The sequence below is a fragment of the Gadus chalcogrammus genome, chromosome 12 (assembly GCF_026213295.1).
Source record: "Gadus chalcogrammus isolate NIFS_2021 chromosome 12, NIFS_Gcha_1.0, whole genome shotgun sequence".
NCBI classification, from domain to species: Eukaryota; Metazoa; Chordata; class Actinopteri; order Gadiformes; family Gadidae; genus Gadus; species Gadus chalcogrammus.
In genome coordinates this window covers 21,257,787-21,325,056 of record NC_079423.1, presented here as the reverse complement: position 1 = coordinate 21,325,056, position 67,270 = coordinate 21,257,787, and the positions used below count along the sequence as shown (strand labels likewise).

The window sequence follows — 67,270 nt, the reverse complement described above, 5'->3', positions numbered from 1 at the left end:
AAATGGGGAGTGGCTAATATGCAGTCTAAATCTAGGTGGTTTCTACTATTGTTTTCCCATCCCAGATCAGTGTTTCCCAGGCTGACGTCCAACCCATTTGGAAATACACTTAATGTAAACACGGCAAGCAAATTGTCAAGCTATTTAGTGTCAACTCATTGTTGTTTGGCCTCTAGACATTATCTGACACGTGAGCTGTCCTATAAGGGCTATCACAGATGGTCTAGAGAGAAATTGCAGGCCTGTTGGCAGGTGTTATTGACACTAAGTAGTGGCTGAGTGTGACAGGACTCCTTGTACCCGAACAACACAGTGCACATAATGTTAACGGATGTTCCACACAATAGTTTGCAATTAGTAGTTAATAAGTTAATCGAGCCTTTTAGTACCAGCATTTCTCCCTGTGAGCTATTTTTGGCCAATATTTAGTCTATTTTTCAAATCATCTCTTCGTTTGGGGGTACCATCGTGGCTCTGCACTTCCTTTTTTTAAAGGAGAAAATGTAGCCCAAAATGAACTTTTGTAGAAAAACATAAGGCTGCATAACATCCATTTTTTCTGTGATATGTGGGAATGTGTAATGAACGCCAATAGATTTAGGAGGGGAGAGGCCCTCTTCACAAGGCCTAGACCCCCCCCCCCCCCCCCCCCCCGAAACAATCACCATGTCCCCTGTCCTGAAAATGAATTACACAGAGTAGAAAGAGATAGTTTAATCTTTCAGTTATAGCAACGTTGTTTTTTTATTTATTTGCTATGCCTTATACAAAGGAACAAAGGAAAATCAAATACATTTCCTGGATGCGCTGGATGTTCTAAATCTCCCAGGGGGTCTCTTTCCTTAGAGCTCATTAAGAATATGCACCTGTCCCTTATATATGTGAAGCTATTAATAATTACTTGGGAATAAGGGGTCGGATTAGTTGTGAATGTGGCGATGGCTCCAAGATACTGCCAAGATTTAATATAGTTATATATTTATATGCTACAAAATATTTAAACAAGTCATTCGTAATTTGCTGTGTCAATGGGGGTGAGGAAAAGGAGCAAGGGATGTGCTGGTTTATAGGACAATGGTTGAAGACCAGCTCTGGGAACAACATTTATTTTGCAATAAGTGTGATGGTCACCGTAAATGGTGACCATTGGTCAACAATACGTTAATGTGGCTTAACAAGGTAATGTGTGGCCCTGGGACGGGTTTTTGGGGGGGGGGGGGGGGGTCTCAGACGTAGAACAACCGTACCCTCAATGTGCTGACGTGGAGGTCGTCATCGTAGAACTTGGTCTCAATAATCACGTTCCCACTGCGAGAGAGACATATTTAGAGAACCGGATCAAATGTCACCATAGCAATGAAGGTATACAGTACTTATAAGAGATAATCAACAACAAAGAATTACGGACTTTATTCTAAAATGTACAAAAACAACAAGCTTTACAATAAAAAAGTCTTATAGCAGCCAATATGATGGCTGCCTTAGCGTTATCCTAATGTCAAGATAGTCGGTATCTGAGACTTACGTGAGTACATGAGCTGGCACCATCTGGGACTCCGGATCCGGAGCCGCTTCAATCAGAGACTGCCATGTGTTGGTTGAGTTGGGAATAACGAAGCCAAACTCAAAGAACCATTCTGGTGGGAGGAGAGGAATCATACATCAGGGATGTCAAAGGGAACAGAGAACCTAAACCAGTATGATTGTTGTTGATGTTATTAGGATAGTTAATTAATCCAACTCGTCAGAATATGTATAACATCATAATTGCAAACCGGGACTCATGCAATTTAACATGGTTGAAAGGATAAATATTTCTGCTATTGTCAGGTCAATATTATTTGGGATTCTTGATCAGGTGCAAAGAAAATATGTACGCAAAAGGAGCTGATGAATGCATGCTTATGCATACATATTGGTATATTAACAGTGGAATCTTCTTTTATACATTTGATATTAAGGAAAAACAAACAAATCTACAAAAGGTCAACTGTCAAGACTTTGGAAGAGCAGTACGGTTTATCTACTGTCCCTGTGAAATCACCACCAAGAGACACTGAGGCTGGAGATTACAGGCTGTTTACATTACTTATGTTACTGTCCCACATTATGCCTGTTAGATTTACCTTCTAGACATTGTCCTTTAAAAAATAACTTTTGCTCCAAGCTGAAGTTCTCCAATTTCTCCGAGGAGGAAAAATTCAGTTATATATATATATATATATATCACTAAAATAATGCAGGAATTCAGTGATTAAAAAAAGAGACTAGACGTTATTACATTCATCATACTTCAATATTTGGAAATATACATTTTGGCATTGGTTGAATTCAGAATGTTTCTCCCCGATGATGCAACATGCAAACATCTATAATATTCTAATTGTGAGGACAAATAAGAGGGAATTTGATGCTACAGTAAGCTTTTCTAGTGCTCCTGAACGTTGCTGGTTGTGTTTGGCGATGGATTCAGCATCTAGGTCTAGAAGTGAGTCTGGAGGGTGGACCAAGATCAACTTCATCAACTAGACATGGCTCTAATCTGGCAGGCATCTGGGCCTTTAATGAATTTAGGAAGATAGTTTGGATCATTTTGCATGGACTGAGGCCTTATATCGTTCTGCACAAAGTAAAAAAAAAAGTATATTTATCATTTTTATACAAACTTGAATTTGAATGTGTGATTGACACTTGTCTAATATCCTACCAGGGTATAATACAATCTCATCTGTCATTGTTGTATATCTTTTTTTAATTGGTTTCCTATTAATTAGAAAATCACCTTTTTTTTTTACCTTTTTACCTTTTTACCCATTGCATGATGTAGGCCTTTCAGATGGTTTCTAGGAGGAATATACTCTTGTGTAATGTCAGCAAGGACTGTTTTTGTTGCTTTGGTCAGTTTATTTGTCGGACTTAGCAACAATAACTACAAGGGGAGGGACATGGTGATGTTTGTCTTTGCTTTCTGAAAAAAAACAAAAAAATTGAATTACTCACATGGATGGATTCTCGGAATGGAGTTCCCACTCACAATAAAAAAAGACATAAGACATAAGACACGACAAGACACGAGACAGTGTAGTTTGAATGGAAGATATAGACCCTGGATGTATAACTACAGTATAATAACACCGTCATGGTTTACTGCTGTGTCACTGTAATTTTCTTGCTCTTGTACTTGTTTGTTTCCTTTTGTTTCCTTTTTATTCCATAACTGTCTGTCAGGAATTGGATGAATCTCCGGGACGCAGAGACGGGCAAGGTGCTTTGGCAGGGAACAGACGACCTTTCTCTACCAGGAGTAGAACATGAAGGTACACTGATTCACGCAATGATACTTATGCAATATGTGATCGGACAATTAGAGAACCGTTAAGCTTGGAGTCAAATAACCTAACAACGATACTATTCTGCCCCCTATAAATCGTTAATGTTTTCTTAGTGATTTGAGAAATTATTGTAGGATAGAAGATTTAGCTAAATGTTCCCTGAACACCTGGCACCTTGGCACTCTCTTCTTTTGTGGCTGGGAAGAGACCAAAGCTAATTGCTGTTTACATGCAGTGCTGACTCCCCTGACCATTCTTCGGCTTGCACACAGCTCCTTAGCTACCTCAAGAATGAGCATCCCTCTGGAGATTGCGTTGCATTGTTTGGACAGATCCTCCGCATTCACTGCTAACAGGTATAACAGTGCTGGTAACACAGAAATGGGCCCGCAGGATGCACCCCTATATGGAAGGCAGGCCATTTATGCACTCCACCAAAGGGTCAAGCTTTTACCTCCCCAGGGCGAACATAATTCTGTTCTTGTGCATAATGTCATAATTTATTATACATTATACAAAAATTATTACATTATCAAGGTAATCTGGCTGGTTGTTGGGTGTTCTGGATGGTTGCTAGGGATGTTTGGGGTGGTTACTAGGGCCTTGCTTGGGGGTTCTGGTTGGTTGCTTGGGATTGAGTTATTCCACTGTACGATTACTTTTTGATTCACTTATGTTTAAATGATTATAACACTAAGACAAATATAATTTACTTTCTTGGTAATGTTATTATGTAATGTAATTGAATGTTACTTGTGTTCAGCGTTACATGGGGAAAAATTCATAACTTTATCTGCTAAGCATTTTACATTCAACTGAAAAGTATGAGATTATTGGTTTTCATTACATTGTGTATCGTTATTACGTTAACGGTTCTTACAACTCCAAATTCATTTTAATACAATGTAGAGTCGATCCACTGTTGTGGTTATATCTATCTACAAGTAAAATACACACAATTAACTTTTCACAACTTTCTTCTTTTTGCCAGAGGTATCTTGCATTTAATTGAGTGATTTATGAAACTACAAAAAAAAAGATTTTATAATTTTAATCTACCCATTTTTATTTTCAGTTTTTTGTAGGCCTACTTTGATGATGTTGTATGTGCTTGTTTGAAAAATGGTTTTCGCACTGAAATGTGCTGAAGATTTCTTTTTTCTCTCCTTCTCTAGCTCGTGTTCCAAAGAAGATTCTCAAGTGTAAAGCGGTATCAAGGGAACTGAATTTTTCCTCCTCTGAGAAATTGGAGAAGTTCAGGTTGGAGCAAAAGGTCTTTTTTAAAGGACAATGTCTAGAAGGTAAACCTCAACAGGCATAATATGGGACAGTAACATAAGTAATGTAAAAAGCCTGTAATCTCCAGCCTCAGTGTCTCATGGTGGTGATTCCACAGGGACAGTAGATAAACCGTACTGCTCTTCCAAAGTCTTGACAGTTGAACTTTTGTAGATTTGTTTGTTTTAACTTAATATCAAATGTATAAAAAAAATGACATCAGCTCCTTTTGCGTACATATGTTCTTTGCACCTGATCAAGAATCCCAAATAATATTGACCTGACAATAGCAGAAATATTTATTCTTTCAAACATGTTAAATTGCATGAGTCCCGGTTTGCAATTATAATGTTGTACATATTCTTACGAGTTGGATTAATTAACTATCCTAATGACATCAACAACAATCATACTGGTTTAGGTTCTCTGTTCCCTTTGACATCCCTGATGTTTGATTTCTCTCCTCCCACCAGAATGGTTCTTTGAGTTTGGCTTCGTCATTCCCAACTCAACCAACACGTGGCAGTCTCTGATTGAAGCGGCTCCGGAGTCCCAGATGATGCCAGCTCATGTACTCACGTGAGTCTCAGATACCGACTATCTTGACATTAGGATAACGCTAAGGCAGCCATCGTATTGGCTGCTATAAGACTCAAAGCAAACAATTTTATTGTAAAGCTTGTTGTTTTTGTACATTTTGTAGCATGATTTCTATAAAAAAGTATTTTAGATAAAGCCCTTAATTTTTTGTTGTTGATTATCTCTTATTAGTACTGTATACCTTTATTGCTACAGTGACATTTTAACCGTTTCTCTAAATATTTTTCTCTCGCAGTGGGAATGTGATTATTGAGACCAAGTTCTACGATGACGACCTCCACGTCAGCACATCAAGGGTACGGTTGTTCTACGTCTGAGACCCCCCCCCCCCCAAACCTGTCCCAGGGCCACACATTACCTTGTTAAGCCACAATTAACATAAGTAAATAAATGTTTTGTTGACCAATGGTCACCATTTACGGTGACCATCACACTTATTGCAAAATAAATGTTGTTCCCAGAGCTGGTCTTCAACCATTGTCCTATAAACCAGCACATCCCTTGCTCCTTTTCCTCACCCCCATTGACACAGCAAGTGATGAGGAGTAAATAAAGGATGATTGTGAGAATGTGTTTTTATTTTTTTTCCTGACCAGTCCTGTAAATATGCTGACTTTTAGAATTTTTAGAAAATCAGTGCAAGTCCTAGTTTGTACAGAAGATCCAGACTTAACATTTTTTCACTGCTGCACTGATCTTGTTATCTTGATGTCATCTTGTGTGTAAAAATGGTGTTGCATTCCAGAAGGGTGGCTCCCAGTTCCCTATAGTGCTGCGTTAGGTTAAATGATAGAACATTTAGGTTGAAACACAGTCCATGTTACCTGTCCAGACTTTCACATGTTTCACTATTAAAACCTGTCTTTGCTATATTGTGCATTTTTTTGGGGGGGCAGTTGACAAATCCTTGAGTTGTTTTGTCATTTAGTGAGTGGATTGTCTATTTAGGAAACATCTGGTCAGTAACATGTGAAAGAGCTTCTTGAAAGCCTTCCCAGTGTGTCTCTGCTGCTGTTTTAACCAGGCTACTATCCTTCGCAAAGCTCCACTCCACATTCATTTGTTTTCTTTGCTGACTAAGATCTGTATTATAGGATTTTGTGTTTCAGATGTTATAACGGAGATTGAAGAATAAATTTGTTGATTGTTTAATAACTGCTGATTCGTGTGATGTGTCGCAAGATGTTTTATAGAATAGGATTTGGTGCAAGGTAGGAGAGGAATGGTGGTTCCATGCAATTTTAGTTTGTGAACTATCGCTCTGTTATCGTATTTAACCCTAATACTTCCCTCTACAATCTTGCACAGAGTAGCACCTGCAAGACCTATTATGCTTATTCTCCCTCAGCCCCTCTGGTAATCAGCAGCTGGCCTCTTCAATCACACAAAGTCTATAAAAAGTAAAAAATATCGGTAGGAAATGGAGCATTCTCATATCAAGCAACTAATAAATTAACTGTTTGAATTTAAATCAGAATTTCTAGCCTATTTATTTACTCCGGTTTGGCTCCAATGAGTGTCCCTTAGCTTCATAATACAACTGATCCAACCCGCAGTATCCTCCACTAGCTACCAACAAGAAGTACATGTTACACCGGTACAGGCTGTTTAATGCTGTTTCTCCCTCTGTACATTACTGTGATAGTCTCAGAGGAATCTCCTCCTCTTTGTTGTCTTTTTTAATGTATTAGATTTCATCAAATATCTTTCTTGTTTACTTTATTAACTGATGAGCAAAGTCATACAACACGTAGGTTGACATAATAATGAAATACTAAAACACAAACACAGGTCCCAGTCGGTGGGGACAGAGGATGGTGAGTAGGATGGTGAGTTTGATGGCAAACTTTGGGTTAAAGTGCACCACCACCATCCCCCCCTCTGGGGGTGGGACAGGGTAACAGGGTGTTTAAAGTGTACCACCAGCCCCCCCTGTGGGGGTGGGACAGGGTAGTGCGTGTCGTCTCCACCCCCAGGCCTGCTGCCGGCAGAACTCATGAAAAGACCTGCACCTCAATACCCCTCCCCTGGTCACGGTGATAACTGAAATAACCCACAGACACAAGGATTTAACAGTTGTGGTCTTTATCAGTCACTAGAAATAGGGGTCCAAAGAAATCAACCCCCAGCTGTTCCATGAGGGCCCCCGGCTTGAAACGCTGCTTGGGGGCATGAGAATGACGTGTCCAAGTTCACGCCCCTCTGGGACCTAACCCTAACCCCAGCCTGTCAGGCAGCAGAAGGGATTCCCCCCCTTCTCCCACTGGAAAAAGTAGGCTTTGGGGATCCGAAGACGTCACACTGCTCCATGCTGGTCTCTGGCACCCCACCAACCACTGCTTCACCAAGCTGGCTCAGCATTGGATCACATGTCTGTGCCTGCTGGAGATCCTGCTCTCCTCGGCCTTGCTATGTCCTGGATGTGCAGCCACACAGCCAGAATCTCTCTCCATGGTACTCTGGGCAAAGGCTATAGCGACACTGCCTCCTCACACCGACGCTGGGAAAGAGGATCTGAATCAAGGACACAATCCCAGCCTGTTGTGTCCTTCTGCTGATTCCTGGCATCCTGAAACATAAGCGATGAAGGCAGGACAATGCAAGCGTGCAAGATTTGCGCAGAACTCTTTGCTATTCTACTTTCTATCTTTCACAGAGTTTGGTCATTTACCAAAAAATGTCTCAGGGGTTTATCGTTGTTTACCTTGAGCCAACAAGCCCCACTTATTGAATTGTCAAGCTTGCAACATTTCTGCAACAGCTATTAGTGCGAAGCCAAGTGTCTTCAGAGAGAATGCTGTTCGATTGGATGAAACTAAGTATTACCATAGGAAGTGTTATATGTTGCCTGACAAAGTCCAATACTTTTTACCAGAATGGATGAATGAATTGTTAAATTCATCCATCTCTTAAGCTTGTGCTTTATCTTGCTCCTTGGCAGCGCTATAGCAGTGCAGTTCCTCTTTCTTGTCTCCTAAGATGTGGAGGACCTCCTCATCCAACATTTTGGGGGCTCTGAGAATGAGATAAGGGTCCTCAATCTATCAATCAATAATCAATGTCTTGTTGCTGAGACAATAACTACCCTCATTTAACAAGTTGAACGAGTTTACCCATGCAATACAGGAGATTAGCTCACTACACAATGAGCTAATGTATGCACGAATACATCGCTGATAATATGCATAAAATGTCATGTATTTTTTTAAATAGCACAAAAGGAGTATAACCGCCTTGTTTTCCAAGAATAGGCTAGACATGGGCAGGCTAGACATGTCCTTTCAGCAGCTTTTCCCAGGAAGATTCCTCTGCAACGCTCACATCTATCCTCATCAGCATTAAACTGACAGTTCTGCAAGCAAATCATATTGAATGTCCTTCAACTCACAACGGCTTCACTATCGAACACTTTAAAAATGTTTTAGCCATGCAGCACGGTCTACTCACATATACAAACTAATACAGGTGCTTGTGTGTTGCATAACTCTGTGTTCACTTGCAGTACAGTAGGCTATAGTCGAATTTCGTCATTGTCAAAGAGAAATATTAATAGAGATTGAGACAGACTTAGTGAAAGAGAGCGGGAGATAGAGAGAATTTACAGAGAGAGAGCCTGTGAGTTGGCGATACACGTCAGTTCAGGAGAAAACCTACCATAGTTGTCTGTGATTTTATCGCATTCTTCGGACAAGTTGTTGAAGCTACAAGGTCAACACTGGCCTGTCTGTGCCTCCTCTACTCTTCCTTTAAGAGCCAGGGCGGGACCATCACACCACTATTCCTCTGCATTTTAAATCAAACAATGCCCCCTTCCCCGGCCAAACGCCCTACAGAGCAGCTTTTCCTTTCAGTGTGAAAGCTTTGTGTGTGTGTGTGTGTGTGTGTGTGTGTGTGTGTGTGTGTGTGTGTGTGTGTGTGTGTGTGTGTGTGTGTGTGTGTGTGTGTGTGTGTGTGTGTGTGTGTGTGTGTGTGCGCGCCTGCGTGCGTGCGTGTGTGTGTGTGTGTGTGTGCGTGTGTGGCACACCAAACTTTTTTTGAAAAGGGCTAACGTATTATTGTAGTAATGCAAGTGACACCAATGTGGATTGAACTTTGAGCAATATTAAAAGACACATTAATACAATAATCAGTTTTATTTTGTCAGTATACAGACAGCAATGAATTAAAGAGTATCAAAATATTGCCACCCATTGCAAGGTTTGTGTACAGTAAAAAAAAATCACAGATATACACATAACTTCATTTTTTTGTTGTCAAGAAAAGTCATGCGTCAGCTTTAACACACACAGGATTATATTTTATGGCCCTTTTTTTAGAAGCTCAACAGAACATCCTGGGAAATCAATTGAAAGAGATGTGAGCCAGATACTGTAGATTGTAATATTTTAACATTGTTGCACTTTTAGGTAACTTGGCCTTCTTTCAACAAAACCTAAAAATAGTTAAACATGTATCTTGTAGGGGGTTATACTTTACATGTTATGGACTAGCTTGATTCAATTTAATATTTGTATTATTATTAATAACAAGGTGTGATCCACAATGGATTCACAGAGCCGGGGCCCAGCTCTGTGGATCTTGTCTGTCCGAATTTGTTTTATTCGTAAGTGCTGTGATATTTGTAGGCCTGGATCCCAAGACTTAATATTACTTCACACACTCATTAGCTGTGTGGAAGCTCTAGTTTTTTAATGTTTCCGTGTACCGTGTCTATTTGTGCTTCAGAAGGGGCAAAGAATAAATTAAACTGCTTAACTTTTTCATGTTTGAGTCCAAGTTTTAATTTGTGTATTCAAATGATATACAAATAATATTAAGTGTGGCCTACACCCAGATAACAGCATGGTATGAGGCTGCTTAGGATTTGATGAATGCTGTCTTTTAAGATGTACTACAATCGTAAAACAACAAATGAGACCAAAATAAATGCAGTTCAAAGAAAAAACAAGGGAAAGTACAGATTGATCAATAAGGTCGATTCAGTTTAGTTTAGTTCTTTCTCTCATCTAATTGGTCCCAATGAACTCACAGTAGGGGGTAGAGGGCGTAGCTCGCGATACCACAGGTGTTGCTCCCATCTCGGGCCATTCTCATGAAGCCGCCCTCGCCCCAGCTGGACCCCCAACTAAGATAACATACATTTACATGAGGATAATCGAATGAGTGCCCTGCCATACAGAGATGCGTATCTGAAGTTGTGCGTCATAAACACAGCAAGCCTTCTGCTGGTTCCTACCTGTTCTTAATGATCCAATAGTCTTGGCCTCCATCCGAGCCAAAGCCCACAAGCAGGACCGCATGGCTTAGGTTGTTTGAGTTACAGGCCGGCTCCTCGTATATTCCTGTTGACGTGACGTTTTAAAGCTGAATTACCTAGGATTTGTCTAAGGTTAAAATAGCATAGAGGTATCCTGTGCTTTGCTAGGAAGTGTGGATTAAACAAACAATAGCCACCTCTAACAGGTAGTACATTGCTTTTGTGTGTTTTATTTTCTTCAAATCTACATTGAAACCTATATTGACCCAGTATCGCTCTTTACTGCAAAAGTGTCCATAACTGTGTGGATGGAGTAACGCTTGGCTTATTATAAACAGGAATGCCATCTAATTTGTAGTGTTACACAACATTTAAACCTACCAGAGCTGTAAAACATGAAGCTGGAATGATCAGCATCTATAGCCACCGTGATTGGTCCAATGGTCGACACGGCGTCGGCCAGGGCCTGCTCATCTCCCTTGGGTATGAACCTGTAGTCTCTGACATGAGCAACTGAAAGGCCACTTTCATAGAAACAAGGCTGGGTGTCCTATAAAGAAGGGAATTATGCACGGTTGACTTTTGATTTCATAATCTATCAACCTTTATTTATAATGCGCTTTTCATGCAAAACTTCCTCCTTCATAAAAACTGTTGTAATAAGCACAAATTGAAGTACTACAGAGGGACCCTTACCACGGATGTGTAAGGATACGTGTCTGTAGACTGCAGCCCATTGCTGATCACATAGTCATAGGCGTTGGCCATCCAGGCACCTCCGCAGCCATAGGTACCGTACGGCCTGGAGCAGTCCACCAGGTTCTGCTCACTCAGGGACACCAGCTGACCTGTATGCTTATACACCTGGGCCTCAATGGCTCCGGTCGTGCTGAACGCCCAGCAGGAACCACAGTAGCCCTTGGAAAAAAACACACAAATGCATATTGTTAGGGTGCTCTAGATATTTTTTTTTTACCAAAAACACGAATAAATTAATTACCTGATCCTTTACTTCGGTGACGTAGCCCATAGCCCGGTAGTCGATGCCCACTACCCCCAACCTAAGGGCATTTTGACGTAGCTTTCGTGGCGACGTAGTCTTTCCTCTCTTGGCAAAGTGGGGGTTTATCATGGCCCCCTGCAGCACGTGGTATTCGTGTTTCGTCTGCAAGACACACTCACGTGGTCAGCAACAGAAAGGTTAAATGATTTTAACCTTGTATTTTGGCCAAGGATCCTTTGGCCAAAACGCCAAAGGATCCGCATTATTGAAATCACTATTGATCCTCATTGAATGAAGATATGTCTTGGTAATTGGATGGCTTAACATCAGGTTTTAATTGAAAACGATCAACACATTCAATAGCATATAGCCTATTTAACAGTCAACACTTTAGTATGTAAATCAAAGCCTTACCAGATCTCCATATTTATTCATAGACATAGAGAATGGCTTAGCCCCCATGAAATACTCCTGATTATTCTCTTCAATCAGCCTGGAGTTATACTCCCAAATCACTCTCCTCTCAATGTCGTCCTGCTACATAGTGGAGACAAGATCAAACCAAAGGCAGAGATCAGGATTTGAAAAGGTTTATGTCCCTAGTCTCAAATCTTAGCCTTAAGTCATATTCATATTCACACAGATGCTCTTCACTTGAGCTCTACTGACATGCAACATTAAAAGACTTCAAATGTTTGTTGATACCGTAGGACAAATTGAATCGATTATGTAATAATAATAATAATAATATGGGAATTGGAATTATCATATGGGCTTTGTAATGATAATAATGTAGATGAATAATTATAATTATAATAATAGTAGCCTACTAATAAAACGATCTGAACAACAATGTTTTTATGCCTGTACAAAAAAAAATAGATATAGATATAAATAAGTAAAACATACATTTTCGTCATAGGAGATGGCGTGGATCATCTTCCATATGTTCCAGTCCGATAGCACCGCCTGCTCTTCAGACTCTGAAGCCACCCGGGCCGGTACGCACAGGAGCAGCAGGACGAGGAGTAGGCCTACACAGATCCACCGGTCTGTTGGACCCCAAGCGTCTCATCCATTATTTTTTAGACTGGACTTTTGTTCTGCACCAGGCACCATCCGTTTAACATGAGGTAGCTTACATTAGTCTGTTTCTACAGTGTTATCAAACTATTTTATCAAATTGTTGCATACCTTTTTTAATAAAAAGTTGTTTATTTTAAGAACAATTAAGTTGGGTACTTACCAGCAGGGCTGCGAGGCGGTGTTGACCCCATGCTGTGAAAGATACTGTCTCAAGTGATTCGGGCATTGACCTGACTTTTATAGCTTTTATGTGTCGCTGCATCTTCTTCTCTATACTTTCTGAGAGTCTCCAAGTCAACCACAGGGCCTGAAAGAGGCATTAGTCAACAAAAATCGAAATGCCTTTTCTTAGGACTGCTCCTCCCTCGTAATGCCTCTATTATTACCAAGCGGGGGGTTATAACTATTACATCGCCATTCGCCAATCTCTCAATCATCAACTTATTATTAGAAGGAGAGCACCTGTCGTGACCTCACTCATTGCATCCAGACCCTGTCATCCTAAGTCGCCTCAACAGCGGCCATTAGCGTCTAACGCCGTTTATTTCGTGCAGCACTGCAGCGGGATGGGATAAACACAGCGGACAGACAAACTGTAGTGTGTTGTTATTATCTCCAACGAGGTTCCGTCGCCAACACCCAAACACGGTGCGGCAGGAATAGGAGAGAGAGAGAGAGAGAGAGAGAGAGAGAGAGAGAGAGAGAGAGAGAGAGAGAGAGAGAGAGAGAGAGAGAGAGAGAGAGAGAGAGAGAGAGAGAGAGAGAGAGAGAGAGAGAGAGAGAGAGAGAGAGAGAGAGAGAGAGAGAGAGAGAGAGAGAGAGAGAGAGAGAGAGAGAGAGAGAGAGAGAGAGAGAGAGAGAGAGAGAGAGAGAGAGAGAGAGAGAGAGAGAGAGAGAGAGAGAGAGAGAGAGAGAGAGAGAGAGAGAGAGAGAGAGAGAGAGAGAGAGAGAGAGAGAGTCATCATCTCGAGGATAGTCTCCGCTTAACTTCATCTTTTTAATGAATGCCAACGCGAGAAGAAACATGACTCACGATTGAGGTGTGCATCATGTCTTTCAAGGTAAATCACCATTTACCCCTCACTTGTCACTTGCAAACAACCGTTTTGGGCATGGCGTTAAAAAAAGAATATCACTCTTTTGGATAAGACTGTTACAATATATTATAGGCTAATGTGTCTTCTGTATTGTGCCAACTGTCTAAGGATTTTCGACAGCTTGTGGTAGCTCCTTAGGGATATGTAGCATATGTGTTAGGTGGCTTCTGCTAGCCTTTGCTATTTGCCTTCATTGAGTTAGTATAATAAGTAGACTATACTGGTGGGCTTCATACTGAGATGGTTTCTGTGTGTAATTATTTGAGCAGGTATGCTGCAGAGCTTTCAAACTTGTCTGATGCTAAGCATGGGTTTTCACATGTGTGTTCACTCCAATCAAAATCCACACAAATGTATTGTGTGTTTTTGTTTGTTTGTGTGTATGCTAGTGTTTGGTGCGTATGTGAGCGTGTGTGAGCGTGTGTACGTGCGCGCGTGTGTGTGTGTGTGTGTGTGTGTGTGTGTGTGTGTGTGTGTGTGTGTGTGTGTGTGTGTGTGTGTGTGTGTGTGTGTGTGTGTGTGTGTGTGTGTGTGGTTTGCATGTGTACGGTGAGAGGGGAGGGGGGCATTGATGTATCGATGTGATCCTGATCGGGGTGATCCGGAGGCTGGTTAAATTATTATTCTGAAATGATGGCTCGCTCTGAGGTTTAGCAGGGACACATTTTTGGGCCACCTGAATGGCCCTTAAAACTGTAATCCGATTCAGCCTGGTGAGTATCATACCTGTTACTTATGTCTCTCAGAAGGAAACGCCCCTGGCTAACGCTGTGTTTTGGGCGGCCAGGAAGGGGAACTTGGCCCTCCTTCAGCTGCTTCTCAACAGTGGGCGTGTGGATGCAGACTGCAGAGATTATGTATGTCTAAGGACATCTGTACACCTGTACACATGCACACGCACACAAGCATGCATAACCACTATCATCTAATTTTTCGATGTTTTTGTACAATCAGCATTTGATGTCCCCTTTATTGTGGTAAATATTGAGCTGTGAGGCATCGAGTCATCATCATATTCTGCCGGGCCCAGCCTGGTAGAGTTGCTGCTTGACTGTCTCCCATTTCCCACCTGATTTCAGTTTGGAACCACAGCTCTGATGGTGGCTTCCTATAGTGGCCATTTTGAGTGTGTCAAAGAGCTCATCATGCAAGGAGCGGACATCAACTATCAGAGAGAGGTATGCTGTCACAGCAATGTGGGTATAAGGATTCATTTTTTTTTGTTAATTTGGTTTTACATGGATTTTTCTGAAGGGAAGTGTATATTGTATTCCATTATATGTTTTCTATACTTTGTGTTATTCGTCAGATTGTCGGCTTTGATTGTTTATTACGTGCTTTGATTGTTCTCAGCTTCGTTATTGTAATTTTCTCTGGATAGAATCAGACGGCTATGTAATGTCAATGCATGCTATCCATAACCCCAGTACGAATATGAAATATCTTGATAGTGAGTTCAATAGTGAGAGCTCATGGTCTCTGTATCTTCAGACTGGCTCCACCGCGCTGTTCTTCGCCTGCCAGCAGGGCCACAATGACATTGTTCAGCTACTTTTTGAATTCGGTGCATCCACTGAATTACAGACGCAGGTATGCAGTGACAAACACACACACACACACACACACACACACACACACACACACACACACACACACACACACACACACACACACACACACACACACACACACACACACACACACACACACACTCATTCAATCATTCATTCATTCATTCATTCATTCATTCATTCATTCATTCATTCATTCATTCATTCATTCATTCATACACACAAGAAAGTTAAATGCTGTTTCATTGTCTCTGCAAGGTAATGTGCTGATATATCTAAATATATTCCACCTTGGACACAGTATCGTGACGGCATTCAATCACTTCTATTTATGCTGGTTTTGTGAGAGCACACCGAGAAGGACTCCACCAAGTGGCCAGAGGTTGTTATCGTTTTTCAGACCTGTTTGACCTATTTGATGACTTGTTTGTTCAGGACGGCGGCACTGCTCTGACGGTTGCCTCCCAGTATGGCCACCCCAAGGTGGTGGACACCCTCCTGAAGAACGGGGCCAATGTGAACGACCAGCTGCTTGTGAGAGACTTCTTTCATCTACATCCACCTATTCTTGCAAAGGTCCTTTTTATAATTTGTAAGGATGGAAATAGAACTGAAAGGGTTTATTTTAGTGCTGTCAGTTAAACGCGTTATTAACGGCGTTAACGCAAACCAATTTTAACGGCATTCATTTTTTTATCGCACGATTTTTTTTTTTTTTTTTTTCTTTGGCTCAAAACAAAGAAGCAGTAACCTGAGTGCTATGTTCAAGGCAGTATGTTTGTATGTTCATCGTTTAATTGCACTATAGGCTTTTTTTTTTGTATAGTTTTGATCAGTATATGCCAATGTTGTTATCAATAAAAAAACATTTGCACAAGGCAAGCCGATGCACTTCTCCATGTTGATAAGAGCATTAAAATGAGAAAAATTAATGGGACAAAGAAATCAAGGGATATTTAGAATAGATTTTTTTTTTGCAATTAATCGCGAGTTAACTATGGCATTAATGCGATTAATCGAGATTACATATTTGAATCGCTTGACAGCACTAGTTTATTTAATTATTATATACCTTTTTTAATGATAAAATTGCTACATTGGTTGTATCCATACCCCAAACCTCCAACAAAAATTGCTTAAGGTCGAACTATGTTAGTAGAAACAATTTATAATTCATAACATAATTCTGAAATATAGGACAAATTGTCTATCAACATTTTTTTGTCAATGACCATTGAAGGTCATTGAAAAGTGTGTATAAGAACATAACAATATGTTATTTTCATCTCCAAATCAAGAACCTGGGTTCTAACCCCTCCAAAATGTTACACTCAAATCCAACACTATCCTTTTCACCCCCATGGTTATTGGTATAGATGTTGATGTTGATTATTGATTGATAACCCCAATCGTTGCTACAGGATGGGGCCACCTCTCTATTCCTGGCAGCCCAAGAGGATCATGTGACCGTGGTACGTCAGCTCCTGTCGTCCGGAGCCAAAGTCAACCACCCAAGGGAGGTATGTTCCTAGTTCAACCATACTGCAGTGTAAGTAGCCTACTACATTGGTCCGCGTACATCTCTACCACCTGCACTCCTATACCTTATTCCCGGCCATATTTGGAAATGGGAAACAATGAAAACCAATTGAAAAGCATTCTAAATGTTACCTGAGTGGGAAAATTGAATGCAGAAATAAAATATTGCTTTGAGTCATTGTTTCCAAAGAAAATATAAGGTTTTCCCCACCCTACTAACCAAGAAGGCCACAAGGTGAAAATACTCTACTGGCCCATCACATAAACTATTTCCTATGTTTAGATTAGATTTTTCATCTGATGTTTTATTTTCATTTTAAGTTCCATATGATATAAGGTGGATCAGGTACAACAGAAGGGTTTCAAAGATCAGGTCTTACTGAGCAGCGCAATAAGAAAAAGATAATGTGACGTCCCCTCTTCTTACCGTTTCCTGGCAGGATGGAACCGGCCCCCTGTGGATGGCAGCCCAGATGGGACACAGCGAGGTGGTGAAGGTCCTGCTGTTGCGCGGTGCAGATCGGGACGCTGACAGAAAGGTACGTCGCTCTCCGGAAGTTGTCTGTTATTCTGAGTTGTTCCCGACAGCAGACCAACTTGCTGCATTGATTTATTTTTAGTGTTTTTGTCAGGAGGCCAAAGTAACACTCCACTTGTTGAGCCCAGCAAGACGATTAGGTTGTCAATATCATCCTATTGTCATATGAGACGAGATCACTTCTGGCACTTTGGTTCATGATATTGTTGCTGAAGCTGAATCCTACAAGATCAATTATGAGACTATTGTGAGAATAATGCCAGGGTTGGTAGAGAAACACATTTGATGGTTAGATACGGTGAAGTAACGGCTACATTTCTGCAGGAGAAAACTAAAAAAATATTAACACAATTTTGTACTTTTTACTTTTTAAGGATGGGTCAACTGCATTATTCAAAGCTGCCTATAAAGGACATAACGATGTTATTCAGGAACTTCTCAAGTTTTCTCCTTCACTTGGTCTTCTCAAGGTAAAAATAAATTAGTATTTTTTTACATTAGGTCGATTATATTGTTTTGTGTTTTTAGCCTCAAAACTTATTATATTTTTAAGGAGAGGCCTTTATCTAGATATCTTCTGCTTACAGAACGGTTCGACAGTCCTTCATGCAGCTGTGATTGGTGGAAATCATAAGACCGTCCGGATTCTGCTTGAGGCCAATGCAGACCCCATGCTGCCCAATAAGGTGAGCAGATCAAAGTAGAGGTAATCAATAACTGATCCATAGACACATTATTCCAACTTATTATTATTATTATTGATTAGTTCATTAATAATAAAATAGGGCTGCAAAAACGATGCATAGCCAAAATCAGTAACGACAATATAGTGAATGTTTGATCTAATAATAAAATGATCAGTTTATTAAAATGTTCTTTATATTTCTACTTCCCTTCACAGAACAATGAGCTGCCTGCAGATCTTACAAAGAGTGATCGCATCCTTAATACTTTACATCCAAAAACTGTCAGTGGGGAAATTTTATGACGATCTTTGACAACTGTGAATAACACTTAGAGTCAAGAACCATGTGCAAAAAACATCTACGTATGAAAACAAAGAGGTGCTTTTAATCAAGACATCTAAAGCTGATATAATGGAGACTGATAAGCCTATTAATATGCACCGAAAGTATTTATTTTCGATTTTTGATGTTACTTTTCTCTATATGTTGTACTGTTTTTTGTGCTATAGGTGATGAAGCATTAAGACATGTTTAGCAGATTTTTATTTGCCCTTTGTAATGAATGCAATAAAGTGTACATTTGTTAAGAGGGTCATTGACATTACCATTGATTATTTCAAGGTGAAGTAGTGACACATCCAGGACAACGCCCAGACATGAGCACGCCCACTGTTGACAATGGATAGACGACGGACAAAATAACAATGTCACGTGTGATTCACGGAAGTTCAGATCAATGCTAATGCGGAAGAGAAAACAACTTATCGGCTTTGTTTTTTTTATGCCGTCTGCTGTCTAACCAAACTGTCAGAAAGGACCGACAGTGGTACAAATAATAATACGTAGGTGATTTAAAATAATAAACGTCAAGTTAAACTAGTTACCTACATTTTGACCGACGCGGTTACACCCATGGCTGGCTCATCGCTGCAGGTGAGTGAAAACTTAGATGAGTATAGAAGTCAACTTTAGGTTACGTAAGACGAGGGCCACCACCAAACGAACTATTTAATTAATATAAATGGTGATATATGAGATCCAGTCATGGTACTTTGATGATCATGAAACCAATGTTTTATTATTCGGCCATTTTAACACACGTCAATAGTACAATAAACAGAACTTTGGGGTTGTTGATTTTGTCATATCTTTCTTCTCCATTTATTTGCAGAAAGCTATAGATCTTGCATCCAAGGCATCAGAGGAGGACAAAGCCAAAAACTATGAGGAAGCCCTTCGATTGTATGAGCATTCAGTGCAATACTTCCTCCATGTTGTCAAGTGTGAGTAACTAATTTATAATCCGATATAATTGAAGTCTGAATACCGTAACGTCATGTTTATTACCTGTGGAAATGCATCATTATTATATTTTGGTTTTATTTTGTCTTCTCAATTTAGACGATGCGCACGGTGACAAAGCAAAGATTAGCATCAGGAACAAGTGTAAGGAGTATCTTGACCGAGCTGAGCAGCTGAAGGAATACCTTAGTAAGAAAGAGAAGGCTCCCCCATCCAAGCCAGTCAAAGAGTCCCAGTCTGATGACAAAGGGTGAGAGAGCCAAAAGGATTGCTTAATCCATAGCAGGAGCAATAGCCGCTAATGACTATTTATTTAATGATGCAAACGCAACCATTTTCTCAGTGACATTCATAATTTAGATGTATTTTTAACTTGTTGGCTGTAAATAAAAAATTAAGAAGAAACCATCCTAGAAGTTTTTTTTTGTTCTCTTAGGAACGAGAGTGATGGTGGGGGTGACGATCAGGAGAAGAAAAAGTTCCAGAATCAGCTGTCAGGTGACCATTCAACTAAATTAATTAACATATCTAATCTCACATGTGAAATAGTGCAGTCATGCTGTCTTTCATCATTTGTACTAAAAGCATGAAGTACCACTACGTGTGTTTTGAGGCTGTCCTAATCTTCCAGGTGCCATCGTCATGGAGAAGCCGAACATCAAGTGGGATGATGTTGCAGGGCTCGAGGGTGCCAAGGAAGCTCTGAAGGAAGCTGTCATACTGCCCATTAAATTTCCCCATCTCTTCACAGGTACGAAAAAGTAACACAACTGTTACAATACTGAATTAATGTGTAGTGAATTTGATATAGTGGCTATATGCTTCAATATTGATATTTGAAAAATCTTAACTTGCAAACTATGTTTTTTTGTTATCGATTGTAACTTTCAAATACAAAAATGGTACTCTGCACTGAAACCATACAAACAACTTTCATTTTCTTAGGTTATGACCATATTCGCTGGCTTCCTTTTTTATTTTAATTTCTTGATCTTCTGTCCAGGAAAGAGAACTCCCTGGAGAGGGATCCTATTGTTTGGGCCTCCAGGTACGGGTAAGTCTTACCTAGCCAAGGCTGTGGCCACTGAGGCCAACAACTCCACCTTCTTCTCCATCTCCTCCTCCGACCTGGTGTCAAAGTGGCTGGGAGAGAGTGAAAAGTGAGGGCCAAATTGCCAAACACACAATAAATACAAAACCACAAAAAAAGAACACTAAACTACTCTTTTTTTTGTCTGAACTTCTGTCCTCGTTCTTCCCATTAGGTTGGTGAAGAATCTGTTTTCCTTGGCAAGAGAACACAAGCCATCCATCATTTTCATCGACGAGATCGACTCTCTGTGCGGCTCGAGGAGTGAGAACGAGAGTGAGGCGGCGCGCCGGATCAAGACTGAGTTCCTGGTGCAGATGCAGGGTTAGTAGGAAGAAGCTCTCAGGTGCATGTCAACGTCTGACCTCAAAGTTTGATCTAGTGCGAAACATCGAAACGCTGTTCTCTATGATTGCAGGTGTTGGAAATGATAATGATGGAGTCCTGGTTCTGGGAGCCACTAATATACCGTGGACACTTGACTCTGCCATAAGGAGAAGGTAGGGTCATTACATAATTAAATTCTCATGCTACCTTAAAAAACATATTTTATCCTTAAGGCGAAAAAAAGTAACTCTGAGTGTGTGTGCCAGGTCCAGTGTGATTTAATGTGGGTCATTTGAATTGCGGCATGATTGTAGGTTTGAGAAGCGTATTTACATCCCTCTGCCTGAGGAGCACGCCCGTACCTTCATGTTCAAGCTGCATCTGGGCGCCACCCCCACCAACCTGACTGAAGCAGACTTCGTGCAGCTGGGCCAAAAGACGCAAGGCTACTCCGGGGCCGACGTCAGCATCATCGTCCGGGACGCCCTCATGCAGCCCGTCCGCAAGGTTCAGATGGCAACTCACTTCAAAAAGGTACATTTGCCTTTGAGCCAAAGAATAGCCAACCAGTAGCCTGGGTATACCCATGCTGCCTTGTGCGCAATTTCATTTTGCGCTGCTAGGCAGCCTGGATTCCATGTATCCGATTTTCGCCTGAGATAGGGAACCAATCACAGAACGGGGAGGGATGGCAGGACGATGACGACGTCTATGCGACACACCCATCGTCTTCTCCCTCCTCAAATTTCTGTCGCTCTACATACCTCATCTGGTATAATTTATACGATTGGCTGTGAGCTACGTACAGACTCATATGATAGACATTCGTAGCACCCAATAAACGGCTCTGGACAATCGTAAACCACGCCTCAAATACGAGAATGATTGTGTGTTTTTTTTTAACAATCATGCCTTGGTAGCATGCATTAGTTACCGTTATCTCTCAAACTTCTTTCCCACACAAAGGTGCGAGGGTCCTCCTGGAACAACCCAGACACGGTCGTTGAAGATCTTCTGACCCCATGCTCCCCTGGTGATCGTGACGCTATTACCATGACCTGGATGGAAGTTCCTGGAGAGAAACTTCTGGAGCCCGTTGTTTGCATGGTATGAATTGATGCTGCTCTTTGTCTGATTGTCTTGGTTTGATTTGATGGAGATGAAGGGTACGTTGACCAGGAAATGTCAAGTCTCCTTGTCATGTTTATGTTCTCAATAATAATCTCAAATATGTTCTCTATGACTGTTCTCTGATTTTCCCATAACAGTAGAACGCATTTTAATTGTTTGTGTGCTTTCCGACGGGTCATATTGTGCATAGGATGACATGCTTCGGTCACTGGCCAGCACCAAACCAACAGTGAACGACCAGGATTTGGAGAAGCTGACCAAGTTTACAGAAGACTTTGGTCAAGAAGGCTAACAACGCTCACACTGGACTCTCGCCAAATCTTTCCTCTGAATATATATTTTTTGTATATCCACTAGAACTGTCTATCCTCCATGTTTGTGATGCAATTATGTAACTCATCACCATTAGTAACTTTACTTTAATTTACTTTTACATGGGATTCAACCATGTTTTTTTTTTTACTAATGAAGAATGTTTTAATGCCTTTAGATAAACACTCAATTTTGCCTTTGCTTACGAGCATTTAACTCTTCTTCAGTGGCTGGAGAATTATATTGCACAGGGGTGGGGAATACATCAAATCCATTTTTTTACTCTTGTTCAGTTCAGCTTGGGACACATTCATGTTTTTCAATAATGAAAGGAACATTTGCAGACATGATAGCTTTATAAACTGCGATATATATATATATATTATACCGTTATTAACTGGGCTAAGTGGTGAAAAATTAAATTGCACTCATTAGTTAAAAATATGTTGACTGATTTAGGCATACAATCAAATTAAATAATTCGATTTTTTGTTCTCTCAAACACTCAGGGTTATTTACTATCTTTGTTATATATGTCTATTTTGGGGATTTCTTAATCTATGCATTATTAAGGGTTTGAGTTTTCACTGTTTATATTTATTTAAAAAGGAATGAGTTGCATTGTTACATCTTTCCCTACTTTTTGGATTTTAATGGGAGCGTTTCATCATGAATACAAATAAAGTGACTGTGGGAAACAGTTTTAATATTATTATGAATATATTTAATAGTTAAAATACACTTCCTTGCTAAATGAAGGTAAATGCAGGTGATTAAAAGTAGAAAGATGTATGGATATCAATTAAAGGAATGGATGAAAGACCAATTATTAGTTATGTGAACTAAAGCACTAAAGAATTGCAATAGACAGGCCTACTCCTATTGGCTGATGATGTAAAAAGATGCTGCATTGAAAAGTTTGTGCTTGACACAATTTAACAATAGGTGTGGATATAGGCAGTTCATATAGAGAACAGGTATGGCAATCATTTTACCAAGCCACTTGGGAGTGCAGGACGTATTGAGGCTAAGTGAAGAATAGCAAAAGTGTAACTATTACCTGATATATTTGCACATACAATTTCTACCAAAACAAATACATTATGTCATACGTCTGAAAATCAGTAAAGAGTGAATCACCAGTGGCCAGCAGAAAATACATGAAGAAATATGGCATGCAGTTAAAGTAGTCCAGAAGAGTGAATTCCCTTTTCACACAGTGAAGTCTAAATTAAATGGTTTGACTTCACAATGATGACATCAGATGATACGACCATGAACTGATGCCTCAAGATGAACATAATTAATAATTCATGCCATTTTCTTATTTTTGCCTCCAGACATATAATACATGTAAAAATAAATCAAAGCTGTATAAATCGGTTTGGTATGCAACAGAAAAACATCAAGTTACTCAAATAAACAGTAACTTTTAAATGGCTTCAACCAATAAACATGGTAAAGAGAACCTGAAACGTAATTTAACCTGAAATGACGTCTTTCCTCAACATTTTTCCTATTCTATGAATCTTTAGAATACATTCAATTTCATTTTAAATAAAGAGACAGAGGATCTGCCACAACAATTATGTTGTTTTTTTAAAGTGCTAATAGTGTTATATGAGAATATATATAAGAAGCCTTTGGTAAAGACACATAAAGGTTATTTCACTGGCACATAACAAACATGCCTAACATTTGAGACTTCAAAGTAGTTTTGAATCTCTATGGGGGAGGAAGCTACGATATCATATCAGAATACATATGCTATTACTGTAGTTTGTGCAAGCAAGCAATGGAAGACACTAGAAGACGGAGAACAGAGAGCCGATTGCCAATCCGGTCGCCGCACCGGCAAGCATGCCCAATGCCACATCGCCGGTGTCGTCGCGCTGGCGCTCCTGAACGATGACATGGTTCACCGCCTGGTGAGATGGGTAGACTCCTGCTGAACACACACACAGGGGGTTCTGGTTATGGGCTTACGGTTATTTTTTGTCATAACCCGCATTATGATACCACAGCCGTCGAAGCCGTCCGAGCGCCGACGGCAGTCCAGCAGCTCCGGCGGTGTACTCCTGGAGCTGATCTGCCGCCGAAGCTTTCCGGCTGCTCCGGCGGGTGTACTCCGGGAGCTGAACTGCCGCCGAAGCTGACAGGTCCGGCGGGAGGAGCTCGGCGGCAATCAGGCAGCTCCGGCGCGGGGAGCTCGGCGACAGTCCGGCAGCTCAGCTCCCGGAGTAGAATCCCTTTCTCCTCCATGTCGCGGTTCATGGACTTCAGAGAGTCAAGGCCAAAGTTCCTTTCCCCCAATTCTTCTCAACCGTGGCTGAGAATCCTGAGATATGCCCCCCTACGAGTCTTTACTTGTTGTGGAAGATCCGTCAGACACAGTCTTTATTATTCATAATATCATCCGAGGCGCACATAACTTTTGGCAGTGATATTAGATATAATATTATATAAATACCCATATGTAATGTTATTATTATGATTATATATTATATTATATTATATTATATTATATTATATTATATTATATTATATTATATTATATAGATATGGAGTGGCGAAGTCACGCCCCTTCCGGTAGAGCTCATGGGACCTATGAGATCGGAAAATATGAATGGGTGTCAATGGAGAGAAAATAATTATTTTCTGGTCCCAGTCTTTATATGCCCTGGATTACACATATGTTGTTTGTGGATTTAAATGATAATTTTTCATGCAAAGAAGACTAAAAATGTTCGTGAAGAAGTTTGATAATTTTAGGTTTTATGTGAGGCCGCTTTGTGAACTACAGCTCTTCGCTGCTCTCGACGCATATGATATACGTCCCACACCCGCACTTGGAACTCGGCACAGAGATGGCGATCTCTCTGCTCCACTTCACCACTTTTTTTTCAAGGCGATAAAAGCATAGAAAGAGGTGAAAACCACTATAAGTCGGGGCATGTGGAGAGTTTTAGTTATGTGCCATCTCTATGTGCCATCTCCCATCTCTGTGCCGAGTTCCAAATGCGGGTGTGGTGACGTATATCATATGCGTCGAGAGCAGCGAAGAGCTGTAGTTCACAAAGCGGCCTCACATAAAACCTAAAATGATCAAACTTCTTCACGAACATTTTTAGTTTTCTTTGCATGAAAAATTATAATTTAAATCCACAAACAACATATGTGTAATCCAGGGCATATAAAGACTGGGACCAGATTCTCTCCATTGACACCCATTCATATTTTTCGATCTCATAGGCTGAATCCAAATACTCATACTTGACTACTATATAGTATGCATTTTGTAGTACGCCAAAAATATAGCGCGTCCGAATGCTCAGTATGCATTGTGTAGTACGGAAGACGTTTCCGAATGCGTACTACCGCCAAAGTAAACCGCGGAGTTCACTAAGCTATCCCACAATTCAACCGGAGTCTGGTAACGAACGAAGAAGAGATGGCTGACCCGACATCACCAGAAAGACGTTGTAGAAAGCGGCGAAAAAAAGAGACATTAAAAAGAGTAAAATAGTAAAGTATGCAATTAAGTAAAAAGAGACATTTTTAATTTAATAGCAACGATGACAAGACGGAAAACAGGTAACTTATCAAGGTAATTTCTCCGGTGGAGTTTTGGCGATGTTCGGAAGCGTTCGGAGGCGTTCTACTCATAGCTGTAGACCGTACTACACTGTGTAGTACCGTCAAGTAGTAGACACTGAACAGAAATAGTATGTACTAAGTATTCGGATTCAGCCATAGGTCCCATGAGCTCTACCGGAAGGGGCGTGACTTCGCCACTCTATAGAGCTCCGCCAACGGCGACAATAGAGTGGCGAAGTCACGCCCTTTCCGGTAGAGCCCATGGTACCTATGAGATCGAAAAATATGAATGGGTTTCAATGGAGAGAAAGTAATTATCTTCTGGTCCAGTCTTTATATGCCCCGGATTACACATATGTTGTTTGTGGATTTAAATGATAATTATTGTGCAATTGTTCGGTTAAAGGCTGTAGAGAAAACACAATGAGAAAGACTACACGTCTCGCATGTGACGTCACGCTCCCTGCGACTGGCGTTGACAAGACCGACTATCTCCCCATCGGCATATGTGAAACTCTCCACATGCCCGAACTTATAATGGTTTTCATCTCTTTCAATGCTTTTATCCTCCCCTTAGAAAAAAGCGGTGAAGTGGAGCAGAGAGATGCCATATCTGTCCCGGAGTCCCAAGTGCGGGTGGTGACGTATGTCACTCACGTCAAGAGCAGCAAAGAGCTGTAGTTCACCAAGCGGCCTCACACAAAACCTAACATTATCAAACTTCTTTGTGAAATTTTTTAGTTTTCTTTGCATGAAAAATTATCATTTAAATCCTCAAACAACATGTGTGTAATCCAGGGCATATAAAGACTGGGACCAGAAAATAATTACTTTCTCTCCATTGAAACCCATTCATATTTTTCAATCTCATAGTTCCCATGGGCTCTAAAGGAAGAGGCGTGACTTTGCCACTCCTTCTCCTTCATGCTGTGGTTCAGTTTGACAGCTCATTGGTCAATGGGCAGCAGCTCATTGGTCAATGGGCAGCAGCTCATTTGCATTAAAGCTACAGACACCAGAAACAGCGCATGCTGAAGTGACTGAAACAGAGGGAATAGCGGTTGGCGAGATTTTTTTTCCTAAAAGCTATATCCAGCTTCAAAATCTTGATTCCTGGAACTCAAACACTATGTTTACTTGTTGGGAAAACGTCATAATATGTGTCCTTTAAGGAAACGGCAGGAAAATATTATTTTATTTTCTTGCATAAACTTTTTTAAGTGAAGATAAAAGAAACAGCCGCTCCCCTGGATAATGATACAACTAACCCTAACCACCATTTTTCCAAAAACACTCCCAATAACCATTTTACCTTAATAAAGTTAGTGAGCGGTGATATGAAGTGTATACAAGTGTATTTAGAAACCCAAGGGGTATGTCCTTGTTACTAGTAGGGGTATGTCTGACCTTGGTACTGGTAGGGGTACGACTGATCCTGGTACTGGTAGTAGGGGTATTACTGATCCTGGTACTGGTAGGGGTATGACTGACCTTAGTACTGGTAGGGGTATGACTGATCCTGGTACTGGTAGGGGTATGACTGATCCTGGTACTGGTAGGGGTATGACTGATCCTGGTACTGGTAGGGGTATGACTGATCCTGGTACTGGTAGGGGTATGACTGATCCTGGTACTGGTAGGGGTATGACTGATCCTGGTACTGGTAGGGGTATGACTGATCCTGGTACTGGTAGGGATATGACTGATCCTGGTACTGGTAGGGGTATGACTGATCCTGGTACTGGTAGGGGTATGACTGATCCTGGTACTGGTAGGGGTATGACTGATCCTGGTACTGGTAGGGGTATGACTGATCCTGGTACTGGTAGGGGTATGACTGATCCTGGTACTGGTAGGGGTATGACTGATCCTGGTACTGGTAGGGGTATGACTGATCCTGGTACTGGTGGGGTACTGGTAGGGGTATGACTGACCTTGGTACTGGTAGGGGTATGACTGACCTTGGTACTGGTAGGGGTATGACTGATCCTGGTACTGGTAGGGGTATGCCACAGCATAGGGCTGCCCGTCAGCAGAGTACACAATCTGGGTAGCCTGTGGCGGAGGTGTAACATACTCTCCATATGGATTATAAGTCTGGGGAGGGAAAAAAACGGAAATAAAGAATCTAAATGATAACGTAAATGCACGTAAGACAGTTTCATATCCCCTCCCTTAACGCACTCTATTTACCTGAGGAGGGACAGCAAATTCTGAATAGGGAGGAGGAGCAGAGGCAATGGCCTCCTGAGCAAAGGCCATCTGGGGAGGTGCAAGCACCTACAACAAGAAAATAAACAAAAACACGATGCTATTAAACTCTTAATCAACCCTGTATAAGGGACAGGGGCACCACTAGTATATTTTGACATTTATGTCAAAATATGGAGACCTTGGAGTAGTTCATTCCACCTGTATCCAACTGTACCTGTTACCAACAATGATTACATACTAAGTTACTTATATCGATAACGTTAGGTTTTTTTCAGCTGAAATTTTAATATTCTTCAGTGGCGCTTAGTTTGAGCATATTGTTTTTCATATCTGGCAGAGAGTTGGCCGACTGTTGATTATAATGCTGCATTTTTAGTTCTATACCGATTTTGAAAACGATTGCATGCATCATATGTGTACAGTGTACCGCCAGACCTGTACACCTCTTGCAGGTGAAGACCATCTTTTGGGAAGGGTAGCACTCCGAACAATTCAAGAAAACTCACCGCATTAACTCTAGCATCTTGAAGAGCCATGGTCCATGCTCTAGAGAAGGGGAGAACACGGAAATGGTGCAACATATTCCTAAAAGGGTTTATCTTGATTGTCATAGAGGGTGACTCATAAAGTGACAAAGCAGGGTCAATTAATCAATGAAAATAGTGATATACTATGTAAAGAATGATGTTGCTAAAGAGATTCGTCTTACAGAGCATCGTCTGAGCTATCTGCACAGAGGCTGATGACCCGTCCATCTCGACAAACTATCTGGAGCAAGGAATCACAGCCTTTTCCTTCTGGAGGGTTCAGATCTATAGGCGGCACACACAAACACAGGAAAAACTCCAATGAAAGTGAGTCATCTAAGCAGTCCAAACTGACCACAACAACACAGGTTCAGTGGACATGTACCTTTACAAGCTTTTGAACCACGAATGTTAATGCAGTCGACCCTCATGTGGAGATCATCCTCCATGTCACGCCGTTCTTGGTCATCGTAGAACACGAGTCGTCCATCGGCCCACAAGTCAAACCAATTCCTTTTCCATCGACGCAATATGGTGCCTAGGGTAAGCAAGCCGTTTTCAGAAAATGTCCATTATCTACCATTGACACTAGATTAGACTAGAGACTAGACTATTTTAACATCATGCACTCAAATATCGAAAGTCAACATGTGATTTACATCAGGTTTAATATTAAACCAATTGGACTAGCACTACTTACTCTGACGATGGAGCCAACCACTTTTAACGATCGACATCCTGGAAGTAGAAACTCCAAAGGACCTAAAGGGAAAATAATACATACGATTGTTAACATAGTTGTTTATATTGTTGTCATTACGAAAACAACAATGACTTTATTATAAACTGTAGGCCGACCCATTTCGTTTAGCCTAACTAACGCTATTCTACGTCGAAGACATCGGGAGGTCCTTCGTATGCATCATTGGAAATCAAAGTAGCATTCCAGCATTTCTGTATAAGCTAAGAAAACAGCCCACAATTGCATTAAGCGCTCTAGTTTGACGTACTTTCATAAAGTCCTAGGCGGACACAAAACGGGAAAGGATCGCGTGTTTGTTTTGAACGACGGGACCTCAGCTGATCCCGGTTTACGTCACCACTATGTCACGTGACAACGATGGGAAGGGAGCTCGACTTCTACGAGAGCCAGTAAATAATCGACATCAACATCAATTATCACTTTCCTCTCCTGACCTGAACCACACTCTGTATTCAAATTCGTGGTAAAAAATGAAAATATCAGTTTTAACAAATGACGTACATGCGCATTTTAAAACGGCGCTATCCGTGCTAGTGGAGCTACGCACTGCGTATTATTAGTGACCCTTCTCCTTCTGGCCCAAATGCTTTCCGCTCTAGAGAGGGTTGTTGATCACACATCGCCACTCACCAGCTCAAACTAAAAGAGACGTAATCGAATTTTAAACTAAAGGAAGGATCTTCCGGGCGGTCAACCCCGGGGTGCAAAACGCGCGCACCGCTTCTCCCCCCGCCGCCAACCTGCCTGCTCTGCAGCCCGTCGTATCAGCAAAGTGCTTCTCTGAAATGGCGACGGCAATATACTTGGAACATTACCTTGACAGTGAGTATGTCTAAATAATCCCCAATCATCAAAGTCATAACATTTAGACGCCTCGTATAACTGACCGCGTTTTAACTCCACTTGTAAAGCTTTGGTAGGAAGGCTAGCGCCGAGCGCCATGCTACTGTGACTAGCTCCTGTAGTTCCCTCATTAGCTCAGCGTAACATCAATGTTTCAGAATGGCGCGTAAAGCAAAGCTCTCTCCCCACTTTGAGAGGTCTTCATGACAAACACACCGCACCACACGCAAGGGTCAGAGGCCTCAAAGGTGGTCGTGGTCGAGCAACAGTACTTTAGCAGTGCTGTTGTTTTGTATGTTGTTTACTTGAACAAGTTAGGCTTTTCAATGTATTCTGGATCCTAAAGACTTCCTTAGGTTTTACTGTGTTTGTATGTTTTTACGATTGTCTTTTCTTTTTGGCAGTGGGCAACAACATGCAACCTTAAGATCATGACTTCTTGGTAGCTGCCTTTAACTTTGGGCTTAGTCTGCTGGTCCACTGTTTATTGCATCGTTATCTTCCAGCAACGTGTGTTCTGATATTAACCGCACATGTCGGTGTTTTTTTAAACCTTTGGAAAAAGCTATTCTTCATGGTTCATCCGTTCATTGGGGTAATACTATACTGCTGTTTTCCAATCTGAAGACTATAATGTCTATTGCAATAAATAAGTAATTACATGCATTGCACTATCAGGGATACGTAACATTACTCCACATAAAGTAGGCCTATCGAGAATGAACAGTGTTGATAGCTGCTGCTTTTAGATTCAGATTCATAGTGTTCCCAGAGTACGTTATTTATTAATTTGTTTGTCAAATTTTCTCGGCTCAAGGTGGAATATATGAATGGAGAATATAAATAAGTCTGGGTGTTAATATCTGCAGCTTGGAAAGCTGCTGAACATTGAGTGACATTGACATGGTTTAAACTTGAATGCCCAACTAGGTATTGAGAACTTGCCATGTGAACTTCAGAGAAACTTTACTTTGATGCGGGACCTGGATAACAGGACTGAAGGTAAACGTTTCACCGATAACATTGTAACACTGACTGTAATTACAATCTTATTTGTGCAAATCAACGTTTTGGCTCCGGATCATGATTGTTGTTTTGGCCTTTGTTATAACGGTTGTATTAAGAGACAAATTAACAGCCTTGATAGTTGTGTCTTGTGTCTGGATATTTAGTGTTTTAAATTTTGAAATTTGCACTGTAGAGAAAAAAGGAGAGATTGACAAGTTGGCTGAGGAATACATAGCCAATGTGGTGAACTTGGCTTCAGTGCAGAGAGTGGAACATCTGCAGAAGATCCAGAATGCATACAGCAAGTGCAAAGAGTTTAGTGATGACAAAGTCCAGCTTGCTATGCAGACCTACGAGATGGTCAGTACAATATACAATACATTGTGTACACAGTTCTATAAACTAGAATTTTTCAATGGGTTTTACCAATGTTGTTGTGTGACTTCATGAACACCGTAGTGGAAATCACTTTTTTTGGTTTGTTTAATTGATTCAAGGTGGACAAACACATCCGCAGACTTGATGCAGATCTGGCACGGTTCGAGAACGAGCTGAAGGGAAAGCTGGAAGTAAGCGGCTATGAGAGTCCAGAGGCAAGGGGATTGAAAAGTAAGCTTGGAACTTTTAAAACTGTTATCCAGGCAGGCCCAACACAACTGTACTGCTTGATTTATATGTGTCTCTTCCCGCACTCAGAGGCCGACTCCAGGGGGCTAAGAGAGAAGCGTGTGTCCAGGGGCAGAGGGAGGAAGAGCTCTGATGAAGATTCTCCAAGGAAGAAGAAGATAAAAAATAAGTAAGAACTTAAGGAAAAAACTGCTTGACTATATCATCGAACATAATTTATTCACACATGCCTTACATTGTATCCGTTATATCATAGTACATAGTATTCAACTATATTTATCATATAGGTTGTTAACCTGTTGTGTTGTAAGTGCTCTTCCATGTCTGTTCAGATCTACTATCTGTACTAGGGCTCACTTGTATTATGTGAACTCCCTTTTAGAAGCCTTTCTCTTCCTTTACTTTTCTTCTTTCAGCCCTGATTTGAGTGATGGTCTTCTGCCAATGCAGCCATCGGATGTTCTAGACATGCCAGTGGATCCCAATGAGCCAACCTATTGCCTGTGTCATCAAGTGTCGTATGGCGAGATGATCGGCTGTGATAACCCAGATGTAGGTTTCACATGATTATCTATTGAAATGATCTGAAATGGTGCATTAAGCAAGGTATAATAATAATAAAGTCTCCTTTTGTTTTATTTGCAGTGTCCAATAGAATGGTTTCACTTTGCTTGTGTTGATCTTGCAACCAAGCCCAAAGGAAAATGGTAAGAACTTTTTGCACAGCGTTTGATTCATGTGGTATTAATATCATGTGATGTTTTAACATCAAAAGGGATTTGTATTAATGGGTTTTTGTGCCTAATTGTTTTTTGTTTTTTTCTTCCTGAAACCTTTAGGTTTTGTCCTAGATGCACACAAGATAGGAAGAAAAAGTGAGATTTCAGATAGGGTACTTTTATAATATTGATGTATATTGAGGATAGATTTAGAAAAAACGTTATATATGTATATATATATATATATATATGCATACATTTTCCCTATATCCTTTCCTCATTAAAAAGTTTTTAGTTAAAGCCCAGTCCGGAATTGGGGTATAATTGTGTGTCCGTTTGCTCATTTTCCACAAATGTTTTTTTTTTTTTTTTTTTTTTGGATTAATGAATAAAGCTTTTTCATTTCAGATGTACAATAGATGAAAGGTAAACTTAAATTTCAAATGTTTTTGATGATTAGATATGTTTGCCATTAAGTGCCGCCCACCCCTAAATGATCAACTTCAATCCCGGATTGTTGCTTTGACATACTTGAAGTATAAATCTTATTTTTTAAATAAAGGCCTGCTGAAAATATACGTATGACTTGAAACTCAGTATTCTGAACAACAATTCTGGTTGTACTAGGAAAGACCTTATGTCTGAATTTCAAATACCTACCTCTGGGGCATGCATATTACTGCATAACTGACTGATTCAATGTAGTGTAGTGTGTATTATATATTATTTTTCAATTTAAACCAAACAAGAAAAGTAAACCAATCTTTCCTCTATCCAGAATGCTTTTTTATTACATGTGCTGTACAACAACTATGATAAGAAAATCACTTGTGACATTCTTGGATGTATTGTGAATGTGATATATTAAATTAGTCGGTCAGTGTCTTGCAAACTATAGGAGGTATGAATGCACTTTGAATTGAACTTCCCCATACAGAGGTTTGAAATGCAGGCATGGTTTTAGAATTCATCCCATAACTTTGTACATCACATCCAAATCTACAAGATATTTCTCTTCGTATCCGTTTGTATCATGGGGAAGAAGAATTTTTGGTTTGAGAGGAATTATTTCCAAAGAGATTTATTGTGTTAGCTAGGTTTTGGTCACTAAAATGATAATGAATAGCTTGTCTGTATTCCTACTGTGAGTATCCATTATTTATGTGTACCCCTGATATGTAAGGAGCCAAAGCATTTTGTATTTTTCTTATACTTCAGTATTTTATATCAAATAAATATTGAATTGCTTATATATGGTCTCATTTGTTACAGGGACAATGTCCGTAATTTAATCATCTGTAAATTCTCAGTAAAAGTACAGACATCAGCCTTTTCAGGCCAAAACCCTATTTGGGTGATCGGTTTCAAAATCCATCATCCGACTCTGCATCCCAACTGCACTTTTCCTGATCGCTTTGGGAAAATTCCACTTCTATATCATAAACAAAATCAGGATCATCCTTGAGTCTTCGGTTTTGCTCAAATAGTTGATCCATTTGCCCTTTCTTGCGGGCCAGGGCATCGTCATTTAATTTATTAAGATCTTCTTCAGGGTCCACCTGGAATGAGGCAAGGCTGTGCTGCAAACTGTGGCCCTGCATGTGATCTCGTAGTACTGTGTGAAGCCTCTTCAACTGACTCAATGGAACACCTCCCAAGTATTCTTTGTGCCGAAAATGGTTCTTCAGTCTTTCAGCAGCCAAGCAACAGTCTAGGAAGAAACGTCACGTTTAAATGTACTCAATATTTACACTGAGAAAGATTTGATTGGTAATACATTTATTGTCCTAATAATAGATTATTACATCCTTCCGTTTCTAGAATATACATTTGAATGACTTGCCTATCATTAACCATTTAAAGTCCCACCTACTACTTGATTAAAGAAATCGAAATTGTGTCATGGCGTCTAATGGCATATTTATTGTTTTACAAATGATAATAGAAGGTGCATGGAATGACCTACCTGAGTATTTAGAGAAGTTCCGCACAGGTATTATTCTTTTGCGCACTTGCTTTGTGTCTTTTTGTTTGTACAGTAAAATAATTGCGGGGGGACTGAACTGAACGCCGCATCGTTTCGCCTCATAGGACATCTTCACAGCTTAACTTTAGTGGCGATGTAATCTTGTTTCCTTGGCTGCCTACTGTTTACCAGTAAGTAATTATTCATAGAAAGTCACACACATTTATGTAATTTTGTTAAGGACGGAACGGAAGTCTAATCTATAATGTAAACATGCATTCGGACCTAAGAGCAAAAGAAACGAAGAGCAAGGTTGAGGGGTATCAACCGAGAAACATTACATCCTAGAAAAGAATGTGCTGAGGGCGAAGGCTGGCCCCGATCACGGCAATACTTTTGAACTACAAGTGGTTCGTGATAATGGTAACATAATTTATTATAACCCGATCAATATGTTTGCTTTTGTATTCAGTTCAACGTGTGCGCTTTTTATTAAAAAATTAAGATAATTTTGGCCCTTATTTTAATCTGGCATCTATACAGAGCCCAACATACAGAAAAGGGTCCTTCATGTTTGTTGATTTCCGTAAACAATTCAAGGAGGATGCCGGACCAGTCTTTTACCAATGGAACGGATCAGGATTGACACAGATTTAGTTAGATATCTCCTATTTCACTTTTTGGTTTCCAATGATCATTTTACTCGTCTTTACTTTTAATTATTTATTGACATCTTATTGCTATACACAACAAGGCATGTTATATATTTTTTCTTAAAACCCACCGAAGTATACATGTTGGAAATTATCTTAAATAATTGAAGTTCTCGCAGGGTTATTTTCAAACGTATTCGTTCGAATTCAAAGGTTTCCCCGGGCCGACAAATATCTGATCGTATGTTTGTTTCAGCATGTGATGGGCAGGTTCGTAATGCTTCGTTCAGAGAAGAGGCCGAAGAGTGGGTTATATAATGTATTCATTATAACTAGGGTATCCCGACAAACTATTGAGTTCGAAATGAATATACATATTTCCTATAAATATATATAACATTTATTTAATTCTTAAAACGAGATCGGTTTTAAAAGCACGCGTCATTGTACAATACATTATATAATTTTGTACTTACAATCCCGGTCTACTTTTCAGATGACAAAGATCAAAATATTTGTGGCATTGGAAGGCAGTGGCTTGAGTCAATATTGGTGTCCACTGAGTGCAACGGAAACGGTTTCCATAGGTATGTCTCTCCCTAATGCGGATGAATCAAGCATATTAATTAAATATAATATTGTATTTGGCCTTTTGTGTTCAGGGAGATGGTCACCACTGTCAAGTTCAGCCCTGATGTTCCGAATGTTCTCAACGTTCTGTTGGTTCACAAACTACCGAGAGGAATCTATGTTGATCCATACCAGCTTGCAACACTGAATGACAGTGACAGTCATCTGCAGGTTACAAGCTTTATTATATTTTAACAAACTTCATGAAGATAGTACCATGTAATTCAATATAAACAACAATTATAACTAACACGTAATCCACTTAAGTGTAATTAAAAATGTTTTCTATGTTCTATTATATGTAATGTAGCCAACTAATTTGCAATTGTTTAGATACTACTAGATTCACCCATCAACCTAGAAGCTCCTGCTCACAGAACTGGAGGATTTTCTGCCCTTTTGTATGCCACTCTTGTTGGACAACGTTCAAAATTACTGAAGAAAAGCATCCCCATACATTGCCGCTACCATGAGCCCTCATTTGGCGATCAAAAGGCTGTAATTGTTAACATAGGATCTCCAGACCTGCTGCTCAGAAGTGAAACATGTAAGTGATGAATAACAACATACTCATATGTAGATCTATGCATCATATGTCGAACCAAGGATCTCGAGTGCAGGTTCGAACCGATCTTAAATGTTGAATTTTCCCTGTTGAGTAAGGTTGTTGATATCTTCAAATTTAGGAATGAATGTATAGCAGAAAAACATGTTTAAGACTCAACATATCATGGAGGATTTCGTTCCAGGCGATGCATGAATATATGCATACGATTGACTAATAACTCTTCTTTACTCTCATGGCATGAAAGCAAAATATAGCATAAAAAAATATTCAGGGCAATTTCACTTCGTATGCCTTCAATCTTAACTATTGAGTTCCTTTTAATAAAAAATATTTGACCTCAGTCACATCGTTTCTAACCCTGCTTTGGGTAGGTTTACCAATTCACACCAATGGAATAGTGTTTCATTGGCTTTTCTTTTATAACATTGTTTCAACATTATTTGTTTAAACATTATATGCATTTCATGTTCCACATTCAATTATGTCTCTTTCTCTTTAAGGTAATGATGGCAGCAATTTCAAATCTTATTCTATTGTTGATGCCCCCTGCACAGCTACTAATTCGAGCATATGTTCATGGGTTCAAATCCATCTTAACAAGGTATCTTTATTCATATTTTGAAAAATTATATTGCATTTTAGATGGAAAAAGTATATATTCTCTGTAGTATTTTAATGACACCTTTTTTTTATAGGAGCAAAGCCATGTGAGCTTGCAGATACCTGTTGGCGATGGATCACTGGTGATACATGTTATCTGTGGCACTCTTCTAGTTACTTTCATTTGCTGTTCGGCACTTTCTCTAAAGATCTGGAAACACAGAGTTTTAACATAATATTAAAAAAGAGATAATACTTCACCTTCTGTAGATTAAATAAAGACACATTGAAACACATAAATTGTTAATTTTTTTGTGTCGTAATTTCTCCAAACCATTTTTCCATCCAATTATTTGCAATAGGCCTACACTACCAACAATCCTTTAGGCATTTATTCAACATTGAGGTATTTGATTCTTAAGTTTCAAGATGCATAGATTTTTTTCCTTTGCAATATAACAGTATAATAGTGTAGTATAATAGCAATACAGTGATGTACAGTGAATACAGTGGTCCGTTAGATCAATCAGTGGTGGGTCATGCTGGGTCTTCAGAGCCGGTCCGTTTGATCAGTCTGTTGTGGGTTATGCTGGGCTGGGCAGGGCTTGGTCTGCAGTTCCGTTTCCCCTTCGCCAAAGCCCAATAATCCTAGGGCCGAAAATACTGAAAAAAGTTGCATTGTAAATAGTAGGAAACACATTTTCTGTGGGTAATTTATTCGCCCCGCTGTCCGCCATCCCCCAAAGTGCGCATCGGATATTATGAAGTCCTTCCAGTTTAAATCGAAGAATTAAGAGGTGTAGCGGAGTTTGTAATCAAGTTGAAACTCTGGTGAGTTATGTGTTTTACGTCTTTTGGTTTGTCATGCTTTAGCTTTATCCTATCATTCTGTGTTTTGGGCAAAATATATTTTGGGGGATTATTCGGAAGGTCATGTATACACTTGATTTGACTAACAGTAAAATATGTTTGTTGTTTGACGAGTTGACTCAGGCCAGCCCGTTAGTTAACAAGCTAATATCGTAGCCTACCATGCTAACATTAGCCTGTAGCACACTTGTTGGCCAAGTACCGATTGCTTACCTTACTGCTAACCTAGAAAGTTGGCCGTTGGTTTGAGCGTTCACCGTGTATTACAGTTGATAATGAAGAGTTTAACACGCCTACAAGCGTCTCTGCTCCTAATTTATCAGCCAGAATAAAATACTACATTCAACGGTATACTTAATTATTCTTGACTTAAGTTCTTTCACGGGTGCATGACAACAGAGGACACTTATAAAGCCACTTAGTAAGTTACTTATTGAGGTTATCTAATTTGTATTCTACGTGAAAGTTAAACAAGTCTTACGTCACCCTTTCATTAGTCTAAACATTTGTCGCCGTCGCAAATATAAAATTGTCCCTTTGAACTCTACATTGTTGGAGCAGCTTAGTATCAATACATCTGTTATAATCGTTGGTAACGCTATTGTAATTTGATGTCTGCTGAGTTTCTTCAAGGAAAGGTTCAAGTCCGGGATAGCTTTTAACTGACTTTATTGTTAAAGTAGGCATGTTTCGGTATGGTAACTGGCTATGGAACGAAAGTCTAGGAATCGTGTCGAACACGTGTGAGAGATAATAACTCTGGCTACTTCCAGCCACGGGCAGAGGCCCGTGACTGTCCGCGGGTGTCGCTGAAAATCTCTGGCCCCTTCTGGTAGTGTCCACAGGTAAGGGACCGTCAAGTGGGCGTGGCCTAGTGGGCGTGGTGGCTTCGGCTTCTTCAGGTGATGCCTTCTGTGGTGGAGCCGCCTTCAATAAGGTCTTGCTCCCCTAGTGGCTATGTATAGTATTTACGGCTTATATGTTTGGTCCTGCTTCATTGGGTCTATGTGTGGGTAGCTTAGATTCTTAAAATATGTAACATGTCCTATTTCTCCTGGAGTTCCCTATATTGACTTTGTTTGACTCGTATCATTTTGTGTAAAACTTTCCGACCTGCACAGCTACCTTTTTCCACACCACCGATGTGATTGACGTCTTGCCTGGTGCTTGGTTGTCATCCTTCTACTACCCCTACCATGTGTGACAACGGTGACCCCGAAGACAAGCCCCCAGCACCTCCAGTCCGAATGAGCAGCACCATTTTCAGCACAGGCTCCAGCAAAGACTCTCTCTCAGGCAATCACAGCTCCAAACCCCTCCCCTCTGTTCCCGAGGAGAAGAAACCTCGCAACAAGATAATCTCAATCTTTTCAGGTGCTGAGAAAGGTGAGACGTGCAAAGAAGACATGGCCTTCATGTACCAGCATTCCCCTTAGCACAAAGGCCAAACATTTGTTTGAAACTTTCCATGACTTTTACTGCTTCAACAAAATTAGTAAATGCAGAAATGGTAAATTTTCAGGTGGTAGGAAAAAAGATAGAGATAAAGAGCGACCAGAGATCTCTCCGCCTTCAGACTTTGAGCACACCATCCATGTTGGTTTTGATGCCGTCACTGGGGAGTTCACTGTGAGTTTACGCTCTGCTCTACCTCTGTTGGCAATGTTTGTTTGCCGATTTATTGCCATTGTTTGATCTGAAAACCCAACTGATTTGAACCACCCTGTTGTCCGCTACCTAGGGTATGCCAGAGCAATGGGCCCGGCTGCTTCAGACTTCAAACATCACCAAGTCAGAGCAGAAGAAGAACCCACAGGCCGTCCTCGACGTTCTGGTTTTCTTCGACTCGACAGGCAACTGTCGGCAGAAGTATCTCAGCTTCTCATCTTCAGGTGAAATGGTGTCTGAATAAGGACAACTTCTATTCTTCCTGTGGTCAGTTGGTTACCAGTCCAGTGGTTGTCAGCATAGCGTTTGTAGCACAACATACATGGCAAAGACCAAAGAAGAGTCGATGCCATGAATAAATGTTGATCTTCCTTTCCTCTCTCCTTAGAAAAAGATGCATTCGCCCCAGGGCCTCAATCTGTAAGTTCTATAATTCTATTCACTTAATTATTTAATTTAAAATATTTTTTTTCTTATATTTTTTAAAACGGACTGGCATTTGATCAAACCATTCCTCTAATTAAGCCAATGAAAAAAGGCTCGGAGCCTTCATCGGCCAACATCAAGAATATCGATGATGAAGACGACGATGAAGCTCCCCCTCCCATCGTTGCACCAAGACCAGAACACACAAAGAGTGTAAGCTAACGTCTTTAAGCAACCACATGAGCATGGTGTTACTATAGCTATACACTTCCATGGAGTTATTCTTTAAATTGAATGGTAGGTTATATGTGAATGTGCTTGGGCCTGACTTCAGAGTGTCTGTGTGTCCTGTAGATGTACACACGCTCTGTTATTGACCCAATTCCTGCTCCAGTCACCTGTCCAGACGGGGACTCTGCCTCAAAGGCTGTGGACAGACAGAGGGAAAAGGGCAAGATGTCGGACGAGGAGATCATGGACAAACTGAGTAAATCTTGCTGCCTTATTCCTGACATGTTACTCCCAAGACACCTTGCCAGCATTGTTGGTTAGTTTCCATGTATGTGTGTCTGATTGTGTAATTGCTTACAGGAAGCATAGTCAGCATTGGAGATCCCAAAAAGAAGTACACCAGATATGAGAAGATTGGACAGGGGTAAGTGTAGATGGCTCACTGGGTGGCCCTACTTTAATCCACATTATACTAACTAGAATGACAAGTGCAATTCATGTCCAATTTGCGCGTTTTGCTCATCTTCATACAACTAGGGTGTTGATTGGATTTTCTTTAAGCATCAAATCCTGACTGAGACAACAAACCAAGGTTTTAAGAATTGAACATGTGTGCATGGTACAGACATTTGCATACTACTCTTTATCAATTTCCTATTGGTTGAAGCATATTATTTCTCATTAAATCTCTTTTTTTACCCACAGGGCTTCAGGAACAGTATTCACTGCCATTGATGTTGCTACGGGACAAGAGGTAAAGGACACTTGACTTGTGTGACATATCATCATTTAATGGATAACATTATGGCAAGAAACCCAATCCTAAATATTATCCAGAAGATTGACTAATGCTATATTTCCAATTACTGGTATTGTTTGACAGGTTGCCATCAAGCAAATCAATCTCCAGAAGCAGCCCAAGAAGGAGTTAATCATCAATGAGATATTAGTTATGAAGGAGCTGAAGAACCCCAACATTGTCAACTTTTTAGACAGGTACAAATAAATAAATATATTATATCTCTGGATGGCTCCTTACCTTACCTCTCTGGTTGGCATTTGTTGTCCATAACCGTTGCATTGGTTAAGAAAATCCATCAATTCCTAAGACTATATGTTTGTGAGTGCTTCTCAGTTTCCTGATGGGGGAGGAGTTGTTTGTGGTTATGGAGTATCTGGCTGGAGGCTCACTGACAGACGTGGTGACGGAGACCTGTATGGATGAGGCCCAGATCGCTGCCGTTTGCAGAGAGGTAAACGGGGAACACCCAGTACTAATAATGATCTATCTTGAAGCTGTTTGATGCTACTGTTAGTGTTCATCATCCTTAAGGCCTCACTCTCTTCATTCCATCCTAGTGTTTACAAGCGTTGGAGTTCTTACATGCAAACCAGGTCATCCACCGAGACATCAAAAGCGACAATGTGCTCTTGGGGATGGATGGCTCTGTCAAGCTCAGTAAGTCCTGCACTGCTAGCTAACGTGGGAGACACTGAAGATGTGTCTTGTTTGTTACCAATGGGGCCTCAAGAGTCAATGTTTTCCTCCCACAGCCGATTTCGGCTTCTGCGCTCAGATCACTCCTGAGCAGAGTAAGCGCAGCACCATGGTTGGCACGCCATACTGGATGGCCCCAGAGGTGGTGACCCGGAAGGCCTATGGGCCCAAGGTGGACATCTGGTCCCTGGGTATCATGGCCATAGAGATGGTGGAAGGAGAGCCTCCCTACCTGAATGAAAACCCCCTGCGCGTAAGTCATTTACGCACATTTAGTTTTCAATCCATGATGGGACAATATTTCTAACCACCGCTCTCCAATTATGTCATTCCTTCAGGCGCTCTACCTTATTGCTACCAACGGCACCCCTGAACTTCAGAACCCGGAGAAGCTCTCACCCGTCTTCAGAGACTTCCTTAACCGTTGCCTGGAAATGGATGTAGAGAAACGATGGGGAGGCACAGAGCTGCTCAAGGTAGAACCCCACCCACCCCTCGCTATCAGTTGTGATTTGATTGTAGAACTGACCTATAAAAAGTTGACTGTTACTTTTTATTTGCATCCCCTCCCCCTCTCTTGGGTCTCTTCCACCTTCTACCCCACCGAACAGCATCCCTTCCTGAAGATCGCCAAGCCTCTCTCCAGTCTCAACCCCCTCATCCTGGCTGCCAAGGAGGCCATGAAGGGCAATCGTTAGTCGGAGCAGAGCAAAAGCCTCCCCGCCTTCCAATGCTGTGTGCACGTCTGTGCCAACCGTTATCGGTGTGTTCTCTCTGTGCCAGACAATAGGCTGGAGTCTGGGGCAGCCGTCTGATTCAGCCCTGAAAAACCTCACTGTGAAGAAGACCAAAAAATACAAAAATGTCAAACAAACACCCAAGCGAATATCCTCCGCTGTCCGAATGAACTATGCTCCGCGCCCCAGCGTGCGAAGACAAGTCAACCAAGTGGTTAGTTACAGTGCCAGGCATAGTTATTTTGTAAAAGAAAAAAAGATGGCTAGTTCTGTTTAGTGTTTTGTTTATGTTGGTAATTAAAAAGGAATTACTGCCTTAAACAAATGCAAGTCGTTCCCTTAATGTATTGTTGTGTATGTCTGTTTCTCACCTGTATTTTTAATATTGTCCTTTTTACTTTTTCCATCTCGTCAGTGTCTTCAGTTTATTTTGATACTTGAATTTCATATTTGATCCCCTTCATGGTATTTAATGGGCCCAGACCAGTTATTCCCCACATTAAACATTGTATTATATAGGAAATGCCTCTCTCCCATTACCTTCAATGCTATTATGTTCAGTGATCATCTTGATCTTTATTTTGTGCCTTATCTGTACCCTCTTGATATTGGAGAGGTGCACTTTAAAGGAAAATCAAATGTTACATCAACAGGGTCCTCATTTTCTTCTCTTTTTATTGTAAAAAAAGACAACTGTTACGCCACATTGAACTCGTTATGTAATTCTGGGGCAAGGGTAGTGTCCCACCAAAATTGTACCGGGGGCGAAAATTGTACCGCCTACGTTATTTACTAGCTAAATTCAATACAATACAATTATAAAGTAAAAACAAGTGTTATCTGAGTTATGTTATTTCGTCTTTGGCAACATGAGCGAGAATGTTTTTTGAAACCTGCCTGGCAACGGACAATCGCGTCGAACGATGACTTATGTTTCGAATGCGGATTACGTAGGCGGTACAATTTTCGCCCCCGGTACAATTTTGGTGTGACAGCAGCACACTGCCTCTTTTCCATTTGTATATTGTGTAACTTTCAAAGTAGTTGGGGAAACTGTGGCTATATCATGCTGGTTAGCAAATGCAGTAGTTATTGTATATTATTGACATATTTCTTTTTTTTAGGACAACTAACAACTTAGTGCGCTCAAATAAATGCTGCCATTGATGCCTTTTGTGACTTTGTTGTGAAGGTAATTCGATTTTTACTCTTCATGATTCCAAGACTACAGACGTTTTTTTTAAGTCTTCAATTCTTCAGACCACGATGCACATATTTGTTGAATCCTTATTGGGATATTGGTGTATATGTATTTTAAGGTGTGTTGCCGATTCAAAATATTTTAGTTGGAGTGAACCTTATAACATTTTTAACATTCTTCCGTTTTAATCGACAAAAGACCTTACAGTTTAATGCTATGCATGTTATAGCCTGATGGGGGCGACGTTCGCACCTTTCTTGTTTAAAGAGTGTCGAGGAAGTAACTGACATTACCATACCCGGTGAAAAAATACAACGCATGCTGCATGATTCTGATCCTAAACATTCAAAATCGTTTGGGTCAATGGCAGGAAACCTGAAAGACAAGGAGGCATACCAAAGACTGAACTATCTACATCAGGTGTGAAACTACTCAGGACGTTGTATTAGTAGTCATAAAACCCATGAAATGCTGTTGTCTAATGCCATACTTACCTTTCATAGGCTGCGCATTGTGTTCTGTCTCAAAACGCCAGCAATGTGGAATTGGCTCGTTTTTACAGCTTTACCCAAAGGACTATCGCAAAACGTCTAGTTTTGAGACAGTGAGCGCGCGCACTCACACACACACACACACACACACACACACACACACACACACACACACACACACAAACTGCAATGAATAGGCCTATTGGGTGATGTTGATGTGATTAATTTAACTCAATTGCCACGTTCATTTATAATGACAATCAATATTGCAGGGACCCGTCAGTGAAGAGAACACTGTGTAAGAAGTGCTGCTCATTGCTTATCCCTGGTGTGACTGCTACATCAAGACAAAGAAGTATGGGTTTCCTTCATAATCCATAAATCCAAATAAATCTTAATCTACAATATAAATGATGCAGCATTCTAATTATACCACCAAAATAAAAGTTAATGAATGAATCATGTGTGCCGTTTTACCTTTTACTTTGTCTTTCCTAAGGAAATAATAAAGCAACTAGATTTACCGTGATAAGGTGCCTTAGCTGTGGACAAACCAAGACGTTTCTTAATAATCCAGAACATTGTTTGTGGGTTGACCGACCTGAAGCCCAGATGGAGAACCAGGTGCAGCCAGGTGATTGATTGTATCTCTTTTTCTACAATAATTACAGCCCCCTGGGAGTTGGGTGCTGCTGAGCTCTTGGAAAATTCCTCTCTCTGTTCAGAGTATTTCAAAATGACTGTTTTCAGTTGGTTGGATGTTCTTTACTATTGCATTGCAGATATGGATATACTCGATTTGCATAGGTTATCATTGCAATTGCTTATAAACGCCTTTTGGCATACAATGACAAGTTGCTAACTTGAGTACAGTTTAATGCAAGGAAAAAAAACTTTATAAAATGAATTTGTCCATTTGACTCCCTATCCTATCCCTATCCACAGATCCTAAACAATCTGCCATACAACTGCCAAAGGTTGATGTGTCCAAGCAGTCCGAGCCCAACCAAGACCTTCCTTCTGAGGCTATAGCATGAAGAACCTTTTTTTTTTATTGTACATACAGTTTGAGTTATGAAAATAAGTTGTATGCCGTTGAACAAGTATTTGAGTGATGTCACTGTCATATTTTGAGCTTTCCAATGTGTGTATGTTGTTGAAATAAAAGCATTATCATACCATTTCTTTACTTTGAACTAGATCTTTACTCATAGAAACAATACATTTTGTATTGTATCATTACATTTGCTGTTTTCAGACTTGGCCAATAGGAGGGCTTGATCTGAGATAAGTACAAAAACAATTTAAGTGTGTTTCATTTTCACTTTTTATTCATGAATAGATCAACTTGTCCAAGGAGCAAGACTCATTTGATATTTAATGGTTAAAAAAATAAAAGGCAAGCTTCATTCACTTTTTCTTTTTGTCTCCTTCACCTGATGTATTGCCCTTGGGCACTCTGAATCTTGTTTTCTGAGAGTATAATAAATTCTTGGAGAAGACTCTTGGAATGTGACCAATGTACAGAAAAAGAGCCATGCTCATGCCTGTAGAAAAAATAGAACATTGTCTTATGCTGACATTTCTCCATAGGTGACATGCCTAACAAGCATAAAAACTGCATTTCAGTTTGGTTTGTGTGCATGAGGTTGTGTTGCGCTGTATTTTACCTGTGAGTGGTCCTAGCCAGTAGACTATTGCATATTCCGTCAAGGTGAACCCAGGGCAGTTGAAGGTTAGGCTATAGGCCAGCGAAGGGTTCATGTAGGCGGAGGTATAATCACTGGCTGAAAAAGGATATAGACGTGTTAGGCTACTATTCGATTGATCAATTTATCTGTTTTAGCTGTTTCCCAAAACACAAATTAAACACAAAAACAATTATATATACGTCAACTGCACGATTCTGTGTTTTAATGAGCCAGTGGTATTTTTGATTACATTGATTTATATCCCTTGCTGCCCCAAAGATTTGATCCCAACAACAGAGCAATGTGATTGATTTTCCATAATATATGTCAGCTTCACAAAATTGTATCTCATTATTTAAGACAAAGCATGCACCTGTATGGGACAGGAAGGTCAGGAGTACTGCAACAAGTGGGATCCGTATCATAGCGGACCGGCGGCGCATGCTCAGGTGCACCAGGTGGAACACGAGCGCACACACACACTCGGTAAAGAACCCATGTAGCACAGACACCCGCAGCGACGTGCTGCACGAGCTCGCCATCAGGTTTTTGATCATGTGCATGTCCGTGAGCTCCAGGCCCCAGTAGTGCAGGGCCGCCAGCAGGGCCACGTGTGCTCCCAGGAACTGCCCCGCCACGGCAAGCAGGGTCGGAATGGGGGTCTCCTCCAGAGTCAGGAATCTCACAAGCGTCAGTGTGGGGTTGCCGGAGGCGTTACCGCACGCCACGCCATGGGTCAACAGCACCACGAACAGTATTGTGACACACACGTCAGGACCAAGACCCCCGGCCCACTGGCCCACCTCCACGATGGTCTGCACCTCCAGCAAGCATGCGGCCAGCACAAACGAGGCCGCCAACTCCAGCAGGAAGTCGAGACGCGGACGCCGCCTCAGAAGTACTCGGCTTGAGATACCGAAGGCCACAATGGCAATAAAGTAGCCAAGGGATGCATTGAGTCCAGACATGTTGAAGGGTAGATTGCTGCTCCTTGACACAATACCTAGGGTAGTGTGTGTGTTTGTCCATTTGCCACTGTTTGACAACGTGGCAAATGGAGAGATCACTGGCTTATCAGAGTAATGTCAGCTTTCGGCCCCCTCGTGACCACCTGCCAAAATACACACGGGTCCTTTCAAGGTGAGGTCAGCATGGCCTCGCTTTGCATGGATGGGCCCTATAATGGGTGCACTGCAGGCTAGGCCTATGTCATCATAGTCGCCACCATTGATGTAGAATGCATTCTAGCTATTTGTGAACGACTCCGTCCACTCATCCTGGGGCGACCAGCGAAATATCCGGAAGAAATGCCTATTGGTTTATCAACTTGAAAAGAGTGTTCCTGGCTTGTCAAGTCAACCCTAAATACACCATAGCCTGACTGCTGCAGGGATTGGCTCTAATAAAGTCCAGCCTTAGAAAGAAAATGTACCAACAAACGAGCGGCGCACAGCCTAGAGACGCCACACAATATGAAGAAGAGGCGCTAACTAACACAGAGGTCAGAGTTGGTGCTATGGCAACATATAAAGAGATAAGTCTCAGAATCGATCCAGACCATCAACTTTACAAATAGATTTGTATTCAGCTGAAGTATTATACAATTTTAAGAAAGTGAACGCTTTCGTTTAGACCAAAATGTCCAACTTATCAACTTTTGATAAGGTATGCGTTCTTTCTGTTGAAAACACCCATTTACCTCCTTTTACATTAGGTCATCTTCCACAAATGGACCATGTTATATGGCTAAAGTAACAGTCTGTCCTTTTGACACTCCTGAAGAGCGTTGATTACTGTTCCATGCAAAGGTGGGCCATTTCCATTTAAACTTGATAACGTTTTGAACCCCACCCTATCTCTAATTCGGAAGCGATTAAAAGATACAAACGGTTATGAAAACATATAAGGTGAGTAGTGAACTGAATATTATTTGTTCCATAGCTGTATTTGCCCCTGATAACAAAATGCAGCATAGCATATCTGTTCCCCCTAATACATGGAAACAGCTCCAGCCACTTATAAACCACTGTTACCTGCTGGGACTCTTTACCTATTATTTACTGCCCTGCAAGCTTAGTTTTACTTTTCATCTAGCCAGTGTATTTTATATTTCTATTTACTATAGGAGTACGTTATTCGAACAAAACGACAGGAAGATATATCTGTTCTGTCAAATAGTCCAAAGGCTTAACTTAATTAATTATTTCTGTTTACACAGGGAGAGGAAATTATATCAAGGGATTCACGGTTGTCTGCTCAACAAGGACTAGTATACATTCACATCACAGGCCAATGTGGTCAGCTAAGGTACAACGGAATTAACAGCCACTCAAATGTGCACATGAACACACACTTAGAAGTGTAGGATCCTTGTAAAGAGATACAGCCAGCACTGAATGAGTGGAACAATAATCGTCATGAACATATAAGGAAGACTATAGACCACTAGATTATAATGACTTAATATCCTAATTCATGATCTGCAAAGAACCTCTGGAAGGAATCCTTCAGTTTACTTTATAACATAAGCACACGCTTGATTGAACGCTAATAATGTCTCTGTATAGATATACACGTGCATATGTGATAGAATGTTTTACCATTCTGGTGCTGCGTCAGTGTGGATGTTCTTTTTTTTCCAAGAAAGAAAAGCTTCTTTCTAAGGAACTGAGCGCAGAAAACAGCAGGGCTGATCTGAGTGAGAGCCTCAAGTACGAAGACACATCCAACTGGTCTGGCTCCTTGTCCTCTCCCCCCACACCATTTAAGGCATTCAGAGGTAACATCGATTCCTAGGTAACCCACTGTATTCACAGGTAACCTCAATCATGTAGAACACTGCATTTGCAGGTAAAGCACTGTATTCACAGGTGACATACCTAATTCACATGTAACACACTGTATTCACCTATAACACACTTATCCACAGTTGACCCTACATTCAAGGGTAACAAAATGTATTCACAAGTAACACTCTACATTCAAAGTTGAAACACTTAATGCACAGGAAAGACACTACATTCACAGGTAAAGAACACCACATTAACAAGTTACAGACTGCATGCACTGGTAACACACTGTATTCACATGTAACACACTTAATTCAAAGGTAATCACATGTAATGGACCACATTCACAGGTTACACACTGTATTAAAGGCACCCAGTGCAACTTTATGTAAACATTCAATGAAAAATAAACATTCAATTTCTAGTCTTTTTTACACGTAGTAAGTTTCAATAACTCCATACCATTACATACCGACATTCAAGCAGCAAAGTTGAGACGTCGTTGTGTGGTGAGAACTGATAGAAAATCGATAACAACAACAATGCCGCCATTTTCTTTATTTTTTGTAACCTACAATAAATAAAGCAGGCTTCCAGTCAATGGAAAAATGGCTTCTCCCCACCGGCGATTGTTGTTGTTTACGATTTTCTATCAGTTCTCACCACACAGCGACGTCTCATCTTTGCTCCTTGAATGTCGATATGTAATGGTATGGAGTTATTGAAACTTACTACGTGTAAAAAAGACTAGAAGTTGAATGTTTATTTTTAAGCCTCGAAAGTTGCACTGGGTGCCTTTAAGATGTAACAGACTACATTAACAGGTAACACACTGTATTCACGTTTAACAGACTAGTGTTGCACAGTATGAGGAGGATACTGGAGAGGTATCATACCCTCACACAAAAAACGATACGATTCTCGATTTTTTTTAGTATCGATACTTTTATTAAAATAACGTTCTGTGTCTGTGCAGCGAGCCGCTCCAGTCATACTCCTTGCACGCAGAGGCTAGTCAGTGGGCGTGCCCCTCAGCTCGTCCTCAGCCACAGCAGCAGCAGGCAGTTCACTGAGAGAGAGCCATGGACCTTTAAAAATAGGACAGCGGATTAAATAATGGCGCCCATTCATTCCTATGAAAACTGATCAATGGCCGTTTCTCAATTCCTAGCACGCGTACTACGGACTCGATGACTTGCAAGTACGTACTTGGCAAGTCCGTACTTCAAGCACAGACTTGCGAGCACGCGAGTATGTACCTGCAATTGGAACAGCAGCGGACTCGATGACGTCACCACCTCTGCTCGTCCGTTAACTGTGCTACGTAGCCTACGGCCTCATTTAGGCATATACTACTGAACAATATAAACAAATGATATAAAACAAAATCCCAGCCTCTTTCATTTTCAAATAGTATGTAAATATTCTGAATGAATAAAAATTGAAAAGATATGCGTGTCCTGTCATGTGTATGAGCTATACACACACGACTTTATCTATATATATTTATATATTATCTTATATTATTATTATAATTATATTACATAAATATATATATAAGTTAAGAGTAACTTAAGCTACAGTTGTGCGTCTTCTCCATATTGTCCGCCATCGTACTGCTGCGAGTGCGAAATGCATCCTGGGATTTATAGCGGTTGCAAGTACACACGAGCCACCTCCGATGCATGCTCGGTGAAACGGCGAGATCGAGCACGCATCAAGAACACTTCTGGGTTTTACGACAGTACTCGCTTGATGCGTGCTTCGAATTGGAACAGTGCTCGGGCAACGACTGATGACATTTCACGAGTCCACGAGCACACGAGCACGCACAAGTACGCAAATTGAGAAACGGCCCATGCATCGGAGGTGGCTCGTGTGTGCTTGCAACCATAGACATCTTATAGCATAGACGGAGCATTGGCTGCTGGGACGCGAGAAATACGGCCGCCATCTTATGGCAAGCCATCCCCGCCAGAAAACGGCATCATTTAGACGCGTATCACCTTCATTACGCCGTAAAAAACGCCGTAAAATGTAGAAAAACGCCGTATTTTACGCCGTCATGCGCAAAAAAGCGCCGGTTTTTCCGCCGCAATTAAGCCTTTCAAGAGTGTGCGTAAAAAGCGCAGTTTTGAACATCAAACCGCGCGTAAAATACGGCGCTTTTGTGCACATCACAACGCTGTAAAATACGGCGTTTCTTTAGTATGCTAATAATCTCCGCCCTTCTTTTCTCTCAGCCAATGCATTTGAAGTGTTTGCGCCCAATCGCTGAACAAGAGAAGCAGACCAAATCAGTTCAGCCAGCACAGATCTGCTTTGAGGAGTTCTTCTCTCATTTGTTGTTAGTTGTAGGGTCATATAGATATATATTAGTAAATCCAGTTACAACAGTGCGGTCACCGTGGCCGTGGCCCAATCGATAGAGACGCTTGCTCTGTAGGAAAGAGGTTGTTTTAAAAAATAAATAAAAATACATTCGCGTCCTCGGCAGCCAGTCAGTTTCGTTCTCAGTGGGTGCTGGTCTCCGCCAGGGCTGCGCCTTGTCACCAATCCTGTTTGTGATATACATGGACAGGATATCGAGGCGTAGTCGTGGTGGGGAGGGGTTGCAGTTCGGTGGTCTGAGGATCTCGTCACTGCTTTTTGCAGAAGATGTGGTCCTCATTGGATCATCATCGGCCTGTGACCTTCAGCACTCACTGGATCGGCTGGCGGCCGAGTGTGAAGCGGCTGGGATGAGGATCAGCACCGCTAAATCTGAGGCCATGACTCTTAGCAGGAAACCGGTGGATTGCTTACTCCGGGTAGGAAATTAGTCCTTAGCCCTAGTGAAGGAGTTCAAGTACCTCGGGGTCTTGTTCGCGAGTGAGGGTACTATGGAGCGTGAGATTGGCTGGAGAATCGGAGCAGCGGGGGCGGTATTGCGTTCGTTTTACCGCACCGTTGTTACGAAAAGAGCTGAGCCGCAAGGCAAAGCTCTCGATCTACCGGTCGATCTTCGTTCCTATCCTCACCTATGGTCATGAGGGTTGGGTGATGACCGAGATGAGCGGCCGAGATGAGTTTTCTCAGGGTGGCTGGCGTCTCCATTAGGGATAGGTTGAGAAGCTCAGCCATCCGTGAGGAACTCGGATTAGAGCCGCTGCTCCTTTACTTGGAAAGGAGTCAGCTGAGGTGGTTCGGGTATCTGGTAAGGATGCCCACTGGGCGCCTTCCTTGGGAGGTGTTTCAGGCACGTCCAGTGGGAAGGGGGGGACCTCGGGGAAGACCCAGGACTAGGTGGAGAGATTATATCTCAACACTGGCCTGGGAACGCCTCGGGATCCCCCCGTCAGAGCTGGTCAATGTGGCTGGGAGCCTCAGGCGGACGGCCTGGGGGGCAAGCAGAGGCAGAGTGAAGGCGGAACCCTTCAGGAGGCCGACGGCAAGGACGATGAGGGCTCAGTCCCTCAGGAGGCCTGCAGCGGCACGGAAACCCCTCTGAAGGCCAGCAGTGGCGAAGGCGGAAACCTTCAGGAGGCCGGCGAAGACGAGGTAGAGGGCGGGTCCCCTCAGGAGGAAGGCGAGGTGGAGGGCAGGTCCCCTCTGGAGGAAGGAGAGGTAGAGGGCGGATCCCCTCTAGTGGAAGACCAGGTAGAGGGTGGGTCCCCTCTGGCGGAAGGCCAGGAAGAGGGCGGGTCCCCTCTGGAGGAAGGCCAGGAAGAGGGCGGGTCCCCTCTGGTGGAAGGCCAGGAAGAGGGCGGGTCCTTTATTTATGCCTAAAGGCTAAGGCAAGGAACCAGGGAACTCAGGTGACAACAGGGAACACGCAGGACGAACAACCACAATGATAGCACAAGGAACAAAGGAAAGACAAGGGCTTAAGTAACAAACACAACGAGGAACAGCTGAGACACATTAGGGGAGGGAACAGTAATCAACACAGGAGGGAAACACAGGGAAACACACCAAAACACGACAGACCATGACAAATACAGCGCCCACCTCAGCAAAAGGTAAAATGTAAAAAGAAGATATAAGCTACATTTAAAATACAGATGCTGTAGCCTACATAAAAATACAGATGCCACATGAAATATGAAAATAGTATGCAATGTATAAATATGCAAAACTAGGATATAACTAGGCTATAATGAGAATACTCGGTTACAGCTGTGCAATGACTATCCAAAATTAAATTAGTTGTATGGAAAGATTTTTGTCTATGGAATGATCTTGTCACTTTACTGCCACACATTGTGTGTGTCAGTAAAGTGATAGAATATAGGAGGTATAGGAGAATCCGTGTATGGTTCGTTCTTTGAATATTCCGATTTAAAACAAAATCAGAAAAAACAATTAACAGGATTGTTTTTAGTTTTTTCTGATTTGGTTTTGAAACTGAAAAAGGGCAAAAGGAATAAACAAATAAACGGCATTTGTGTTTCTGTGTTTTGTGTTTTGGTTTTTTAAACCCGAAACAGAAAAACAAAAATAGATACATGCATAGTTATAGGTGTCATGGTCTGTCGTGTTTTGGTGTGTTTACCTCCTGTATTGATTACTGTTCCCTCCCCTAATGTGTCTCAGCTGTTCCTCATTGTGTTTGTTACTTAAGCCCTTGTCTTTCCTTTGTTCTGTGTGCTATCATTGTGGTTGTTCGTCCTGCGTGTTCCCTGTTCCCTGTTGTCACCTGAGTTCCCTGGTTCCTTGCCTTAGCCTTTAGGCATAAATAAAGTGCAGTTTTCCCGAAACCGTCTGCGTCTGGGTTACCGTCCGCTACCAGCCTCTGCCCCCGGTTCCCCGCTCTCAGCCTCTGCCCCCGGTTCCCCGCTCTCAGCCTCTGTCCCCGGTCCTCCCCTACCGGCCTCTGCCCCCGGCCCCCTGCTACCAGCCTCTGCCCCCGGTCCCTAGCTACCAGCCTCCTCCCTTGCGGACAATCAGAGTGGGGGTGGTGAGTTTGGGGTACCACCCGGTTCCTCCTGGCACTCCAGCACCCGCACTGACTCCGGTCCCCGAGCCCTGTCCGGTTCTTGAGCCCACTCCGCTCCTTCCAGAAGGGGATCGGCCTCTGCTCCTGCCGGAGGGGCCCGCCCTCTACCTGGCCTTCCTCCAGAGGGGACCCGCCCTCTTCCTGACCTTCCACCAGAGGGGACCCACCCTCTACCTGGTCTTCCACTAGAGGGGATCCGCCTTCCACCTCGCCTTCCTCCTGAGGGGACCCGCCCTCTTCCTGGCCTTCCTGAGGGGTCCCGCCTTCCAGAGGGGGTCCGCCCTCTACCTCGCCTACCTCCAGAGGGGACCAGCCCTCTACCTGGCCTTCCTACAGAGGGGGTCCGCCCCCTACCTGGCCTTCCTACAGAGGGGACCCGCCCTCTACCTGGCCTTCCACCAGAGGGGACCCGCGCTCTACCTGGCCTTCCTCCAGAGGGGACCCGCCCTCTTCCTGGCCTTCCACCAGAGGGGACCCGCCCTCCACCTCGCCTTCCTCCTGAGGGGACCCGCCCTCTTCCTGGCCTTTCACCAGAGGGGACCCGCCCTCTTCCTGGCCTTCCACCAGAGGGGACCCACCCTCTACCTGGTCTTCCACTAGAGGGGATCCGCCCTCTACCTCTCCTTCCTCCAGAGGGGACCCGCCCTCCACCTCGCCTTCCTCCTGAGGGGACCTGCCCTCTACCTCGCCTTCGCCGGCCTCCTGAAGGTTTACGCCTTCGCCACTGCTGGCCTTCAGAGGGGTCTCCTTGCCGCTGCAGGCCTCCCGAGGGACTGAGCCCTCATCGTCCTTGCCGCCGGCCTCCTGAAGGGTTCCGCCTTCACTCTGCCTCTGCTTGCCCCCCAGGACGTCCGCCTGAGGCTCCCTGCCATGCCCTGGGGCAGTTTTCTGGCCTGACGTCCCTCCGCTCTGCCCCAGTCCATTTTTTTTTTTTTGATTCCCCCCTCCAAGGCGCCCCTCCACCCACCCGTTTTGGGTTTGACTTTCTTCGTTTTTTTGCTTGTCGTGGGTCGCCTGGGAGTCGACCCTTAAGGGGGGGGGGTACTGTCATGGTCTGTCGTGTTTTGGTGAGTTTCCCTGTGTTTCCCTCCTGTGTTGATTACTGTTCCCTCCCCTAATGTGTCTCAGCTGTTCCTCGTTGTGTTTGTTACTTAAGCCCTTGTCTTTCCTTTGTTCCTTGTGCTATCATTGTGGTTGTTCGTCCTGCGTGTTCCCTGTTGTCACCTGAGTTCCCTGGTTCCTTGCCTTAGCCTTTAGGCATAAATAAAGTGCAGTTTTCCCGAAACTGTCTGCGTCTGGGTCCTACTTGCCTGCCTGCACCCGCAACCCTAACAGTATTAGCCTACTGTATAGGCTGTCTGTATTTGTGTAAGAGTTATTTGTATTGTGTAACCTGCTGGATTATGAAAGTTAGTTTGGGGTAAATAAAGTGTCTGTCTGTCTGGGGGAAAATGCCGTGAAAAATGTAAGCACGGTGCGTTCAGGATTAGGACTGATATTATGTCGGCATAGGCCTAATCAATTGGGTTTTAATATTTGAAGCATTCATATCAGTCTATTCTTTTCGTAGGCTACTCTGCTGTTGGCCTTGATGGGGAGATATTTTTTTGCTTCCATGCACAAATAGTTGAATCCAACAACATTCCTGCGTCTCCAGAGCCCATTTAAGCACCGTGTCAGACTCAGACTGTTTACAAGCCTCTGAACGTTGTTAGAGCATGTCTCCCAGTTCATCAGTGTCTCTCTCTATGGCTCCCTCTCACTCCTTTCCACTGTATTTATATCGATTGAACAAGAGAGGATGTTCCGATAACTCCGCGAAAATAAAGGCTCCATGGCTGTAATAATTTAAATATAATTAACTTATAAAGCGTGTAACAAGACACCTAGATGATCTGGCTGGCTGACTAAAAAGGCACTGAATTTGGAACTTATAACACAGGAGGTCTGGCTTGCGGACTAAAAAGCATTGCGATCATAAAAGCGTGACCATCTGACAAAAGCACAAATCTGACAATAAATGGATTCGATCCGACAACCTCTTCCCTACATAGCAAGCGTCTCTATCAATTGCACCACGGTTATCACAACATTGAAACTGCATTTACTAATATATATATCGATATGAATATGACGCTACAACTAACGCAAAATGAGAGGAGATCTGTGTTGAACAGATTTGTGCCGCGTTTCCACTGCATGGTGCGGAACGGATCGGATCGCAAAGTTGCGGTAGGGAGTGGTGCCGGTATAGCCCAGCTCAGTTCCGAGGTCGCGTTTCCACTGCCGACAGTACCCTTGGTGGTAGGCCGGATGTCGATCGCCGCGGCAGCTACGTAAACATCGTAAACAACGTCTTCCTCCCCAAGAATGCAGACGAACGTCTCCACCTCCTTGTTCGCCCAAGCAAGCTTTTTACGCGACATGTTAATTGTAAAGAATAATACCTCGAGGCTACTGTTTGTTTGTTTTTATCCCCGCGTCACCCGGAAGTGACGATTCTGTCGACCAATCAGCGGAGGGGGGGTGTAGCTAGAATTTCACGGGACCCTTTCAGGCGTCTGGTCTCGTTTTGGGTACCGCAACGGAGGAGTCCCGAGAATGGGGCCGGAACGGGTACGGCAAAGTCCGGGTCACGCCCACTTTTGGCGGTGGAAACGCGACCCGACCCGCACCTTTGCGATCCGATCCGTTCCGCACCCTGCAGTGGAAACGCGCCATTGGTCTGCTTGTCTTGTTCAGCGATTGGGAGCAAACACTTAAAATGCATTGGCTGAGAGAAAAGAAGGGCAGAGATTATTAGCATACTAGAGAAACGCCGTATTTTACGGCGTTGTGATGTGCACAAAAGCGCCGTATTTTACGCGCGGTTTGATGTTCAAAACTGCGCTTTCTACGCGCGCTCTTGAAAGGCTCAATTGCGGCGTAAAAAGCGGCGTTTTTTTGCGCATGACGGCGTATTTTACGGCGTTTTTCTACATCTTACGGCGTTTTTTACGGCGTAATGAAGGTGATACGCGTCTAAATGATGCCGTTTTCTGGCGGGGATGGCTTGCCATACCATCTTGGAGTGGTCAACCGGGAGCAGCAACAGCAGCAGAAACAGGATGCCGGGCTGTTGTTCAGCGTATTCCTGCTCAAATCGGCGGACCATCCACAATAGGAATCGGGGGGATTACTTTTCACAAGTAAGATTTAACATTACCGTACTATTGGTATAATTGGTATTGAATAATAAAACACGCCAAACCATGTGGCCTTTATCATAGCTACACGTATGACAAAAAACCGCATGAAAATCAGTGGTGTTCAGTGAGGTATGATTAATTAAATGCGCTGACAGTTCATTGCTCCAGCCAAACGGATTACACTGAGTGGAGCGGATGACCACTCCAAGATGGCAGCCCCGCGTCTCGTCAGCGCCAGTAGGCGGTAGCATTCGATGCTCCGTCTATCATATATGATGTCTATGCTTGCAACCGCTATAAATCCCAGGATGCATTTCGCACTCGCAGCAGTACGATGGCGGACAATATGGAGAAGACGCACAACTGTAGCTTAAGTTACTCTTAACTTATATATATATTTATATGATATATAATATAATAATAATAATAATAATATAAGATAATATATAAATATATATATAGAAAGTCGTGTGTGTATAGCTTATACACATGACAGGACACGCATATCTTTTCAATTTTTATTCATTCAGAATATTTACATACTATTTGAAAATGAAAGAGGCTGGCAAAAGAGATTTTGTTTTACATCATTTGTTTATATTGTTCAGTAGTATATGCCTAAATGAGGCCGTAGCACAGTTAACGGACGAGCAGAGGTGGTGACGTCATCGAGTCCGCTGCTGTTCCAATTGCAGGTACGTACTCGCGTGCTCGCAAGTCTGTGCTTGAAGTACGGACTTGCCAAGTCCGTACTTGCAAGTCATCGAGTCCGTAGTACGCGTGCTAGGAATTGAGAAACTACACATATATGATAGACGGAGCATCGAATGCTACCGCTACTGGCGCTGACGAGACGCGGGCGGTTGCAAGTACACACGAGCCACCTCCGATGCATGCTCGGTGAAACGGCGAGATCTAGCACGCATCAAGAACACTTCCGGGTTTTACGACAGTACTCGCTTGATGCATGCTTCGAATTGGAACAGTGCTCGGGCAACGACTGATGACGTTTCATGAGTCCACGAGCACACGAGCACGCACAAGTACGCGAATTGAGAAACGGCCCTAGTGCATAACGTGCCGGATGCAGAAATATTCTCGTTGTGTAGCATCGTTAGCATTGTAGCATCATAAGCGAGGGGTCTGTCTGCACATCCCTCGGCGACTAGGTGGTAAAAGGAAAACCTCGGACACGAGGTTTTCCTTTGTTTCACTTAGACTCCTTTCAGCTGCCCAACCCTGCTTCTCCTGCAAAAAAGAAAACGGCTAATAAAACGCTTGAGGGGGCGTTTTTAAAAGAGAAAATTTGTATTTTATTAGTACATGGTGTGTTGATAAGGTTTATTGGACTACGTTACCCATGAGGCTTAGCGCCAGTTAGAGGGAAATAGCCTACGTGAGAGCTATGAGCGTGTACAGTTGTTGGACTGCTAATGCAATAAAACATGGCTAGGAACTAAACATGCTGCTGCGCCCGGTTTGTCATATATATGGAACAAACATAAGATGGTGTCAGATGAGGATTTTTATTTTTGCCGAAGTGGAGAGTTCTGCACGCTGCAAGGATTAGCAGAAGAGCCTAACGCTAGCAACAGGTGTCGGCTCGTCAAGGCAACGGGAGAGAGGAAACATGGATAAGCTAAGGCCTCGTTTACACGAGGACGCTTGCGGGTAAAAACGACAAAATATCTTATCGGAAGTGCCTTTCGTTTAGACGGCGACGGCGGTTTTTGGGCTTAGAAACGCAAAAATCTGAAACCACCCTTCAGAGTGGAAATCTTGAAAACGCTCCGCCGTAGTGTTTCCATCTACACTGCCAAGACGCAAAACTTTGCTCAGATCTGCTCACGTCGCATTAGGGATGGGAATTGATAAGAATTTCACGATTCCGATTCCGATTCCGATTCTGCTTATCGATCCGATTCCTTATCGATTCTCTTATCGATTCTCATTGGGTGAGAAAATAAGTATAAATGTGTTTGTTTGCATTACATCTTTTATATCTGATCAGAAGTGCTTCTAGTATTAGGAAATTTTACATTTTCAAATCAATTGGTCTAGAAGAAAAAATATATGTTTCGCTTTTTAAGCCCAAATGCCATCATTATGTGCCATACAACTAAAAACACAGACTGAAAACAGCCAAGTAAGAGCTTGTGCCTTTTGGATTTCTAAAAGTGCTCATTTGCATTCAACTTGTAACAAAATTAAACTGACATAAACAAAATGAAGCATTGATTAGACAGAGATGTATTAGATGGGCCTACCTAATAAACCGTTGGAACACATAAGACCGGAAACCATAGCAATGCCGGTAAACAAACCCCGAGAAGCCCAATCCCTATGAGAGCACCCCACGCTACGGCCATCCGGAGGCGACAGAGCTGTTGGCCGTGATATTAGATATACAATTATAATATAGTATATAATATATTATATACTATTATATATAGAGCTCCGGGAGTCGCAAACTGCAACAATCACTTTCTCCTCCATTCCGCGGTTCACCCGGACTGCTGCACTGAGTTTGACGGCTGAACGCGGATTGGCTGTTACGTTACACATGTCACTCAGTTATCACGCTGTTGAACGCTGATTGGCTGTCATCACGACAAAAGCTTGTCATCGGTTTTCTCCCGCGAAAAACTCGCCCTTATACGCGTCTCTACGTTCACTTTGTATGGGATCTTGTCGCCCCGTCGCGTTTGGTGTGAACGCACAATGCGACATGTTTGCTGCCTTCTGAACCAAATCAAAGCAGCGTGTGTGTGACGTCACGACGCATTTACCGCGACCGGAACCGATAAGCGGAATCGTTAAGCAGGCTTGCTAACGATTCCAAGGAATCGGTTGACTCGGAACCGGTTCTGAACAAGAACCGGTTCTCGATTCCCATCCCTACGTCGCATACGCGTTTACGTCACATACATTCCCCAGTGCAGGGAAATAAACAAACATGTTGGATTATTTCCATGCGTCGGACCGTCATGCTGCTCTGGCAGCCCTCATAAATTTATAGGAGTCTTTCCACGAAATGTACAGATATTATTACTGAACAGAGAAGGATCTGTAATTATGTTTTGGTTTTCCCGGCGCAGATAACAGAAGGAAGATTCTACGCATGCGCTCAGACATGGCGGTGTTGTGTAATAGTGTATCACAGCACCATCTAGCCGTCTGACATGCATACCCAATCGAATTCCACACACTTTTGCGTCACCATTTCCTCCCGAAAACGCTTGTCTAAACGCGGAATAAAAAGGTAAGACGCAACGCCACTTTTGCGTCTTGTGTTCAGACGGTCATCATGTAAACGTAGCCTAAGTCCACCAACACCTATGCCGCTAACAGGAAATCTGGCTGATAACTGGAAAAGGTTTAAGCAGAGATTCAGCATATGGCAAGGAGTGTCATAACTGCGGAAAAAATAACCACTAATAATAATCCAGTAGTTCATCCATGCAGAAAAATGCCATTCAAGCTGAGCGGAAAACTCACAGAAGAGTTCACTAGAATGCAGAAACTAGGAGTGATCAAGAAAATTGATGAACCTACATCATGGGTCAGCTCACTGGTCGCTGTGGAAAAGCCCAACGGAAAGCTGAGAACGTGTTTGGATCCAAGTGATCTTAACAAAGCAATCAAACGAGAACAATTTAAGTTGCCGACAAGAGAAGAGATCATGGCACAGTTTGCTGGAGCTAAGTGGTTCAGTAAATTGGACGCGTCGTCGGGGTTCTGGCAAATGAAGCTAGACGAGGAAAGCTACAAGCTTTGTAGTTTCAACACGCCAGGGGGAAGGTACAGCTTCTTACGTCTGCCATACATCCTGTCAGCGCCAGAAGTCTACCACAAGAAAATACACATGATCTTTGAACACATACCAGGAGTCGATACCATGATGGATGACATCATCGTGTGGGCGTCCAGCCGAGAAGAACATGATGTGCGACTGAGACAGGTGCTCGACCTGACACGGCAAGTAAACTTAAAACTCAACAAAGACAAGTGCCTGTCTGGAGTAATGTCATTGAAATTTGTGGGGGACGTAATCTCTGAGGCAGGGATTAGTCCAGACCCAAGGAAAACGTCAGCCATGGAGAACATGGAACGTCCCGAAAATAAGGATGACGTCAGGAGGTTTCTAGGTATGGTAACTTACCTTGCAAAGTTCATACCTCAGCTGTCAACAAAGTCAGCGCCACTCAGGCATCTCCTGGAGGAAAAAAATTAATGGACATGGTCACATGAACAGGAAGACTGCTTTAAAAACTTGAAGAGAATACTCACCAACGAGCCTGTGCTCAAGTTCTATGACCCGGAGAAGAGCACACGGATTACAGCTGACGCGTCATAGTACGGACTAGGGGCAGTATTGCTACAGTTGCATGACAAAGACTGGCAACCTGTCGCCTATGCCTCCAAAGCGTTGACAGCTGAAACTAGATATGCACAGATCGAGAAGGAGCTACTAGCCAGCACCTACGGATGTGAGAGATTCCATCAGTATGTATATGGTCAAGCTTTTGAATTGGAATCAGACCATAAGCCACTGGTGTCAATCATGTCAAAGCCACTCAATGACTGTCCTATGAGGATACAGCGCATGATGATACGGCTGCAAAAATACGACGTGACTATGACCTACACACCAGGCAAGTACAGGTTTGCTGCATGAACACAGACATCGGCCATAATACGGCTTCTTGTGAAGTATGTCTCAGATACAGACCCAAACAGCAGGCAGAGCCGCTGATGCCACACCAAGTGCCGAAGTACCCATACTACAAGGTTGGAGTTGACTTGTTCGATTGCAATGGAAAAAATCATATTGTGGGTACGGACTACTTTTCTAACTATCAAGAAGTTGCAACATTACAGTCCACAACCAGCAGAGACGTAATTGCTTTTCTGAAGACTGTTTTCGCGAGACACAGAGTCCAAAATGAACTGTTTTCAGATAATGGACCACAGTTTTCAAGCTGCGAATTTGAAGCATTCGCTTAAGAGTGGAGTTTTAATCACCACACGTCAAGCCCAAACTACCCAAGGTCAAATGGACTTGCAGAGAGCTCAGTTAAGATCATCTAAGGAATAATGAAGAAAGCACATGACGGAAATGAGGACTTTCACAAAAGTTTGTTGATCTACAGGAGCGCGCCACTGCAAAATGGCCTGTCACCAGCCCAGATGTTGATGGGACGTTGCATTCGCACTAATCTGCCCATGCATGAGAACCTGCTAAAACCAAAGGGAGCAGTGAAAGTAAAGCAGGCCAAAGAGGAGGAGAAAGTGAAGCAGAAGAAAAGGCATGACAAAAGTGCAAAACAGCTGCCTTACCTGAAGCCGGGGGACAGAGTCCGCCTTCTGGACTACTCGACAGGAACGTGGACACAGCTGGGACTTGTACAACAGGAGGTTGCACCTCGTCCTTACTTGATCCAGACAGATGATCGTGGATCAGCCCTGAGGAGAAATCGTGTGGACATCCGTCTACAAACTAACTGCTCCGAGACTGTCACACAGCCACCAGAAGTGACAAACAACACTTCGGGCAACAGAGACTGTCCGAGTTCCCTGAATACTACTGACTCTGGTCAAACCGTACCCAGTTCACCAGCAGTGAAACACAGACCCAGCAGGATGGTTAAACCACCTGTGAGACTGATAGAATCTTGCTTATGGAGTTATGCACTATGGGGGGGAAATATACATAAAAAAAATAAAAATAAATTGGAAATAAATAAGTGAATGTTTGTAACTGTGGTTATGGCAGTATCATTTATGTTTGGTTTTGAATATCTTACACTGAGAAAGCAAAGTTTGATGCTTACGGTTAATCTAAAGTAAACAAATGTTGTTTATTTGTTGTTATGTGGTAATGCAGTTACTTATTTTGAATGCATTGGTTTAGAAAGAAAATGCTTTACTTCTAAAGGAAGGGAGATGTGTTAATAAGGTTTATTGGACTACGTTACCCATGAGGCTTAGCGCCAGTTAGAGGGAAATAGCCTAGTGAGAGCTGAGCGTGTACCAGGCCCCCAGGATAGGCGCTTACTTCCGCAATCCACCAGTGCTCAGAGGCCAAGCCTGGTATTGCAGCTGTTTAAACTGGCAGTGGACGGGGGTCCGTCATTTCATGTGGCCCAGAAGTAGATATCGCCGTCCACTCCAATACAAGTGGGGAACAGGATTGTGTCTCCGCAAAAAATGTCTGGATATCAATCAAAGGCTCATAATTATATTTCTACCCTGTTCTAAAAAAATTTAAGTTTTTTCTTTTCAAAACTCCTCCTCAAGCGTCTTATTAGCAGTTTATGTTGGGTGGGCAGCTGAAAGGAGTCGTACTGAAACAAACGGCTCCTTGCTATGGACCTATTTTGAAGTGCACGGCTCCATTAACTTCCGAATTCAATTAAATTCCGAATTAACTTCCATTAACTCCATTCACTTCCAAAGTCTGAGATTTGTCCTTTTACTTAACATGAATGGCGTTGAACACGGATATATAACACACACATATCATTGAAATAGCTGTAACAGGCACGGACGTATTGATTACCTGAATGATTATGGGAGACCTACGTAATTTTCATAATATTGTTAATTGTCTAATATTAACATTTCAGGGCCCCGTTTCCCGAAAGCATCTTTAGCCTAAGTGGATCGCAGAGTGGGTCGAAAGAGCATCGTACAGTTTTCACACCGTTTCCCGAAAGCATCTTTGGTAACGAACCTCTTAAAAACGCTCACGAGTCACGAGTAGCTAACGAGTGCTCCAGGGTACTCGTAGGACGCTAAGAGCCTCGTTAGCCTATTATAGCCTCAGTGGCGTAGCCAGCGGGCATTCCTAGTATTGAATGCGTTTTATTATAACACATTGGTAATGGTGTGCGTCTGAGCCTAATGTGGGCCATTATGTTCTTAGTTTGAGAGAGACAGTCCAGGGCCCCGTTTCCCGAAAGCATATTTAGCCTGAGTGGGTCGAAAGAGCATCGTACAGTTTTCACACCGTTTCCCGAAAGCATCTTTGGTAACGAACCTCTTAAAAACGCTTACGAGTCACGAGTAGCTAACGAGTGCTCCAGGGTACTCGTAGGACGCTAAGAGCCTCGTTAGCCTACTATAGCCTCAGTGGCGTAGCCAGCGGACATTCCTAGTATTGAATGCGTTTTATTATAACACATTGGTAATGGTGTATCACGTGCGTCTGAGCCTAATGTGGGCCATTATGTTCTTAGTTTGAGAGAGACAGTCCAGGAAATGTTTAAGCAGGCAGGGCACTTAAAATGTGTGAGAAAGTGGGGGGGATTTGTGCAGACTGACATAGGCTACTCATAAAACGTAGCATAAAATAATGTAAAAAATAAAAAAATTAAAATTATAATAATAAATTATAAAAAAACAAGCAAAGGAGCAGGCAAAAGGCTGGGATATGGTGGGGATTGGTCACGTTCACGGGAATGTTTAGTGACATGTGGGAGGGTGGAGGGGGTTAAAAAAAAGTCTCAATCACTCTTCGACGTGCATGAAAACCATCGTCCTCAATGTCCTCCGGTTCAAGCAAAGCCACCCCAGCCTTAGCTGCAATGTTGTGCAACATAGCCGTCACACATATCACGGCGCATGACTTGGCCGGCGAAAACTGGAGCCCTCCGCTGGAATTGTGAAGGCATCTAAAGCGCAACTTCCACCTCCCGATCGTGCGCTCAGGATTAGGACTGATATGTCGGCCTAGGCTTAATCAATTGTGTTTTAATATCTTTAGCATTCATATTATTGCAATCTATTCTTTTCGTAGGCTACTCTGCGGTTGGCCTTGATGGGGAGATATTTTAACCCTTTTTAACCCCATTTTCCTCCGACATTCCTGCGTCTCCCACCGCGTCATAGCCCGTTTCAGCACCATGTCAGTGGGACAGGTACAATCCTAAAATCGTCTTGAGTGCAGCGAATGCGCGTTCACGTTAAGAGGAGTTTCGGGAAACGCTCCAAAGAAATTATCGATGGTTCGAAAGCTCCCTCTTTCGCACCATCTTACGAGCGAAGATCCATCGATATCGGGAAACGGGGCCCAGTTGCATTGGTAGGTATTTCATTTTCATTTGCTTGTTTAGCTATGTATGACAGGGTTATGGTTAGCTATGTATGACAGTTGACAATGTTGGTGTATTACAATTCATTATTTGGGTATACTCCAACTTCGTTGCTGGTAGATATGTAAACATTTACTTTTATATAAATTATTGATTGCATTTTTCGTAAATAGTTAGTTGGAAGGAATCTGTTTCTTAAGCAATAACATTGAACTGAATTTTTTAGGCCTACATACGTTTACTATGTTACTATGGTATTATATGGAGCAATCTTACATATTTATGAAGTTTCCAGATCAATAAAGTTCTATCTCTTTTTATTTGAACTGCCTGTATGTCCTCTTGATTATAGTATTACAGTGTGTACCTTGGTTATCAGCTATCATAGAATGGTGTCCAAATGGCTGCATGTGTAAGAAATAGGATTTGAACCAAGTGTTACAATAAAAAAAGCTAGATATAGAGTGGGTGACTTTATCAGTATACTCAATCGAGATGGCCACAATAATAACCGCTCTTAGATGGGTTGTAGATACTAAGTTTTATAACATATAATTCAATACGTGAAGATTTGGTGATAGAGGTAAAGCATCTTCTTTTAAATATTATAAGCCTTGGTTTAGTTATTCAGTTCTGTTGGATTCCAGCCCACCATGGAATATATGGCAATGAAATTGCTGATAAATTAGCTAAAAGATACTAACCTAATTAGAATAATTTAACCTTAAGTATATATATATATATATATATTTATTTATTTATTCATTTCTTTTGTTAGTTTGTTTTATTTTGTTTATTTTGTTTCGTTAGTTTGGTTTTTTCTTTGAATTTATTTTTATGATTTAAAGTATCACTTGCCAACGTCCTTGTCACAAACTCCTGTGTAGTAGTCCAGTAGGTGGCGGTATATGGGGAAAAACTATGATCCGCCACTAAACTAGAAGAAGAAGAAGATCTCTGCATCCGGTACGTCACGGAATAGGTCACGTGTCTTGGCCCCATAACGCGGAAGCAAATCGCTCCTGTATGTTACCCCTGCGCCACTGAGCAGTTTGCATAGGAATGAATGGGCGGCCATTTTCCAGTCTGTGGTCCATCCTTTAATATGTCCATGGCGTGTACAGATGTTGGACTGCTAATGCAATAAAACATGGCTAGGAACTAAACATGCTGCTGCGCCCGGTTTGTCATATATAGCCTATGGAACAAACATAACACATGGTATAAAGATAATTATAAGCCTTTAATTGTTATCCAGCCATTTTTGGCAGAGACACGATCCTGTTCCCCCACTTGTATTGGAGTGAACGGTGTTGCGAACACACCAAGCGCGTACCTCGCGTACCATGTACGCGCGTAACGCAGCTAAAATGTTGCTTGACCATTTTGTGTCAAAAATGGTCAGATACGCGCGTACGCATACGCGCGTAGATGAGACCGCCCAAAACTCCCCCCCCCCCAGCCTGTGGCTGCGCTGGATTTAGGAGTCCGAGGAAGGAAACCCAAACGCCGCCGTGTTTGGGTGGATGATAGAGCTTGGATCGGGTTAGATTAAATAATCTTGGATATAAATAACAATAATCGGGTTAAATAACTTCACATGGTGTGTCTGGTGTGTTTCCAGCATTCGTAGTGTTGATCAGCAGAGAAATAGTCCGCCAAGACATTGAGGTTGCTTAGCAATCAGAGACTCTGTCCATGCAAGTGAACGGAGCGTTCACTCTTCGTCATAACTATCAAACCAAACATCCTTCACATTCACCGAGCGAACATTATGAAAGTAAAATGCACATTTCTCGCTAGAAATGTTTCCATAAACGCATTTAATGGCGTAACTATGTTACTATTTCCACCCAGAATAAAGAAAGTTGCCGGCCGTGGCTGCCATGGACATGGCTGCGCTGGAGTCCGAGGTAGGAAACCCAAACGCCGGTGTTTGGGTGATAGAGTTTAGATCGGGTTAGATTAAATAATCTCGGATATAAATAACAATAATCGGGTTAAATAACTTCACATGGTGTGTCTGGTGTGTTTCCAGCATTCGTAGTGTTGATTAGCAGATATATAGTCCGCCAAGACGTTGAGGTTGCTTAGTAACCAGAGACTCTGTCCATGTAAGTGAACGGAGCGTTCCCTCTTCGTCATAACTATCAAACCAAACATCCTTCACATTCACCGAGCGAACATTATGAAAGTAAAATGCACATTTCTCGCTAAAAATGTTTCCATAAAAGCATTTAATGGCATAACTATGTTACTATTTCCACACAGAATAAAGAAAGATGTCGGCCGTATGCTTCTGTCCAAGCTCACTACTCTCTGCCAGTGACGTCGGGTCAAGCTCAACGCTGATTGGCTATTGCGGCGCGTATGAGCGTAAAAAGTTCAATTTTTTGAACTCCTCGCGTACGCGCGTATATGTACGCGCGTATATGTACGCGCGTATATGTACGCGCGTATATGTACGCGCGTATATGTACGCGCGTATATGTACGCGCGTATATATACGCGCCTCATACGCCCCTAACGCGAGTAAAATGTT

At 42.2% G+C, this 67,270-nt stretch overlaps 11 protein-coding genes across 20 annotated transcripts; 7 read left to right on the top strand and 4 right to left on the bottom strand.

Moving 5' to 3' along the window:
- The first annotated feature begins 1,232 nt into the window (after positions 1-1,232).
- pde6d (phosphodiesterase 6D, cGMP-specific, rod, delta) lies at positions 1,233-6,387 on the top strand. The gene is made up of 4 exons (XM_056604597.1): positions 1,233-3,317; positions 4,508-4,633; positions 5,084-5,189; positions 5,446-6,387. The coding sequence occupies exons 1-4, from the start codon at positions 3,236-3,238 to the stop codon at positions 5,525-5,527; spliced, it is 396 nt and encodes a 131-aa protein (XP_056460572.1). The 5' UTR covers positions 1,233-3,235; the 3' UTR covers positions 5,528-6,387.
- A 2,958-nt stretch (positions 6,388-9,345) lies between these two features.
- cts12 (cathepsin 12) lies at positions 9,346-13,056 on the bottom strand. The gene is made up of 8 exons (XM_056604565.1): positions 12,717-13,056; positions 12,380-12,522; positions 11,885-12,007; positions 11,468-11,632; positions 11,164-11,385; positions 10,849-11,017; positions 10,447-10,552; positions 9,346-10,335 (listed from the first exon to the last, which is right to left on the bottom strand). Exons 1-8 carry the CDS (start codon positions 12,745-12,747, stop codon positions 10,236-10,238), a joined length of 1,059 nt encoding a protein of 352 aa, XP_056460540.1. The 5' UTR covers positions 12,748-13,056; the 3' UTR covers positions 9,346-10,235.
- Positions 13,057-13,514: 458 nt separating this feature from the next.
- ankrd29 (ankyrin repeat domain 29) lies at positions 13,515-18,559 on the top strand. 2 transcript variants are annotated; one of them, XM_056604571.1, is made up of 10 exons: positions 13,515-13,617; positions 14,400-14,510; positions 14,733-14,831; positions 15,145-15,243; positions 15,660-15,758; positions 16,646-16,744; positions 17,204-17,302; positions 17,676-17,771; positions 17,889-17,987; positions 18,203-18,559. In XM_056604571.1, exons 1-10 carry the CDS (start codon positions 13,606-13,608, stop codon positions 18,287-18,289), a joined length of 900 nt encoding a protein of 299 aa, XP_056460546.1. In that variant the 5' UTR covers positions 13,515-13,605; the 3' UTR covers positions 18,290-18,559. The 2 variants fall into 2 exon arrangements, with proteins under 2 accessions (XP_056460546.1, XP_056460545.1); XM_056604570.1 differs by having other exon boundaries at positions 14,733-14,849.
- A 137-nt stretch (positions 18,560-18,696) lies between these two features.
- Positions 18,697-22,930, top strand: LOC130393817 (vacuolar protein sorting-associated protein 4B-like). The gene is made up of 11 exons (XM_056604563.1): positions 18,697-18,920; positions 19,159-19,270; positions 19,389-19,539; positions 19,726-19,787; positions 19,921-20,040; positions 20,293-20,449; positions 20,555-20,703; positions 20,798-20,879; positions 21,021-21,240; positions 21,673-21,813; positions 22,028-22,930. The coding sequence occupies exons 1-11, from the start codon at positions 18,900-18,902 to the stop codon at positions 22,127-22,129; spliced, it is 1,317 nt and encodes a 438-aa protein (XP_056460538.1). The 5' UTR covers positions 18,697-18,899; the 3' UTR covers positions 22,130-22,930.
- plekhb2 (pleckstrin homology domain containing, family B (evectins) member 2) lies at positions 22,542-30,241 on the bottom strand. Of its 8 annotated transcripts, none has more exons than XM_056604582.1 (8): positions 30,138-30,241; positions 29,188-29,249; positions 28,873-29,025; positions 28,670-28,772; positions 28,467-28,506; positions 27,940-28,026; positions 27,681-27,843; positions 22,542-24,094 (listed from the first exon to the last, which is right to left on the bottom strand). In XM_056604582.1, the coding sequence occupies exons 2-8, from the start codon at positions 29,222-29,224 to the stop codon at positions 23,955-23,957; spliced, it is 723 nt and encodes a 240-aa protein (XP_056460557.1). In that variant the 5' UTR covers positions 29,225-29,249; positions 30,138-30,241; the 3' UTR covers positions 22,542-23,954. The 8 variants fall into 8 exon arrangements, with proteins under 8 accessions (XP_056460557.1, XP_056460558.1, XP_056460559.1 ...); XM_056604583.1 differs by having other exon boundaries at positions 30,066-30,239; XM_056604584.1 differs by lacking the exon at positions 30,138-30,241 and adding an exon at positions 29,881-30,094.
- ing5a (inhibitor of growth family, member 5a) lies at positions 29,557-34,830 on the top strand. Its single transcript, XM_056604580.1, has 8 exons — positions 29,557-30,072; positions 31,024-31,095; positions 31,295-31,461; positions 31,599-31,710; positions 31,798-31,897; positions 32,145-32,280; positions 32,374-32,435; positions 32,568-34,830. Exons 1-8 carry the CDS (start codon positions 30,036-30,038, stop codon positions 32,605-32,607), a joined length of 726 nt encoding a protein of 241 aa, XP_056460555.1. The 5' UTR covers positions 29,557-30,035; the 3' UTR covers positions 32,608-34,830.
- Positions 31,902-34,543, bottom strand: cep19 (centrosomal protein 19). Its single transcript, XM_056604598.1, has 2 exons — positions 34,414-34,543; positions 31,902-34,158 (listed from the first exon to the last, which is right to left on the bottom strand). Exons 1-2 carry the CDS (start codon positions 34,541-34,543, stop codon positions 33,812-33,814), a joined length of 477 nt encoding a protein of 158 aa, XP_056460573.1. The 3' UTR covers positions 31,902-33,811.
- Positions 34,687-37,173, top strand: pigx (phosphatidylinositol glycan anchor biosynthesis, class X). Its single transcript, XM_056603261.1, has 7 exons — positions 34,687-34,704; positions 34,746-34,836; positions 35,563-35,653; positions 35,729-35,867; positions 36,030-36,243; positions 36,765-36,865; positions 36,960-37,173. Exons 1-7 carry the CDS (start codon positions 34,687-34,689, stop codon positions 37,098-37,100), a joined length of 795 nt encoding a protein of 264 aa, XP_056459236.1. The 3' UTR covers positions 37,101-37,173.
- Positions 37,174-37,337: 164 nt separating this feature from the next.
- Positions 37,338-44,100, top strand: pak2b (p21 protein (Cdc42/Rac)-activated kinase 2b). Its single transcript, XM_056604551.1, has 17 exons — positions 37,338-37,695; positions 38,856-39,120; positions 39,257-39,363; positions 39,476-39,626; positions 39,791-39,822; positions 39,928-40,041; positions 40,183-40,315; positions 40,420-40,483; positions 40,765-40,813; positions 40,943-41,055; positions 41,195-41,312; positions 41,419-41,518; positions 41,614-41,810; positions 41,896-42,033; positions 42,169-43,486; positions 43,866-43,915; positions 43,999-44,100. Exons 2-15 carry the CDS (start codon positions 38,931-38,933, stop codon positions 42,253-42,255), a joined length of 1,593 nt encoding a protein of 530 aa, XP_056460526.1. The 5' UTR covers positions 37,338-37,695; positions 38,856-38,930; the 3' UTR covers positions 42,256-43,486; positions 43,866-43,915; positions 43,999-44,100.
- rpp21 (ribonuclease P 21 subunit) lies at positions 43,716-45,416 on the top strand. Of its 2 annotated transcripts, none has more exons than XM_056604596.1 (5): positions 43,716-43,915; positions 43,999-44,099; positions 44,259-44,341; positions 44,486-44,610; positions 44,932-45,416. In XM_056604596.1, exons 1-5 carry the CDS (start codon positions 43,814-43,816, stop codon positions 45,016-45,018), a joined length of 498 nt encoding a protein of 165 aa, XP_056460571.1. In that variant the 5' UTR covers positions 43,716-43,813; the 3' UTR covers positions 45,019-45,416. The 2 variants fall into 2 exon arrangements, with proteins under 2 accessions (XP_056460571.1, XP_056460570.1); XM_056604595.1 differs by having other exon boundaries at positions 43,749-43,915; positions 44,486-44,620; positions 44,932-45,407.
- aqp12 (aquaporin 12) lies at positions 45,030-46,735 on the bottom strand. Its single transcript, XM_056604572.1, has 3 exons — positions 46,051-46,735; positions 45,657-45,773; positions 45,030-45,533 (listed from the first exon to the last, which is right to left on the bottom strand). The coding sequence occupies exons 1-3, from the start codon at positions 46,643-46,645 to the stop codon at positions 45,397-45,399; spliced, it is 849 nt and encodes a 282-aa protein (XP_056460547.1). The 5' UTR covers positions 46,646-46,735; the 3' UTR covers positions 45,030-45,396.
- Between the last annotated feature and the right edge of the window lie 20,535 nt (positions 46,736-67,270).

Coding starts and splice junctions, on each gene's coding strand:
- pde6d (XM_056604597.1), top strand. CDS start 3,236: ATGAATCTCCGGGACGCAGAGACGGGCAAGGTGCTTTGGCAGGGAACA. Junction 4,634..5,083: donor TAAAGGACAATGTCTAGAAG/GTAAACCTCAAC, acceptor TCCTCCCACCAG/AATGGTTCTTTGAGTTTGGC. Junction 5,190..5,445: donor ATGCCAGCTCATGTACTCAC/GTGAGTCTCAGA, acceptor TTTCTCTCGCAG/TGGGAATGTGATTATTGAGA.
- cts12 (XM_056604565.1), bottom strand. CDS start 12,747: ATGGGGTCAACACCGCCTCGCAGCCCTGCTG. Junction 10,553..10,848: donor CTTCATGTTTTACAGCTCTG/GTAGGTTTAAAT, acceptor TCACGTCAACAG/GAATATACGAGGAGCCGGCC. Junction 10,336..10,446: donor TATTGGATCATTAAGAACAG/GTAGGAACCAGC, acceptor ATGTTATCTTAG/TTGGGGGTCCAGCTGGGGCG.
- ankrd29 (XM_056604570.1), top strand. Junction 14,850..15,144: donor AGGTATGCTGTCACAGCAAT/GTGGGTATAAGG, acceptor CTGTATCTTCAG/ACTGGCTCCACCGCGCTGTT. Junction 17,988..18,202: donor ACCCCATGCTGCCCAATAAG/GTGAGCAGATCA, acceptor TTCCCTTCACAG/AACAATGAGCTGCCTGCAGA.
- LOC130393817 (XM_056604563.1), top strand. CDS start 18,900: ATGGCTGGCTCATCGCTGCAG. Junction 19,271..19,388: donor CTTCCTCCATGTTGTCAAGT/GTGAGTAACTAA, acceptor TTCTCAATTTAG/ACGATGCGCACGGTGACAAA. Junction 20,041..20,292: donor ATTTCCCCATCTCTTCACAG/GTACGAAAAAGT, acceptor TCTTCTGTCCAG/GAAAGAGAACTCCCTGGAGA.
- plekhb2 (XM_056604582.1), bottom strand. CDS start 29,224: ATGTCGATCGTTAAAAGTGGTTGGCTCCATCGTCAGA. Junction 27,844..27,939: donor AATTTGCTGTCCCTCCTCAG/GTAAATAGAGTG, acceptor TTCCCTCCCCAG/ACTTATAATCCATATGGAGA. Junction 24,095..27,680: donor ATACCCCTACCAGTACCAAG/GTCAGTCATACC, acceptor TGTGTTCAGCAG/GAGTCTACCCATCTCACCAG.
- ing5a (XM_056604580.1), top strand. CDS start 30,036: ATGGCGACGGCAATATACTTGGAACATTACCTTGACA. Junction 30,073..31,023: donor CTTGGAACATTACCTTGACA/GTGAGTATGTCT, acceptor ATGCCCAACTAG/GTATTGAGAACTTGCCATGT. Junction 31,711..31,797: donor AGAGGCAAGGGGATTGAAAA/GTAAGCTTGGAA, acceptor TCCCGCACTCAG/AGGCCGACTCCAGGGGGCTA.
- cep19 (XM_056604598.1), bottom strand. CDS start 34,543: ATGTCCTATGAGGCGAAACGATGCGGCGTTCAGTTCAGTCCCCCCGCA. Junction 34,159..34,413: donor GAACTTCTCTAAATACTCAG/GTAGGTCATTCC, acceptor GTTTCTTCCTAG/ACTGTTGCTTGGCTGCTGAA.
- pigx (XM_056603261.1), top strand. Junction 35,654..35,728: donor AACGGAAACGGTTTCCATAG/GTATGTCTCTCC, acceptor TTTTGTGTTCAG/GGAGATGGTCACCACTGTCA. Junction 35,868..36,029: donor ACAGTGACAGTCATCTGCAG/GTTACAAGCTTT, acceptor GCAATTGTTTAG/ATACTACTAGATTCACCCAT.
- pak2b (XM_056604551.1), top strand. CDS start 38,931: ATGTGTGACAACGGTGACCCCGAAGACAAGCCCCCAGCACCTCCAGTC. Junction 39,823..39,927: donor TCGCCCCAGGGCCTCAATCT/GTAAGTTCTATA, acceptor CCTCTAATTAAG/CCAATGAAAAAAGGCTCGGA. Junction 42,034..42,168: donor GAGGCACAGAGCTGCTCAAG/GTAGAACCCCAC, acceptor CCCACCGAACAG/CATCCCTTCCTGAAGATCGC.
- rpp21 (XM_056604595.1), top strand. CDS start 43,814: ATGCTGCATGATTCTGATCCTAAACATTCAAAATCGTTTGGGTCAATG. Junction 43,916..43,998: donor GACTGAACTATCTACATCAG/GTGTGAAACTAC, acceptor TACCTTTCATAG/GCTGCGCATTGTGTTCTGTC. Junction 44,621..44,931: donor GGAGAACCAGGTGCAGCCAG/GTGATTGATTGT, acceptor CCCTATCCACAG/ATCCTAAACAATCTGCCATA.
- aqp12 (XM_056604572.1), bottom strand. CDS start 46,645: ATGTCTGGACTCAATGCATCCCTTGGCTACTTTATTGCCATTGTGGCC. Junction 45,774..46,050: donor GACCTTCCTGTCCCATACAG/GTGCATGCTTTG, acceptor ATCCTTTTTCAG/CCAGTGATTATACCTCCGCC. Junction 45,534..45,656: donor CTGGCTAGGACCACTCACAG/GTAAAATACAGC, acceptor TTTTTTCTACAG/GCATGAGCATGGCTCTTTTT.